At 36.1% G+C, this 58,924-nt stretch overlaps 1 protein-coding gene across 7 annotated transcripts; it reads right to left on the reverse strand.

The window, feature by feature from the left end:
* Positions 1–1,576: 1,576 nt before the first annotated feature.
* On the reverse strand, positions 1,577–54,835 carry TASP1 (taspase 1). 7 transcript variants are annotated; one of them, XR_009154978.1, is made up of 16 exons: positions 54,376–54,565; positions 53,127–53,340; positions 49,928–49,995; positions 46,420–46,488; positions 43,376–43,496; positions 41,876–41,960; positions 39,358–39,437; positions 34,936–35,042; positions 27,954–28,073; positions 25,947–26,025; positions 22,575–22,685; positions 14,250–14,360; positions 12,869–12,942; positions 11,904–11,948; positions 10,866–10,992; positions 1,577–4,747 (listed from the first exon to the last, which is right to left on the reverse strand). XR_009154978.1 is itself a non-coding variant. In XM_058181727.1 (14 exons), the coding sequence occupies exons 2-14, from the start codon at positions 53,266–53,268 to the stop codon at positions 4,655–4,657; spliced, it is 1,260 nt and encodes a 419-aa protein (XP_058037710.1). In that variant the 5' UTR covers positions 53,269–53,340; positions 54,668–54,835; the 3' UTR covers positions 1,577–4,654. The 7 variants fall into 7 exon arrangements, 5 of the variants coding, with proteins under 5 accessions (XP_058037710.1, XP_058037720.1, XP_058037702.1 ...); XR_009154979.1 differs by having other exon boundaries at positions 11,884–11,948; XM_058181727.1 differs by lacking the exons at positions 10,866–10,992; positions 11,904–11,948; positions 54,376–54,565 and adding an exon at positions 54,668–54,835.
* Positions 54,836–58,924: the final 4,089 nt, after the last annotated feature.

The following is a 58,924-nucleotide window of genomic DNA, read 5'->3' on the forward strand; positions in this document are numbered from 1 at the left end:
GATTTAATGGATTAAAAATTTGGCTACAATGGCTGGTAATTTTGGAAGTTACAAACCAAGCACGTCTAGAGAAAGCAATCTATCATTGGTGCTAATCAACACAACTGATAACTAATGCATCTACACTATCCAGAGATTATAAACCTTCTTGGAATATTACTTTTTGACACTTCTAAATCCATGGACCAACCACAGTCACCCATCAGCCTCTATGTTTTAATTCTTACTTGTCATCTGCTGAATGCCACAAACTGTGCATCAAGACAAGGTGTTATTTTAAAGTGACAAGTATACAACTACACTGTCCTAGGAGTGCGGCACACAATTTTAAAACGTCTTAACACTGAAATATCAAAATCATTTCAGAGGTAATTGTATACTGTCAGAGTTCTTAGCAGTTGCGGATGTCAGGAAGATTATACATTTTTGCTCTCTCCAGGGCCTTGTCAAATACTCCAGTTAATTATATTTCTGGGAAAATACCTTTTCTTCAAGAGATATAGTAGTAAATGGTTAGCCTTCATTCAACTGGCTTTCTTCCCTCCGTTTTCAGCAACTGCAGTTGTTTCCCCTTCCATTGTGGTCATCTTCTTTTCATAGTGATTACACTATGGTCATACTGAACCACCCCTCAGGTTGGCTATTGGTTTTCTAAAGGGCTGTGAACATTGACATTTTAATCCTTCTGTGTGTTCCTTTGCCAGTTTTATATTTATTCCTTCCTCTAGCAGACATTAGAGCCAGTATGATTTTCTTCATTTCTTCTCTGCTTGGGTGTAAATAAGTAAGCAGATCCTGGAGTTTTTTTCCCCATACAATTGGTTTCCTCAGCGAAAATGCAAACTGTTTTTGTCCAGACAAAAAGTGAGAATGATGTATCTTTCAAACTGGGACAGACTGAGGCCAACATTTTAGATGAAACAGTGAAAAGATGGTGTGAAAATTAAAATGTAATTTCTCCAACCTCCAGATGTGCTTCTAACTTCCAGAACTCCCTATGGAAGTTCAGCTTCCAGCTACCCAGAATTCACAGCAAATCCTAATTCAGCAAATTGCAGCTAACTAGACTGCATTCTAATGGCATACATCAAATCAATAAATATTATGATCTAATGAAATTACAAAATTGCATTGGCTTACTATGATAGTATGTGCTGGATTGGCTAACTTGATAATTCTATTGCAGAAGATGGCTGTGATACTAATGGAATTCCAGATTACAAATTATATGTGGAGGAGAATATAGTATTTTAGAGTAACATGAGATAACTGTTTTGCTTTTAAAGTTTACCACAACAATATAATGATAGTACAGAATAGGTAATATTCAGGACTGATCTGCTTTGTTATTAACATTCTCTGAACTAAATTTACAGGTTGCAAATATTTCATTACCATATTAGGTATTTTCATCAGGGCAGGACATTTGGCATGTGAGATTCACTGTTTGGGAAGATTTATATAATATAATCTCAAAAACATGCAGAAAATAAAACATCTTTTTTCTGTGCATCAACATCCCCAAAATTATACTGTTACAAATATCAAACATATTTTAAAACACTATCATCCATCATTTACATTTTAAAAACTTTAATATACATTCCATGAGATTTCCTTAGAATTCCATATTATTTTCTTTTAATGTTCACATACATTTTACTGTAGATGAAATATCAGATTATATTCTTGTTAAAAAAAAGTAATAGAACATGACAGCTCCAACCTGTCCACTGCTTCTACCAATGTAATTGTTTGATTAACCTAGATCAACAGTTTACAATGTGTAATTTACATGCAACTTCACATATTGTCATTCATTAGCATTTAAATTTTCATGTATAATTTTTCATTGAATTACATATTATTTGTTTAGAGTAAAAAAATGACATGCTATTAGAGACTATCTAGTTCCCTTCTGTTGAAATTCATTCATCTTTGATATTTCTATCTTGTTCTTAAAATTAAAAAACAATTCCTGGGGGGGTCTATGACAATTCACCATGGCCAACTCGCCACAGGCCAACTCGCTACAGGACAAGAGTTAATCTAATATCAAAGAAATTGTGGAATAGAATAGAATAGAATAGAACAGAACAGAACAGAACAGAACAGAACAGAACAGAACAGGAATAGAATAGAATAAAGAAAGGATGCAAAAGGAGGGACAGAATGAAATGTGAATGGCATAAACTAATTTTTTTATTTATTTTAAATAATTAAACAATATTGTTACATTGTCCTGCAGTGATTTGTCCAACAGTGATTTGTCCATGGTGATTTGGCTGTGGTAAGTTATCCCATTTCCCAATCCCTGGACCCTTTTAATTTAAGAAAACAAAGCTAGCATTTATTAATGTTCTGGTTGAAGTTCTATGTATCACAGCACCAGGCCTATTCTTTAGGCTTACCTTACCTAAATTCACTCTGAAGGAGGGTTTAAAATTACTAGTTGCATTTCTTCATTAACAGAAATTGAACTTTTACAACCTTTATAAGATTTCATTTTTTTTCAAATGTTTCTAGACCAAATATTTTAGTTCAATGCTGAATAATCTGTTTACTAATGAGCAGAGGGGGATAGGATCCTACCACCTACAGTTGGTAACTTTTTCTGATACGCATCCATTCATTTTTCATAGCTATTTACGTGATACATCAGATTATCTACCTTGAAGTGTAATTTAATGACATACATATCAAAGTGCTGAAAACAGATGACTATACCATCCTAGTATCAACATGTACATTTTCAATATTTTTACAATACTGAATAAAAAAAAATTATTTGCTATTATCAGAGTAGAAATATTATCATCAGTGTAAGAGTCTGTGGTTGGATCAGGTTTCCTATGGTGAGTTGTCTTCATATAATGTTGCTAGACAAGGGATAAAGTCACAATGCAAGAATCGAGCAATATGAATCATAGTTTTTGGTCTGGAGGTAAGGACTACTATTAGGAAAATCCAAACTATGTGCATAGTACATTAAGTAGCATAACATATAATTCTCTCCCTGTCTGCCATCTACATATTTCTAAGGGTGTGTTAAAGTAGATACTTTATTTTTGATCAATATTACAATATATCCAATAGAGGATCAATCTTCCCCACCCTCAAAAAAAACTGGCTTTCTCAAACGATAAATAACTACTTCCTCTGAGGCATGAATGATTGAAAGAATGAGTGGCACAGCTGCAATGTACACTTTCAAATGAGTCTAGTGATAAAACGTTGAATTTATGGACATATTATATCTCAGGACAGTTATTTGTGGTGACAGTTTACAGCCATCTGTGCCTCTTTGGAAATGACTAGAAATCTTAGTGAATTGTATTGCTTAAAAAAAAAAAACAGAAATCAACAAATAAGATGACTTGACATGAGTTCATCTTTTTCATGAAATTAGAAACAGTTGTAAACAGTATTTTCTTCTAATTACAATATTAAATTGTTTGATGATGCTTCAGTTAGAGAAGACAAGTATAGTGCAGATGTTTAAGAATAATTTGCAGGTTGTTGAGCAAGGACTTCTAAAGAATGCTTATATCATCTCCTGGTACTATTCAAATAGCTCATTTGCTAGACTTTTTTTTTTTTTTTAGGGATTGTCTTACAGCCATTACACCCAAGTACATATCGAAAGAAACCTGAACAATTGTCAAAAAAAATCTAAACATATTTACAACATACAGTATAAGAAAATATGTACCATTCATAGATTCTGGCTGCATAAAATCATTTAAAAGGCCACTTGTAACACCACTTACATTACATGTAAATTTAATTGCACACATGCATACCCATTTACTTTAACTTTGGAATTTAAGGAACAGAAGAAAGCTAGAATTAGGTTCCTCTACATCACCACTTTAATACATTTTGCATTGTCCAGTAATAGTTTATTTCTATATTATTCTCTCAAAATATATTTAAACCAAAGAATAGTACTAACTCTTTCAATAAATGTTGTTCTTCTGTACATCCCAATATGCAGTTATACACAAAGTAAAGACTTCATGACCGTACGTTATCTTTACAGAGCCTTTCATAATACATAAACGCTTTAAGCTATATAACATTTAAGCCAAAATAAGTACCACAACTGAATAACTGAACATAAAGTCTGGCTGTAACCCTGTCCTAGACTGTTTCACTGGAATCAATCCCTCTTTGCTAGAAAGAAATTATTATATCCCATTGGAAATTCAGGGTATGCTTAAGCAATCATAGAACCATCCTGAGACTATCAAAGAGTATTGACTACATTCAGACACTTGTTTATTTCAACCCACCCTGTATGTTCTCAATATAACATCTGTGATCAGCATACCTTCTGTTTTTAAAAACCATTTCTTTCTGGCAATTTCAGGATGTCATTGTCTTACAGACTGATCAAGTAACTAATAAAATCTTTTCTAACGTTAAAATATTTCACGCAAGTGAGAACCGAATTTCTTTTCTCCTGGGAGATGTGTTCCCATATACATTCAAACAAAATTTTAGAATCTAAAGCTACAGCAGCACTTGTTTCAAGTTAGGGTGCATGTGGTTGCAATAAAAGTATATAAAATAATAGAAATCTCACTCTCTCTTAAAACACAAAGGATCTTATTATACAAATAGCATTTGTGCTGACCCATTACATAGTGGTTCAGTTCACTGGGCTTTCCAGTCGACAAACTCCTCCTTCAATTGCTACCGACTGTCCTGCCACGGCACCATGTGGAAGCCTTGAAATGTGAGTCTGTAAAGAAATATGGGAGAATTTGAGAGCTTAAGAAGTAACGGTGGACCAAAATACAAACAAACACTGATTAACAAGAATCAAAGAATAAGCCTACATTCTTAAATATGCTACAAATAATTTCCCCTATTTCTACTCAAAGTGGCTGAGATGCGGCTGCCTTACAATTCTAGATGCACCTGAAGAGCAATTGATTATTCGGAGGAATAGGGGCCTGGGTCACCTTATGAGTAACTTCTACTGATAAATGAACTGGCAGGACCATCTCTGCCTGTTGTAGTAAACACAAACCAGCTTCTGGTATCATGGTGGTGGAATGCCTAAAAGGAGATACATGGGAGGCACCCTGATAGTTAAGGCAAAACAGGGTCATTATGGAACTGCCTTTTGAGTTCAGGTGATGGGGGAAGCATGAGATAAAGAGTCAGCATAACTCCACCTTAATTACACTAGATATAAGTTGTGCAAAATTATTCTGCTACATGTCCCGACTAGCAAAAAAAACACCTGTCCAGAAATCCAAACGGTACTAGTTTTCTGAGTTTGCCAATCCTTCAGGGATTGACAATTCTTCTGAATTGTGTTCCTTTAAGAATATAAGTTTCAGTCCTGATATCAGAAGTAATGACAAGAAATTGACACTGGGTGACTAATCTTTAGCAACTAGGTCATTGGCTTAAAAAGTCCTATAAAATTCCAACTTGACTCTCCAAGTTTTGAAGTCGGTGCCATCTAATTCCCGAGAAATATTGAATACTTTTTAACATTGCCTAAATTCAGCGGTGGATTAGACGAGGGGAAAATAAACTGAAATTTAATCCAAACAGAATGAAGATTCCTTTGGTCAATAGGAAACTAGGTTAAGGGATTGGAGTACAGCTTGTTCTGGATAGGTTGGCATTTTCCCTTGCAAAAAGAGGACCACAGCCAAGGATGCAATTTGATCCTCAGCCCTAACATGATAGATAGCGAAGGAATTATGACAAGGAGCATAATTGCATCTGGTATACAAACTATAACTATTCCTGAGCTGGTCTGATTGCATAGCAGTTACCCATGACCAAGCTGCTTTCTGTCTTGAGTGCTACAATACATTCTCTATAGGCTATTCCTGAAAAGTATTCAGAACTTGGAATTGGTGAAAAATATAGGAATGAGACTGTGAGATTGCAGGGTGACCAAAATAGCTACACCAAAATATCAGCACTGCTTGTGAGATGCTTTCAAGTGTAATTTAAAATGTTAAACTTTACAGCACTAAATGATTCTCTAATGCATCATCTATAGAAATAGAGGGAATGGCCATGAGGGGCAGAAGGAAGAGCAATTACTTAGGCTTTATGGTCAGATAAAAGCAGCCTGAGTCTTGGGCAAGAATGTCATAGGATTAAACATTTGGACAGGTCTCTTCCTAGTTCACATGAAGATGAAGGAAAAAAGGGTGGAAGCACATTCAGATTATTTTGTTACTATAGCTTTACAATGTAAGTTGTATTAGCCTACATAGCGATGTTTTTCTAGTATGATATACCTTGAAGGGATGACATAACTTTTCATGTTACAAATCTGTCTAGACATTAAAATCTCTAGAGTGTCCTTCAACCCTAGAGAGCAGAAATTGCTCCTTCTATCAGATGTCATGTACTATGTATAAAAAACAGGTCCCCTTCCATCCTGTTGGTTGCAGGCTATGGAATGCATTCTCCCTAGAACCAACTTTCTCTGCTTCCTAAAAATCTGTAAAAAAAATTCATCAGATCTCTTTGGAGGTTAATGCTTTCATTATCTGCATTTTGTTCATTTTATTACATTTGCTTATTGTGCTTTTTGTAAATTTGTGTGCAATTAAAAATTGCAATCCTTTCAAGAGTTCATTTTAAACATAAAGTTGGCAAATAAATAAGAAATATACATGATTTGAAATCAAAAGGATAAATTTAAGGTTCTAAACAATATTTCTTATTCATTAATACGGAATCTAAGATTTTAGAATTGAACAATGATTCTTAAATCAACTATGTAATATTATAGCTGATTGAAAAAAAGCTGAACACACACACACACAATACAATTTGTTGCAAGCAATATTAAAAAGCAATGTTACAGAATTATAAATGCAGGTATAAGCTGGGTGGAATTTTATACACATTTTTACTTTAAATGTCTCTCTTTTTCAGCTAAAACAATATAGTTAAAAGAATGCAAGCTTTATCAAAGTAAGCACTGGACAAAAAAGTTACACAATACAGTGCAACTTGACAATTCTGGTGCCATATGGTAGAAATGTAAACCATGTATTCTGCACATTTAAAAAATATGTTTACTACTTCATGACAGACAAGTGTTTTGACTGACTTTAGCAGAAGTACAACACATATACATGTACACCAGTGTCAATGTATTGCTGAGAGATGAGGCACTATGTTACCTGCAAACTGGCAGAAAAACAAAGACTTTTGGTGGTTAGCTTTTTAACTGTAGTGTAGTCGCAATGGGACATTACCTATAAACATCAGCAAATGAAAGTACTTTAGAACAAGATTCTCCAACCATGGCAACTTTAAGACTTGTGGACTTCAACTCCCAGAATTCCTTAGCCAACAAAGCAACTCATAAAGCCAATCTCGGGTATAAAACCTCCAGAATTAATGATCTGTGCATTGTTGTCATTGAAACATTTCCTTTTTCACAAAGTTCTAGAGTAGGAAGAAACTTTACAAATCATTTCTGCCAGCACCCTGCTCACTATATGATCCACCATAGCACGTTTGACAGATCACCATCCAGGCTCCAACTGAAGCCCTCTAGTGAAGGGGAACTTAGCATATCATGTGGAATCCTGCTACAATAGCTGACAGTTTATGTGATCAGGATATTTCTCCTGATATCTAATCTGAACCACCTCCTCTGCATATTTAAATTTTTCTGATCCTGCTCTCTGAGGCAAAAGAGAAATCAATCCACTCCTGTGTGTGATAGTTCTTCTGATATTTGAAGACTGCTATTGTATTTCAGTTACCCTTTCTCTTGGCTAACTATAATCAAATCTTTTAACATTCCTCATAGGGCTTAGTTTCCAAACTCTTTGACGATTCTAATCAGCCAAAAGTTGATGATTAAACATTACTGGAACCCTAGGTTATAGGGCCCTTAGTGGAGGTGGACTTTTTGTCCACCTATAGCTCTGGCGCTTACATTATAGTTCTTCTTTTCATGGACATGCCCGAGTTTTCACATATTTGGGTGATTATTCAATCTTCAATTCTTTATAGGGATACACAGCTCTCCGGTGCAAATAGTGGCATACAAAGTTGTCCTTCATTTGAAATTGATTTTTTTTCAACAGTCTAATATTAAAATTGTTTTGAAGAATGGAAAAATATATACGTCACAACATAAAACAAGCAAAAACTAGGGACGGATTCAGGATTTGTGGCATTAACTCAAAGAATAAGGAGTATGTTTAAAATTGGTAATTACATTTAGAATTTTTAGTAACTCCTATATGGGCGAGCCCTAGACATGCAATAGAGAATATAAATATAGAACAGAAACAGGAAATGATTATTTATAAAGAACTTTTGTATGCTGAAGGAGGTAGATTGCAATTAAAATCATTACAGGTATTAAATGAAGAAGGGAGGAATTATACTTGGTTTCAATATGGGCAAATAAGTGCTAGATGGAAAGAAGATCAAAAAAATGGTATAATGCAAAGGGAGGAAAATTTAATAAAGCAAATTAGAAATCAGACCCAGGAGCATATAAAGAGATTGTATAATGTGTTGCTTGAAATAGATTCGGAAAGGGATTTGGTAAAGGACTGTATGATAAAATGGGCACAGAATATTCAGGAACCAATAATGTTGGAAACATGGGAGAAAATCTGGGTTAGAAATGTTAAGTTTACACAAGCACAGAATTTAAGGGAAAATTTTTATAAGATGTTTTATAGATGGCACTTAGATCCCAAAAAATTATCATGTATGTATCCTAATATCCAAGCGAAATGTTGGAGGTGTGATTGTGATGACGCTACATATTTTCATATTTGGTGGACTTGCAAGAAAATTAAGGTCTTTTGGATAAGAATTTGGTGGATTATTCAAAATGTACTGAAGAAGAAGATAAAGTTCCTGCCACAATTTTTCCTTTTGGGAATTATAACGGATTGTACAGGGATTGAGACTAAATTGATTCTGAATTTAATAACAGCAGCAAGACTGTTGATTGGACAATACTGGAAGAAAGAAGAGGTACCTACAATAGAAGAATGGATACTGAAAGTCATTAATTTGGCTGAGATGGCTAAAATCTCAGCTTTTTTAAAAGACAATACGCAGGAAAGATATTTAATTGAATGGAAAAAATGGATTGATTATTTACAAAACAGATATCAGATTAAGAAATATCAGATTGCCTTTGAATAATTAGAAAGTTATTTTGTGTAATGGGAGGGGTTGGGAGATGAAAAGCTTTGGATGAGGTTAATTGGATTGAAGGAAAATTTTATTCTATGTTTGGTTTATGTATAACAATACCTTGTGATTGACCCGGGAAGCCGGGGGAGGGAGGGGGGAAGGGGGTTTTCTGGGAGGGAGGGGGGGAAAAAGGGGGGGAAATGTCTTTGTGTTTTTTTAAAAAACTTTTTCAATAAAAAGAAAAAAGAAAAAAAAAGAATTTTTAGTAACTAAGCACTCAAAAAATAGACTCTAAATTGATTAGTTTAGAACTGAAATTCTAGAGAGTATAAATTGTGGAAAACCAAATATAAAAATCTAAGGGGAATATGATGCTCTTAACATGGATTTTAGAAATTTATCTCATCTTTGACTAAACAAGAGGTTTACAGTTGAAGTACAAAGTATAAGTTATAAACAATACACATTTAGAAATAACCACCATTAGAATTAGAGAAGTCATTACTGAATAAATACAGTTAAGACTGAAACTCAAAGCAAATATTAAAGCAGAGATAAAACTGAGTTAGCTTCATTACGATGAGCGATTCTCCTTCTGGCAACCATGTATAGCATTTGAGAAACAAAAGAGTGTGTACCCCACAATAATAAGTACTTCCATTCCTACCACCCATACATAAACCCACAATGAAATTATACCACAAATGTTTCCCTCAAGTGCTCACTTAAGTCTCTCTATAATCTCCAAGATCTGAATACAGACTTTTCTACATTACTTTTTCAATATGGTTTCAAAGAAACACACTACTAATTTTAGGAGGCATCACATTGAAAAACAGAAATGGTACAAATGAGTTAAACTGAACTGTGGCCCAAAATAACAGTTCCACAAGCAAATGAATTCTTTCCTTCCAACCAGCCATTTCCCATCTTCCTCCTCAAAAGTGTATTTTAAGAATGCCTAAATATGGTTGATGGAAAAGATACAATAGTTACAAACTCTGTGAGTTATTATTTTAAGCGAAACCATGATTGTGAACCATTTATAAATTAAGCAACTCTTGATGTTGTCTTCTCTTATACTTTCCTGGAAAACAATTATTGTCAAGGAATAAACTGCCAACTATGGTGCTTAGTCAAAGATAAAGAAAGCAGGTACTTGAAAATAAAGTGACAGTAGAGTAAGCATTCAAGAAAAAGAAAAATCAATGAATATGTGAAGTGCAGTTTGTTAATTGACACACACAAAAAATACTATTTTTTCTCCTAAAATTTCTCAGTCAGATCCAGAATGAAATATACATTCTTCTAAAATATATAGAAGAAAAAAGAGTTTAGTTAATAACTCCTAAGACATTTTGGTACAATACCTAAATATCACTTTAAAAATAAAAATTCCGTCTGTTGAAGTTTCAGAAGTCCAACAAATACTTGTCTAAGAAACTTGAGAGGTGTTAAAAAGTTCAACAGATGTACCACATATATGGATGGTAGAATCAAATAGGTACCTATTTAAATAGGAAAATTTATTCAAACATAAATCATACACACTAAATATGGAACAGTGAGAAATACAGGTTTGTCATCTGTTTCACAGTTATATGTTAGTTGCAATGGGAATTAGTGTTCTAAAAACAATGATTGAGCATTATTATGGCAGTCGGTATAACACTTCTGTTTTATCTTGATGTACTCACTTTGTGTTTTTGTTCAAGGTTTTTAAAATAGTATAGTGTAAGTTGAACCTTCCTTGTTATTACTAAGTTTTCACACCTTCCAAGATCACAGAATTCTACCTTTTCCAAGAGCATCTTATTTGTTGATCTTCGTAGGGACCAAGCATAGCATTTGTGGTTCAAGAAAACATTAGCAACCATAGGTTCAAAGAAAGAGAAGAGAGAGAGGGATTAACACTGCTGAGGGAAGGTCACAAACATAATTTAAAAGTGAACCAAGAAGAGCAGCTGCATCTTTCAGCCCAATCAACTTGGCCAGCTGGAGAATTTGCCAGCAGTATGAAAACAATGCACACCAGATGTCCAATGAAAGATCTACAAGTAAGAAAATAAAAGATCTCTGGGCATAACCCTGAGCTATTAGTCTTTTTAGCATCTAGGTCACAGTGGGCATCATCAAAACAGATACAACTATAACACAAACTTTAGGGGGATTGCATTACTTCTAATATTTAATTTAGCTCTGTGCCAGTAAAATATTAATGCTTTTCTCTCACAGCATATAAAATCCCTAAGATGCTCTGAAATTAATGTTTTTCAAAATATAGATGTTATACCATTACATACTGAAAGAAATCATAATGGGAGAGAATGTGAAATGCAAACTTTGTTTTCTGAGTGTATGAGAAATTATTTAAAAAACCCCAGCTAAGAATATCAAAAGTGGCAGGTGACTGCATGAGACGTTCTATACAGATAGTCCTTGATTTGCAACAGTTTGTTTAGTGAACATTAAAAAAGTGACTTATGACCATTTTTCACACTTATGACCATTGCAGCATCCCCATGATCATGTGATCAAAATTCAGACGCTTGACAACTGACTCGCATTTATGACATCTGCAGTATCCAGGGTCATGTGATCCCCTTTTGCGACCTTCTGACAAGCAAAGTCAATGGGGAAGCCAGATTCAATTTAACAACTGCAGTAATTCACACAACTATGGCAAGAAAGGTCATAACATGGGGCAAAACTCACTTAAGAATTATCTTGCTTACCAACAGAAATTTTCGACTCAATTGCGGTCATAAGTTGAGGACTACCTGTATTGTAGTGTAATAGTACAAACAAACAAGACAATTACAAATGACCAAATTGGAACAATTGGAAACTGAAATGATTCTAGTTTGCAGCTTTAGTAATTTAAATAACAGCTTTCAAATACAAAATTGTGCCTTAGGCATGCCCACAATCTGATGATGCTGAACTGCATCTTCAGCATCCACAGTATTAGTTATGCTGGGAGTTGTGGTTGGCAACATCTGGAAGCCACATATTGTGCACCCATGCTGTAAGGAACCTGGCCACAATGGCCTAATTAATGGGCCATTCAGTGGACAAGTTTATTTTTCTTAGCCATTCTGAAAGCAAGTCTACTTTTTTTTTTCCTCCACCAATCCACTCTTTCATCCAGCTCATTAAAACTTCGTGACCTCAATTTCACCTCAGTTATGCATCTAACTTTTGATAGCATTTCCTCCTTCTCATGCAAAGCATAGTTTGTGGTCAAAAGTTCTGGAGCAATTTGAACTTGAGCAAGTAGTAACAGCAAAAAAAAAAAGTTTTCTGCAGAATCCTTTTAGTGTAACCTTTTTAGCTATTCATTTTCCATTTGTTTATTCTAGCTATTTCAATTATGCTATCGAAAACAAGCCAGTTCAAACATCATGGTTTGGCAACTTGGAGCATTCTGTGGGCACAACCATGAAAGAGAAGAGAAACAGCATGAGCCACTTGGCATCTCACAGACATCAACCATAGTTTGGCCATGCTACCTGAGTTGCACAAGAGTTTCTGTGGCCATGGGAAGCCACATGACAAATTAAACAATGGAATTAACTTTTCTTCAGCTACTTTATTTTTACTTCGGTATTGGAATAACTTAAAATCAGCCTGCTGAATAAAGTAAGGAATTCATTTTTAAGCGGCAACTAGTTTTCACAAGTTACTTTTTGTGGCTTACCTTAGCTTTGCCATCCTGTGCTGACATATATCCCACACACATGCTTTCTGTTGTATGACTCCACAGGAACTCTACTATGAGGAGGGGAAAAAATGTTTATTTACTAACTGAAGTATCCTGTCTATTTTCCCAACAAAGTGCTGAACAATAAGAAGCAAGAGCCTCTTCTTTGAAATAAAACTGGATGGTTGTTTGAAAGGTGTTCGAAAGACATTAAATTTTTAATCTTTAGATGATTTTATGGGTTTGTAATCTTTATTAATTTTAAAGGGTTGATCGCATTTTAATATTCAGCCAAATTGAATAAGTTTTTTAAAGTTTGTTTTTAATATTGTATGTGTTGTTGTTGTATTTTATTCTGGCTGTAAACCACCCTGAGTCCTTCAGGAGAAGGGCGGTATACAAATTAAAATATTATTATTATTATTATTATTATTATTATTATTATTATTATTATTATTATTATTATTATTATTATTATTATTATTAAATTTATTAGAGAGAGAAATATGTAAATTGGCCTATTGGCTAAAGAAAACCTCCTCAAATTCCATGTTCCAGTTCCACTAGAAACACCAAAGCTATTTTTGCTTCTCTGTGCCATCCAAGGCAATTTTTAGAAAGCGAAGAAATGTCTCTGCTGTCTGCATTAACAGATTGGGGGGGGGGGATTCCTTATTTGCTGGAAGGAAAAGATCTCATGGGTCCTTTTTTTTAATGAGAAAGGTACTCAAAATCATCATGTTGCCCCTTGCTTCTATTTTTACCCTATAAAGAAAGAGGGAATAATTTTTTTCCAATCTGCCCCAGACAATTTCATAATTGTAGGTGCACCTCCTCCTTTATGCCCATTTAAGAAACCTACATGTAATTAAAATGTAGTAAAATTTCTTCAGAAAAGAAATTAATAGACCATGAATGGTTAAGTATTTAAATTCTGCACTGTTTTTTATTTTGGTTTTTCAAGTCATAGAGGTATAATCTAATTATTACATTTAATGCAGTGGTGAAATCCAAATTTTATTACTACCGGTTCTGTGGGCGTGGCTTGGTGGGTGTGGCTTGGGCATGGCAGGGGAAGGATACTGCAAAATCTTCATTTCTACCTCACTCCAGGGGAAGGATACTGCAAAATCACCATCCCCATTTCCCCACTCCTGGGGAAAGGATATTGCAAAATCTCCATTTTCACCCCACTCTGGGGCCAGCCAGAGGTGGTATTTGCTGGTTCTCTGAACTACTCAAAATTTCTGCTACCCGTTTTCCGAACTGCTCAAAATTTCCGCTACCGGTTCTCCAGAACCTGTTAGAACCCGCTGGATTTCACCCCTGATTAAATGACAACTGGGTAAATTATTGGAAGTTCACTTCTCATACTTACCTAATAGAGATTGTTTATCCTGTGAAGAGTTGGGCTCTGCAGAACACCTACAAGAGCGGAGAACTATCACTCCTCCCAGAACACCATCTTCATTGGCTAAAAAAGGTGAACCTATGGAGAAATGGAAAGAATCACAGAAAATTTATCTTTTTTTTTTTAATGGATGCTAGCTGTCTCCCATAAATGCATAAAATATAAGAAATATAACCACTTGCTTTACTCCACCTGCAATGGATCAGACCGAAAGATTCCCTTCCACTCACTGAACATTTTTTTAAATATCAGATAGCTGCAAAAATGAAATGATTGCTAACGAACCATACATGTTTGTTATGCAGTAGTTCTAAGACAGGCAAGATATTTCAATATGGCATAAAATTCATCTTGTCATAACAATGTCATGATAAAAATATCATAACAATATGATATTGTTTTCTTTTGTTTTCCTCCATGTGTTTAATTTGCCTATTTCAAAGGTATGAATCAAATACGGTCAGGATACTATCAGTATAATTTGATAGTATCAAAAAAGCAAGCTTCTCCCATCAAGATGTATTAAAGGATGATAGATCACACAAACATTTAAAGTGAAGAATTTCAACTACAGTAGAACCTCTGGTCATGCCCATAATTTGTTCCATAAATTTGGTCGCAAACCGATTTGGTTGTGACCTGAACCTAATTTTGGAAATTTGGCTCTTTCAATAAAAATGGCACAGAAGGGAAAATCGGCTATGGGGGGGAAATATTGTGAATTTTTTGGACTGAACCCGATTTGGTCGTGGTCAGAAGCATTCGTGACCAGAGGTTCTACTATACTTTCAGACATTATGGTCTTCAAGGGAAGACAATAGCTACTATACCCACAAAAAGGACAATTCATTTGAAATTAAATAATATGCCGTAATATATTGGGCCTACAATGCGAACTTTAAAGAAAGCTGCCCAAAGCCACTGCTATATGTAACACCCTGCCCATTATGCTGAGAAATTCCTTTGAAACACTGGAAAAATGAACAAAACACAACTGTTTCACAAATGTTCCTTTCAAATTTGAAACATACTTTTAAAAGGTGCTACACCAGAAGTTGTAATTAATTTTAAATTAGCCAACTAAAACTTATGTATACCACTTTTTATTTTTGGTTCAGTTTCAAATTAATGTCATATATTTTAAAATGTGGAAAGAATTTTATGGTTACACCACAAGATTAAATGCAAATGTAACAAGTCAGTTAAGGGCAGAGAGTCTTTGATCGCACATTTGTTAAATAGTCATTGCCCGCATATCAAGCAACAATAGTGGAAGACTATATATATTCCACTGATTTTAAAGACTATATATATTCCACTTTTAAATCACAACCAACTTCAGCTGCATCAACTAACTTTACCTACAATGGTTAAACTGAAAAATGCCCTTTCCCTCACAGAATGCTTTCTTTCACATCAGACAACTGCAACAATGAAATTATTGCTAACTAACCGTACATTTTTGTCAGGTTGTACTCACAGTTTTAAGATAGGCAATATATTTCAGTATCGTCTAAAATTCATCTTGTGTTGAAATTATATTTTTTTTCTTGTGTTTGTTTTTCTCCTTATGTTTAATTTGCTTTAATCACTATAATGTAAGTACTTTTTTTTTATACTGGAGTATCAGTGATGTATTTTTTTCTTTGCTACACAAACAAAACAGTCTGTTATATGTTATTTACTTAAAACAATAGTAGAAGGATGTGCTAAACATTTGACTTTCATCTCGTGCTGCTGAGCAAGAAAATATTTCATCATTTTACAACCGTAAAATGTGCACTAAGAGACAGGGAAAAGAGGCTACCAGAAGGCCATGGCAGAATATGAGAGAATGAAGACCAAAACAACAGTGATGTTCTATGGAGCTTAATGAAACCCAGCAGCAATTCAAAAATATTTTGTTAACCTAGGTTTTCAAATATACTCAGTTTCTAGTAAAAGCAGCATTTAAACATTTCAAAAGTTGTAAGATAATTATTTCATCTTCATTTGCAAAAAGTCCCATAAGTTTTAGATAAACTAGGTTTCTGCAAAGGTTTACTAGGCAATTCTCTCTCTACTATCTGTAGTTAAATAGCTCATGAACTGAGTACAGTAATCTATAACTATTACCTAATGGTATCTTCTTTCTGCTCCTCTGCAGAAATACATATACAGGTAGTCTTCAATTTACAAAGGTAATTGGGATTGGAATTGCCATTGCTAAACAACGGGGTTTAAAAGTGCAATGTCACATGATTGCATTGCTTAGTGACAGAAATCCCAGCAATCCCCATTGTTGTCATTAACCAATCCCCACTGGTCATTAGGTAAGATCCCATCCCAATCCAAGTCATTCCTGGCTTGGCCCCCCCACTAGCCTCAAAATGTAACAGGCTACCTCCTTTTGAACTCCCACTTGCCTATCTCCCCCGCTGTGCTCTTTTGGCCATACTGTGATCAGCAGGCCATAGTGGTGATGGCAGCACCAATGATGCTGGAGCTGAAGTGGGGGCTTGAGGCCTGTAGCAGTCTCAGCCAGCTTTCTCTGATATCCCCCAGACCTCTACCTGATGAACGGGTTACCAAGAACCTAAATTTTGATCACATGATTCCAGGGGTGCTGCAGTGGCCGTAATTTAGAGGCCATTTGTTCAGTGTTGCCATAACTTCAAACGGTCATCAAACAAACTATTGTTAAGGAATGATGATTCATCAATTTTAAAAATAACCAATGAACTGTTTTGGGAAATAATCTCACTCCCCCCAACAATAGATGTAGATTCTGATCTAAAGAGGTTATAAAACTCTATTTTGGAAGTTAAGATTGCACTATAAACTATCACACCCATGAAAAAAAGGCACTCAGATTGCCATAGTAATGTTGTAAGGATATTTAGTATTTACATAAGTAAATAAACAGCCAGTTTGGCATAGTGATTAAGGCATCAGGCTAAAAACCAGAAGATTGCAAAGTTTAGTCCTGCATAGCAATCTGCAAGGATTAGTCCAGTAGCCATCAACACTTGCCTGAAAGATGAATATATATAAATATATAAAATGTAGCTGCCTCTAAATTCTACAGTACTTCACCTTTTGAAAGCTTCTTGGCATATGGATATCTATTAACAAGGAACCTGAAGCATGAGCATTTTTTTCATCATGCGAATGTTCCACACTCTAATTCATACGCAAGAGATTATCAAAAATGTATTTTTGCAAAACAGTGCATGCATTATTAAAGAAAAATAGCTGAGGTTTTTAAAAGTTTGAAAATACTTTACATGCAGTTCTAAAGAACGACGCATATTTCAATTCTTAGGCTCCCAAATCAGCCTGCAAATAGAATAAACATTTACTGAGAAGCTTGCATTCCACAAACTTGGCTGAATTTGAAAGGAATAGATGAGGTATAAAATCCTGTTCTGTCTGAAAGATACTTATGTTTACAGAACACTATTTTCATTCTACATCAGAGTTGTATATTCCATCTTTTATCTTTATTAAACCAAAGGTAACCTACACAAAAACAGCATAATTCATGTATTCCGCTTCTTATCCACCATTACTTAAGTCAAATGTCCTGTTAGCTATAAAAATAAGATGAAGAAAACACAGCTGCTACTAGGGTGGTCTTTCATGCACTTTTTAATAAAATTCTGAATATCCACTCAGGTGCTCCCAAGTAAGAAGGAATATTTATATGCCTCTCTGGGAAGTTTTATTTCGTGATATTACATAGATAAGAGATAGATAAAACTCTGATGATAAAGAGAAAAGTCATAATGTTACTAACCTACTTTATTCATGGTTATTTGTCAGAGATGTAAAATTTACACTATAAATTGCAGTTCAAGCAACTATTCTTATCAGTAAAATTAGAACATGTCCAGCATTTTTGCATTACCATTTAGGTGTACTTTTGCAAAATGTGGTATTGATTTTAAGATCTGACAGCTCTTAACAAACTCCATGCTGTAGATATAAGCTTTTTTTTGATCAGATGGCATGTCTTTAAAAAACATTGATGCTGAATGATGTTATACATAAAACAATCTTTTTTAGCATTTCAGTTGCTGTAACTGTTTATCATTTCTATAATCCAGCGTACTAAAAAAGGCATTGTTGTATCATATATTTTGAATTATGTCTCTTCAATTTCTTTTAAAGGTAATTCTTGACTATCCAAAATGTGACCACATAACCATGGGGACACTGTAGTGTTTCTAAGTCCCAGGAGAGTTTGTATGTCACTTTTTCAGTGCCATCATAACTGAGTGGTGATAAACTGAAGATTACCTGTATTAAAAACATGTTAATATTTTGCAATTAGGATAGAGAACAGCTATTTTATCTATACAGCGATAAATTAATTACTATTGATAGTAGATAAAATAGATTACAGAGAAGAATTGATATTTCATAGATTTTAGATTATTAGAACAAAAAAGGTAACCAAAACCACATTTAAAAATCATATTTAGATAAAACAATACACACATTCATATTATACCTTTTGATTGCTCTTAGCTCTTCGGCCGAGAAAACCATTACTCCTTTTTACAGAATATTTTCTTTTTACAAACTTTTTACAGAAAATGGAAGTAAAACATTTGACAGTAGTAAATTACAGTTACTTTATAAACCTGCATATGAAAATATGAGAAAAGTTAAGGCATTTTGCTGTAAGAAAAGTAGTATAACTTATGCAGTCTATCTTGTAGAATAAATGTTGGGTGAAAAGTATAAGTATTATGTAGCCCACTTTGTTGTATGGAAATGATAATTGCTATATCAGGAGAAATGTTAAAGTAAGCTGAATGCAATGGGAGTAGGGAATTTAGATATACTGCATACCAAGAACGAATAGATGTTGTGAACCGAAAACAAAAATGCATTCAGTTCATAACAATTTAAAAAAATACTGATTTTGATTTTGTTCATATTAAGAGAATGTAAAATAATCAAACTACAAAACATACAACGTAGACGAAAACTGAGAAAACCATGGTTATGGTTATAGTGGTAATGAGATTTTTAAAAAGAGATTTTTAAAAAACAATGTATGAATTTATATGTCAACTGTGGTAAAAGCAGGGATAATTTGCAAGGACAGAAGATTATGGAGCAATATATGAATAGTGTTGATGTAAAAAAGATTTAGTTCCATTTCCTTTTCTTTTATCTATTGCCTTTTGTTTGTTTACTACTTCTTTTTCTGCACTTTGCATAACCCTGCTTATTCTGAAACTGAATAGGGTAACGGATATCTAAGTATGTATGGATATTGTACTAAAAACTCATTTGTATGTTTAGATTTTTCATTTCGCTTATACCAATTTGAATAATTTTCTAAGACTTTGATATAAACAATGTGATACATAAAGTTCAATCCCCCAGTCTTCCATTTTCTTCCAACACTGCCCTTACAATTTCATCCTTTTGTAACATTTATTTAGATTTTATAGTGAATTTTTCATTCATTTAAACACATATGGCTGCTACTTGTGTACCAGCCCTGTGTTTCTGAGGTTGACTGATTTACCTTCTGCAAATGTGAATTGAGGAATCTGAAGCTTCAATCCTTCATTTTGCTACCTTTCAGATAATCTATAGCAGGGGTGTCAAACTCAAGGCCCGGGGGCCGTGTTGGAAACAGCAAAGAACCGGCCTGCAATGCCTCTGCCAGTGAAAACCGAGCTCGGGAGGGCCGTGTGCCACACTCCCAGTCTCTGTTTTCTGACACAACGGCCTCCTGCAGCCCTCTGCCAGTGAAAACAGAACTCGGGGGGGGGGGGGTGTCGCACACAGCCCCACCAAGCTGTTTTCACTGACAGAGGACTGCAGGAGACCATTGCGCCCGAAAACGGAGTTTGGGAGCCCGTTTTTGCTGGCTGAAGTGCTCAGGCCACCACAGATGCCCCCTCTGACACGAGTGATGTCAAGCTGACCACACCCACCCTGGCCATGCCCACCCCAGCCCCCTGAGTTCAAACACAACCCTGATGTGGCCCTCAGTGAAATCAAGTTTAACACCCCTGATCTATAGCTATAAATGCCTTATTGTTTAAGAGGAGAGAAACTGTAGGCAGAGATTCTTCTAGGAATGATTCCTGCCAGGTTTTCATACAAAAGGGGGAATGAATATTATCTTTGATCCTGGGTAAGCAACACATAAAAAATATGGTAGCCTCACATTACAATGAACAAGGATATGCATTCAATTTTGCAGCTACTACTATTGTTGGACAAGCCAGGACAAAAATAAACAGAGAAATGATTGAAGCCTGGGAAATGGGTCCCTTGTCAATCAATAGGAGTGCTGATTTACCACCAGCCTATTAAGTTCTTAGGAGCTAAGAGTGCGATGACACAAGGAAACAACAACTAACAACTTAATATGCCAGCCGTGAAAATCATAATTAACAAAAGTTACATACAACCAGGTACCATATACATAGAATAGACCAGTGCACATATTCTGCAGGGAGAGAAGTTCCTTGATGATGGGCTCCAGTATGAGCTGAAAGCTTGGAAGAATAAACCACTGAGTGTTTTTAAAAACTGGATGGAAAAAATTTGCCTCAGGGAGGGCCTACTTCTGTCATGCCCACATTTAACATTGATACGAAAGGTATGACTTAATTTGATATTACCATTGATATTGTCTATCGAGCGTAAGAGCCAAGGTGGTGCAGTGGTTAGAATGCAGTACTGCAGGCTACTTCATCTGACTGCTAGCTGCAGTTCAGCAGTTCAAATCTCACCAGGTTCAGGGTTGACTCAGCCTTCCCCATACTTCCGAGGTGGGTAAAATAAGGACCCAGATTGTTGGGGGCAATATGCTGACTCTGTAAACTGCTTAGAGAGGGCTGTAAAAGCACTATGAAGCAGTATATAAGTTTAAGTGCTATTGCTATGAACGTGAGCATTTTAGTCAATGACTATAATAAAACTGACCTGCTTTGGGTGTATAAAGGGAATTGTAAGGAATTTTCTTCATACAAAGCAAGCCATCTTGTGATGTATAGAAATCAATAGCCTATATTTAATTTTGCATGACATTATCAGAGGCAGCAGCCATATTCCAAAAATGAAAAAATATAAGTTGACTTCTAAATGAAGGAATGAGTTGCAAAGCAGTGGATTACAGTAGGATTTAGGGAAAGGATTTTGAATGTTAAAATAAGGATCAGAAGAAAGGTTTGTCTGAAGCAGTACCGGAATCAGGAAGGATTAAAACATAGGCTCTCTCTTCAAAGGCTTGAAAACATTCCTGCTCAGTTGAGTCAGAACTAACATAGAACAGACCAGCAAAGACACAACATCCATTCACTCTGTGACTGGAGAACTCTAGCAAACTGTTTCACTTCATTAAAAAGCAAGTTTATCAATCACCCCATTCCCTTTTCTCTTTCTGCATTAACTATACCTATAGAAAAGCAGAATTAAAAGCCCTTTAAAATGGTGCACATGGAAGAGACTAGATATATGTAATACCAGCTGCTTTGGAAAGAATCCTCCTCTGCTTTAAGAATTAAAGAATACTTCCAAAGTGACCTATCTGGAATAAGGTTCATTTTAATCTACTGCATAAAGCTTAAATTTACTTATTAAATTTCTATAACAAAAGAACCAGTTTAGAAAAGAAAAGGAAGGACAGAAATAACTGAATGAAAAATAATGGGTGCTTCAATGCTACGGGAAGGTTTCTCCTTCAACAACCTGCACTTTTTTTAAATAAAACAAAATCACATCAGAAAACACATTCTACCAATATTTTAAAAAATGGAAAAACACATTCTTTCCCCAAGTTTTAAACTGTTAAATCAATTTATAATAATTTTGAATTTAAGCCTAATTATATTAATGTTGTTTTATGCTTTATTTTATTTTCTAAGCTATCTCGAGTAAAACAAGAAAATAAGTAGAGCAACAATTCAGTAACAGAGCAAAGTTTACATTATCAAAGAACAGGGGAAGTACATTGATGAAATCTCACACAAGTATTATCAAGTCCTTCGATTCTTAATACCAAAGCATTTCATATATATGATTTTTATTCAGGGTGAAGATGGTGCCATTTGACTCTTAAGATGCAAAAAGTATTTTTCTGCAACAGAATTATTTTTTGTGCTAAAAGAAACCGAATGCACCCTAAAGACCAGCAAAATATTCGGAACAATCCTTTTTAGATTAAAAAAAAAAATCATGTCCTGTCCTACAAAGTAGCACAGAACTCTGGTTTTAACTGCATTAACATGGCTAGAAACAACTAGCAGCCAACTCTCAGTTAAATTTTGTACTTACTAATAAACTTGTTTTGCATAGTTTCTAGCAGAGCTTGATGAGCATCTTCATTCTGCAAAGCACATGAACATTCTCTGGCCAGTAATGTCCGTACAAGATGCTCTCCACAACCTATAAAGGACATATACGTACGAGGATGGTTAATATACATGTGCAATACAGAAAAATATATTTATCTTAACTAATAGTTTGTATGGAACTGCTATAGTACCTTTCTCCGAGTACAAATCTCAAAAGATTCCAATGAACTAGAAAGAACTTGAAAACAAAACAAAACAAAACAATCAGAACCCATAATTTCAGAGAGTATTAACTCACCATTTAGTCTCCCCATTTAGTAAAGGTTATTATTTTAAGCATGATCAAGCAAGAGTACGTGTATTTAAGATTTAGTTAGCAACACACAGGGGCCTTCACAATGCTTTCTCACTCAAGCTTATGTAAATTTCAAGCCACTTGTGTTATATTATAAATCAATAATGGAGAACAATGTTATGACATATAAACACCAAACTCATAAACATAGTATATCTTTTTTTAACCTTTGGGGTTGAACTTGACAACTTTACCATGTTCAGTAATTAACAAACAGCTTATTCCTGTATTGCATATCTAACATAAAAATAATACTCAAGTTAATACTCCCCACCCCCCATTTCTTCCTCTTAACAGAAGCTTAACTGAAGAGGCAGGACAGAGTATATGTTTAATACTCTGTCCTGTCTCTTCAGTGAAGTTTTTGTTTTGGCGAATATTCTTGAATTTCCAAAAAGTCCTGTCACTTTTTTCCCATCACACTTAGGGAAAACTGTGTGATCAACCATCGCTTACTTCTCTTCATTCTCTGAAAGAAAGCACCAATGTTAACTATTACAGACATCATGTCAAGATATTTTACTGTAGAGATTTACACAAAGAACTTACTTTATTATAAACAGATGCTAAGCCAACAGTGTAGTACTTAACAAAGGATCACACTTGCCTCAGCCATCTTTTCAAAGTGCTAAAAGGTCACTCCAGAATATATCTTGCTGAAAACAGACTAGCACCTTTACACTGACAGTCCCCGACTCCTACACACCGAACAGTTTAATTTTTTTCATTCTGGAATAATTTACAGTACTACTACTACACGCTGCAGACTAAGATCCGTAGATACTTCCACTATTTTTGTTCCAATGCTTTTTAAAACAGGGCAAGGAGACAGATACCTTCCATATGAATACACCTGTGGGGAGCTATATATAACTGTTTATTAAAGCCCACCCTCAAAGAAAAAGTATTTCTCAAACTCAAACAAACAAGAAAAAAAATCGCAGAAATTTTAAACAATTCTAAACATCAAGGTGTCAGGTGAATGTTCTTTGCCTCCAGGTTTGTTGGGATTTTTGACAGCTTGTCAAAAAGGCTACACTGATTTCACTGGCAGGTCACTGGCTGATGGAAGCATCTTTATGCTGCTTGTTTTCTCTTTTGTCGACCTAAAAATGTAAAGCTAAAGGGTAAAAGAGCCTCTGTGAATTTTACTCTGTAATCGTTGCCGACTATAGAGGGCGGTGCTCATTTCCATTTCAAGGGCTGTTGAGGCAGCACTGTCTGAAGACACTTCCATGGTCAGTTGGCCAGCATGACATCAGTGAGTGTTGATACCTTCCCACTGAAGTGATACCTATTTATTTACTCACATTTCCAAATATCTAGATTGGTAGGAGCTAGGGTGAGGACAGGAGCTCACCCCGTCTCATGTCTCTGAGGTCTCAAACCTCCTGGGCTGTCGGCTTTGCAGCCAACAAGCCCAGTGTGTTAACTGCTGAATCATTATGCCGCCCTCCATAAAGGCTGCTAAAAAAATTGTTAAAAGTGCTATAGGTAAATCCATATTATGGTAACTCTTTACATAGTCTGATAGTTTCTCTCTAGCCCTCAGTAGGATTATCAACATGATTAAATACTTCTGACTGATGTATAACATCTGTACCATTTTAGGTAAAAGTTCAGATGTCTGAATATTTTCCCATACAAAAAAATCTCCATGCACAAACCTTGTCTTTTAGCCTCATCCATCTCTACCACTATAGTTTATTACACAAACAGAACTTTTTTTGGTGAAGATAATCAAATGGTTTCCTATTTCCCCCACTGGGTCCACCTCCTATCCATGGGCTCCCGACCAGTTTTCCTATCAACCTACCTACCCTGACTGGAAGGAAAGGAAAGAAAAGGAGAGGAGAGGGGAGGGAGGGAGGGAGGAAAGAAGGAAGGAAGGAAGGAAGGAAGGATGCAGCTGTGGATCATCTGTATCACGTCACTGGGGCCCTCATATTTTCATTGTACTATTATTTCTAAAGCTAAGAAACATTTTTAAAAGCACCTATGCATATTACAGTAGTACTCCAAGGTTAGGAAGTCTTTTAGGAGGTGCATGATTTTGTGCTGGCATTCTTCCTGGAATGTTAGAATTAAACATGAAAAGCCCGAAAACTTAAAGGCCTCTGAGTGTTAACGTTCTTATCAGTTTACATGACCTTTGGTTACTACTACATGCAATGTTTTTCATTTCAGCTTATCACAAAGCCAAGCACCTACGCAAATCCCCTTTAAGCAGATTTCTTAAAAAGTTTAAAATAACCTCAAAAAAAGTCTTTTTTTTCTTCTTTTTTTTAAAAAAACACCACAGTATTGGGCAAAGTAAAACATGACTTATTATTCAAGCCCAGCATTTTAAGAGTCATCTACCAATGGAACCAAGATGGCATTGCAAAGAACTTCTGTAAAGCGAGGCATTTCGGAGCAGTGTGTCAAAGAAATTGTTTCTGCTTCTTTTGATGAGCTTTCCTTTCAAGTCAGGAAATTAGAAGCAGGTGTGACAGAGGGCATCTGCATTCATACACCACACTGAAAAACACACGTTTTCAATTTTCAAACATGAAAGCAACTCCTATTGAGTGGAGGAGAAATGAAAAGCCAGGCTTCTTTCTGCAAGCCACATGCAAAAAAGAAGGAAGCTAGGCAGCAAATTACAGCACATGAACTATTGTTAAATGATCAGATACAGCAGCAAAGTTGCTGGAGGATGCAGAGAAATTCATCTCCCCATGTTAGACCCATTATCTACTATACAGAGGTATTTTGAGCTTTTACTCCAAAGTGGCACCCATCGATATTTCAAAACTTGGTAGTAACTATTTTGAAAAATCAATTCAGTCACATATGAGGAAATGACAATTGAGATTGGAATGAACTGAAGAACTAGATTCAAACAGACAAACGCAGAAGTTTTTGAACAGAAATATTTAGACATTTCAAGATATGCATCATCAATGTATTTCAAGAATTAGCATTCAGACAAATGTTTATAAGAATAGTAAATACCTGAGGTACTCACAGCTGTAGAGTAAGGATTCTGAAATCCCATATTTTCAGCCCAGCAACCACATCCATAAAGAGCTGCCTGATAGAATAGTAAGAGGATTTTATGTAACAACAAAGTTTAATTAAATGTTAGACAATAGGTTTCAATACAAATTCTAGGCTTGTGCATATTACCTGACAGGGTCCCTTATTTCTAAGCAAACTCTTTGCATTCCCCTAAGCCATGAACCCATAAACACTAGAGCTTCCCTGCAGAAGACAAGCTGAATCTTTTTTTATATATATAGAAAAATCCACAATAAAATAACTCATAAAAACAATACTCAACAAATGAAATAATAATACAAAATATTATAAACTACAATACTGGATTATTGTCCTGAGAAATTTAATCTTTAGGATCATTATTAATAAAATTCATAAAAGGATGCTATATATCATAAAAACCTCTTGGTTCTGCATAACTTTTAATATGCTTCTGCATTAAATTTTCCATTGATACCATACACTTTTATTTTATAATGGCACATTTTCAATATAATTTACAACATTTGCGTATTATCAGAAGGTAATTAACATATAACATCCTTAAACTGTTCTTAGAAAAGATAGTCCACAAGCATAATTTTACTTCTACAAATTTTTTGGAATTAATATTGGTAATTACCCCTCTCTCCACCATGACCTCTTTTTCACTGCCTTTCCAACCATTTTGGGAGTATATTCTGTACATCTATTATGTATACACCAGTACAGTACCATTTATAAATTAACTTCAAAGAACTCTCTTTAACAAATGTAGGAATGACTCAGAAGGATTATTTCTGCCAATTTCTTTCCCACATTGGTAGAGCCATATTTTTTTTAAAGTCTGCCTCCAAAACTTATTTAAGAAATTGTTTAGGATGGCAAAAAAATGGCAGAGTATTCCATTTACTGACTTTTATAGTGAATCTCAATTCAAAGATATATGCAGGAAGAGGGTAAATGGCAATATGAGTGCCATGCCACAAGTTCTGCCATTTTTATATAGGCATTGATCGGTATATTACAATCATGTATAAAAGGGGCAGAGCTTGTGTTGCTGCTCCAGGGCTTGCTTCATCATTTTGCAAAATTATTAGTTTTTCCTGTTTCTGTTTTAGTTGTTCAAACTGTATCCCAAAACCTTTTTTATAAATCATGAAAACTCAGATAATTAACAATATCAGTATATAGGTTTATATATTGCATACTTGCAATTGTAATTGTTTATTGTTTCATATCTTGCTATATCACCCAGAGCACAAAGTGGCTTGCATGGAGATTTTATCTCGTTTTATCTCCACAACATTCAGCATGTAATCTATGTTGGACTGAGAGAGTGACCGTTCGAACATCATCCAGTGAGTTTTCATGGTTGAGATAGAATTGAACCTGAGGTCCCTGGCCTGCATCTTAGTCATTATGCCCCACTGATAAGGGGAAGGCATGAGGTTTCCCTTGGCAGGAATCTGATAAAAAAAATCCCTGCCTTGCATAACTTCAAGAGTATTTCAGAAAGTAATGGAATAGTTGTGGATAAAACATCAGGCTGGAAACCAGAAATCTATGGGATGACCTTAGGGCAGCCAGTCTCTCTCACGCCACTCTATGGCAACATAGGGTATCTTAGGCAATGGCACATCACTTTCAAAATCTTTGCTAATAAAACTGAAGCAACCCATCAAGACAATTGCCAGAAGTCAATTCTGACTAGAAGGTATTTGAAAAACACAAACTAGGAAACAGTTTCCAAGTCGAATTTTAAGAAGCAAGCAGGACCACACAATAACAGATCTTCAAATATCCAAGGCCCAAATCTAAAATGTATTTTATTAAGTGCTTGGTAGTTCCTACTGAGAATGGATTATCGTATAAATGTCTAACCTGAACCAGCATCATTTTCATCAAGTTGAAGAATGTGCTCTCTATTTGACAACAAGTTTGCTTCAAAAAAATGAAGATGCACCATCAAATTAAACCTACCTGACCAACTCTCCCAGGATGTTTCAAAGCTAAGCCTCCACTGGACACGGCAGCAGCAACATTTCCTTCTTGATCAATAACAACTGCTCCAACAGTGTCCAATGTTTCTGATTCATTTTCCTATACAACAGGAAAACAAAGACATTGAAAAGATATTCTTAAGCAGTGAGATATTTTTGCAGTTGAAGACATATGGGAGCTTAAAGCCAAATAACTATCAATCGAGGACAGGACTGTTTACTTTTCTTGACCAGATTGTACAAGCTCTACATCCAATTGTTGAGATCACTCGCTAAGGTCAGTTTTTGCATCTAAGATATGAAGTTTATCTACAAGACAGAAGGCTGTCTCACCCAACCATAGCTCTAGTCAGGCAAAGTTTTTTACCAACTTGTTCCAAATAAAACTTCATTAATAACGAAACACCTCTAATGAAGTATTTTCTTCCTCTGAATAAGCTAAATAAGACAGGGCTTTATTCAAAATGTATACAAGTCCCCATGTTAAAAATGTCCCAATTTAAGGGCATCTTATAGCAATTGTATGTAGCAAAATTCCAGATAAATACACAATTATTCAAATTAAATTCACAATACTACTTCTACTACGTACTACTATGTAGATACTACGTAAATACTATGGTAGTTTAATACTCTTCCGGCCTAAATACAAATTAACATAAGGGTAAGATTTTGGGACTGGAACTCATTCTTGAATTGAGGGTTACCGTAGTGTGAGGATAACTTATGCAATGCCTTTTACCACATTAACTACATTACAGTGGCATTTCAAGAGTAATTTTTTAAAAACCACAAAAAATGCCCCAAAAATTCTGCTAACAATGACTAGGGTTGAAATAACCATAACCATTCTCTTTCTAATGCCTATTTTTCTTTTTCTCTTTTGGATACTATTTGCTGTCTCTTATTTTTTACATAACAGGGTACCAGGGATGAGATAGGTAGGAGTGGTTCAGATTAATCATGACCAAAATACTTCCAGAACAGGCTCAAGATCAAATGAAATTAAGTCATGGGCTGCAAATTACCCAGTCCTGAAATGTATTTTTAATGAAATGTAAGCTCTTTTGGACTCAAATGGAACTTACGGTTCAATGCAAATCCAGACAGGACAGCAGTGAAAGGGATGTGTTTTTCATCCCTAGGTATCCTTACTTAGGTCTACATTTTCCTGAATATACATTCACTGATAACTGAACAAGATTTAATATATTCCTAGGTTTGTATCTTGTTTTATCCATCTTTTAAGATTACTCTTAAAACAGGAGTATCTTGCTAGAGTATCAAGACTATCTTGAGATCTGATATAGTCAAATACACAACACATTTGTTTTTAAAGTAATTATTTTTAGAGGCTACAGCTTTTGGCAAAAACAAAGGCTAGAGTTTCAACTATCATTTTACTAATTATGTATCAGCTGGATTTTCAAGGGATCTTCTGCCAGATCTTCCCCTTACAAGCGAGCACTGCACATGAGTTTCCCATCCAAATTAATACAGTGGAAAGAGTTGTATATATGCTTCCTTCTAATGAAGTTTAAAGCCCTTAGAACAAACGCACACCAAGAAGCAACCGAAGGCTATCATAAATCCTCTTTAATCTGAATGACTTTGGTTCCAAGAAAGAACAAAAGTTGCAAACCAAGTTCATCCCATTTTGCCATGCAGAAGCTCAAATAAGTTATAGAAAACAAAGTGTTTATTATGAAAACATCTGAGAAGCAATGATAGACCATTTTGGACAACCGGAGCCCCTATGGCTTTTGTGGCCTTCAAACTCTTGCTTTGTGAAGTCTTCTAGCTTTCTCATGAAAATGCCAAAAATAAAAAAAAATGGAAACACCTTTTCTTGCCATTTTGAACTGAGAATCAGATAAAAGCTGCTGTTCAAGTCTTAAATCACCCCTCCCTGCAACTCCCTCTGAAATCCAGGGGGAATAACAATTGGGTCAATATTGGGGACATGACCCTATCTATATTCCAATAACATCTCACCTATTAATAGACTGCGAAATGTCCAAAAATATTAAATGCAGCTATTGTAAACCTTGCTTTACTGCTGTTTACAGCAGTTTACAATAGTTTACAACAATTGCTGTTGTAGCTTTGGATAAATCTACTTTTCTTCATTCAGAAGTATGATGTTTTTCTTATGCATTTGTTCTGGATAGTTGTTGGCCTGCTTGTTTTTGCATGGCACATATCTAGATTTTAAGGCAAAGTTATCAATGAGTAATGCCTCAAACTGTTTTGTTTATCAGCCATCTTGCTTGGAGCCGCATGCAGATTTGGGCTAGAGACTGACTGACCTTAGATAACCCAGCTGCTTTCCACTTTTAAGGAAGGACTAGAATCTGTCCTTTTCCACCCCTAAACTAGCACTATAACAACTCTATCATGGTGGCTTTCATTTCCAAGTAATTTTTTTTTTCAAAATGACTTTCATCACTGAACTCTAAAAAAAAATATTCCCTATTAAAAATCACCCCATGGACACCAAGTTTATTGTACACATATGGAAACTAAAAATAAATGGATCTAATACCAAAGAACTAAGCAAAAATAGAAGAGGGGAGGCTTATATTTCTAATAATCGAACATATCAAAAGGAACCATAGTCTATACGTTCCTAAGATCCCCAAACTTCAGGAGCTGAAGCAGGGAGGGCAGTAAGAATACTCTAATCCACACACACAAACAATGTTCACAGCTGTTAAATTGCAGCCCTTCAGTGGAATCTCAGCATCCTGAAGACTACTGAATATCGAAAGGCATTCTTTTTAAGACTCCTGCAGCCATTCAATATTGTGCCAAATCTTGGGCAGTTATGATTTTTAAAATCATATTGATTTAATGGCCTAATACAATTATTAAATATTTGAATTTAGATCAATTATTACATTTAATGCTTAAACTTTCCAATCTGTGATGAATATAGATGTATCAATCCATCAACAGCTCTTACACCATTCAAAATTCCTGTAAAATTGTCTCCTAATCCTCCAAAGTGTTCAACATTTATTTGCTGTCCATTCCAATGACATCACTAGCCATGCCTCTTGCAGTTCTCACACCTTGTTCTAAGCCTTTATACAAAAATACAATGGATCTCAAGAATAGAAAGTAAAAAGGCACCAAAACCCATTCTAAAATTAGCAGTCAGAAATACATTGTCTGCAAAATAACATTTAATTTATACAGATGCCCATCATGTATTTTCCATGTCAACATCTAAATAAGGGAGGCCAACCTGTTGGTTTAGATTCAGAATCCCCATGATTGGAACTCATGGGGATCCTGGCGGGCAGGACACATTCAACAGCAAAAAGGAAATTTTGTTTATTTCTTTCTCCCAGAGCAGCTCTGCAAATGACTAAAAAAATGTTCTGGAGGTATTAAAGATTCGAAAAATTGGGGGGAATTTTATCTAAGGAACAGACACAAAAGGTATCTTTGGGAACCATTGATTCCAGTGCCTGGACTAGTCCCTTTAGATTTTGGAAATGGTTTCCCATTGCTTGCTTCCTAGGGCTCAGAGAAAGTGACTGGTCCAAGGTCACACAGCTATTTTTGTGCACAAGCAAGCACCTGGTTTCTAGTCTGGTGTTCCAACCGCTATACCAAATCGTCTCTCTCTGGAATCTCATTTCTTCCAACAGTGCAATGCAATTTCCTCAACAGTAGCGGGAACTAAACTACATTTTCACAAAGGGAAGCAATTATTCCTTTTACAGAATAGCAATTCTGTTCCTTCCTCATATCAATTAAAGGGAAGGAAGGGGAAAAAGTTTTTTTTAGCTAAGAAATAACTTGTATTCCAGCAGCCATAAAACTTAATCCATTCACTATAAAACTCACTGTATATTACTTGTTATGAACTGCTCAAGTAAAACAATCCAGATTTTCATTTAGTTATGCAGCAGAGCGATATGACTAGAGTGTTGTTCTATGTCAATTTCAACATCTGGCATCAAACCATAAAAGAGGTGAAAATGCTATCAAGTACATTTTCTTGGCAAAGTTACAGAAGGGCTTGTATTGCTTTCTGGGATGGCTCCTCAACTCTCTCCATTTATGACTCCAGAAACAATGATATTATTATAAAACAAAGAGGTGACATATACAAAGCATTGTTGGAAGCATGGTGGATTTGATTTAAATCAAGTCGATTTAAATCACGATTTAAATCATGATTTAAATCACTAATACAAAAGCTTGATTTAAATCAACGCGATTTAAATCATAATTTTTAAAGAACAACTGTCATCTCTGTCCGGCAGCAGCTCCTCCTCTGACCCGCTGTTGACTCACCAACAGTCCCAATCAGTTTAAAGGGACGGCTGGCGATGCGGCAGTGACACAGCAAGGTGAGGGACGTGGAAGGTAGCAGGTGAGTGGATGCCCGCTAACAGGCACTGCCATGGTGGATCTAAAATGACAGGTGCTTTTTAATATTATATTTAGAAGCTTTCACTTTCATTTTTACTGCTTGCCCTTCCTCCTCACACTTAGAGCCTGGTGGTACAGATGCATTTCTCTTCAAACAACAATAGTTTGTAGTGTAAAGAGATTTGCAAAACATGGGATAAAGGAATATTCCTGAACTTCGTGTGAATGCATCAATGCAGTGCATGTCATCTCAGCTTGCAGAGCTTCGATTCATTAAATGAGTTTACCAAAAATGTAAATACTGCAGATTATATAGCCTCATGCTACATAACTAAGCTCCATTTCATGCTGAGTAAACTAAATTATTAATATATCTTAAACAGAAAACTATCTTTAGATGGATCTTTACTCCAAAAACATTTTATTAAAATAAATTCAATAAAAACAAAACAATCCGATTTAAATTTAAAAAATCCAATATTTTTGTAAAAAAAGCAACAATTTTTATCCACCCTGGTTGGAAGTACTTTATAAAGCAGGTGTCTCAAATACCTGACCTATGGGTCACATTTCAACCACTGAGGTTTTTTAAAGCACTACCAGAACTCATCTTGCCTCATTGTCTTGTCACATGTGCAGGAGCCATGAGAGCCCATGATGACTGTGCTGGTGAACAGAAGGAACACTGCCTGTGATGTCACCATTTGTCTATGCTAGCTGCCTATAGTTTTGAAAGCAGAGCAACATAGCAATGAGATATGGGACAACGAACAAGTGGGAGATTGCAACCAGGGCAATGCAGCATTTTACTGTATTACTGTAAGCAACGCAGTTTTGCTTTTAGCAACAATTACTGTCCTTTAGTTTTTGTACTGTTTGTAAGTATACATGTTAATTATTAATAAAAATAATATTTATTGCATTTTGCATATGTTTGAATACTGCCCACTAATTAGGTCATTTTATGCAATGTGGTCCTCAGATTCATTTGAATTTCAAACTCTTGGTATAAGGTATTGGACCAGAATCTTGAGACATGTCAAGTATATTGATATTGCAGCCCTACATAGAACTCAAATTTTATAGCATTTCTCAATTCACTTGTGAAGGTGGCATTATCCCATTCAATGTTATAACAAGATATTTGAACTCTCAAATAACAGGTTGATAAGCTCATGTTCTGGCATATTGGAAGCATTGACTTGCCCTTTATAATATGAAATGATACCATTATCATCCTTCCTGTAATACTTTTAAGGATCTTTGTTTTCTTTAAGTTATTTAAAAAATAAATAAATACCTGAATAATATGTAAACCTTTTCCCCGAATCAACTTCCCCATAAAAGGAGGTAACAAAGCAATGTGTTTTGCAGATGTTGTCCGCACATCTTTAATTCTTCCTGGCAAAATACGTTCAATATATATTCAAAAGCTATGTTCAGCAACAAGAAAACCAGGCTGCTGAAGTTAATCTTAATAAACAAATGTCAACCTGCCTTTTGATTAGAGGACTATTCTGGATCAGTCAATGCTAATTAAATGCCCAGACATGTTTACCTACCTGATATTTAAGGTTTCAGCCCTTTCCAGATCCACAGAATATGCTTTAAACTGAGAAATTTTCATCAAAATCTTAAACTGGAGAAAATGTCTCAACAGATATTTATCTTTTCATTTTGCATTTGTCATGCACATTCTGAAAAAGTGAAAATAGTAAAATATATCATCAAGCTATAATGGTGCAATAGACTTGCTCTCAGATAAAATAGTGGCTTGGATTCAAATGTGTGTGTAATGGCAGCTCAGTAAAATCAATGATACTTAAAATTAATCACACCAATGGCTTTTAAATCAGTTATGATTAAGGTGTACGTGTTTTAATGGATCTAATCCCATATACGATTTTTTTTAAACCTGGCATATTATATTTCCTTTGGTTTTTTTCACTTACTCAAATGTAGGCGTATGCATGCACGCACACACACACACACACATCACATCACAATGCTCACTTTCAAGATTAATAGTATTATGCAGAGCGCAAAGGGTTGACAAGAGAAAATATAGTTAAATTTAAATACTGATATAGACTTTCACAGCTGGTATCAGTTGGGCAGCGTTGGACTTCAGGATTTAGTGACCATGGACTAGACAATAGATTTCATGATGTTTCCTACTGAGTAAAAAGAGTACTGGTCAGGACTGACCTATTTTGGTTAATATGTTACAAGCATAACTAAAGTTCAGTGTAATCCCAAACTAGGTATCTAATGTAGGAACTCTTTGGGAAACCAACGTATTGTTATCTGTATTTTACCAGTTGTAAACATACTGACACAGGTATAAGAATATAAGGAAGTTTATTCCACATATTACATTGTCTAGACCTGCGTCCAGGTATGCAAGGACTTTTCATAAATACTGATTTATGACTGATTGTTCCTCAAACAAATACTCCCAAGAAACATTAATCAGAAGAATTAAAACATTGTTTTCAGTTTATTCAGCTGTTAAAGTTTGAACTTTGCTGAAGTATTAAAAATGGCTAACATCTTTCTCCATAGATACTGACCTTTTCACTTGTTTGTCGTCTTTTCTTCAGCTGAAAAAGATTTGTTTCTACTTTTTCAGCCAGCTCTAATTTCCTCTTGTTCCTTTTAAAAGCCGCTAAGCTAAGTCCTGTAAAACATTTAATAGTGTTTACATTTCTGAAGAACTAAAGCTATTAACTTTAATAAATTCTTCTTTTACCCAACAAACTCAAGCATATATACAGCATCTGTATAGCGATCTAAATATTCCTTAACTAGCAATACAATCTTATACAATTTTAACCAAAAGAGACATCTTCCTTCGGACAATCAGAAAAAAGGAGGAAGAAACATGTGATCCCGATATATGTAATTTCATAAAATTAGGTCATGAACAGTGCTGTTGTTGATACACTTAAGAGAACAAAAGTTAATTAAGCAGATAATAACTACAATCTCAAATGCAATGAAATGAACTGGTTAGCAAGACTCTGAATTCTTCTTCTCCAGCCTTCATACATTGAAATGGTAAATGGATGCTCTCAAAGACAATCTCCAATAGCCCTTTCAGCTCTAATTATGGACATTTATCTGAGGATTGCAATTTTAATAGGGCCATTAAGAAATTGTTACTTCCACTAGACACAAGATTGCCTGCCAACTTTTAAGGATCTACCTTGCCCTCTTTAGAGAAACCCTTCCCAGACTAAAATTATCATGTGTACATGCCATTGCAACTTTATCTATTCTCAAGTATTTCTCTCTTATCAAAAGCCAAAGAAATTCAGCTAGGAACCATAAGCACTTAAAGACACTGAAGAGATCCCTCTTTGCCAGGTTCTTAGCATATGTCATCATTCATCATCAGGTGCTGCCTTCAGATCAGTGGAGACTTTATTAAGTCTTCTTTATTATTGAATAAGAGTGTTTTGCTCTTTTCTCTCAACACTTCCAGTTTTTTCTCACAAATATCTAGGTGAACAACCTTGTTTAGTCTTTTTGAGTCAGGATCTCGTGGTGGTAATAAAATCCTTAAAAAGCAATTTCCTTGAATTGGGACAAAACTTAAAGGTTTTTAATTTACTTGAATAGCTGCTCCCTATAAAGTTGCCTATTTTCCCAAGCAATCAAACCGCACTGCAGTTTTATGCAACTTTCAGTAATAGTCATCAATCTGTAATATCTATAAACCATGAAACTTAAATGACTTTAAGGGCATTCCCTTCTTCCATGGGTAAAGTGATGTCATTCCATCTTCAAAGAATGATTCTCTGGATTAGAGATTTGCTGTTTAAACTCAGGTATTCACTGACTGCTTTATTGATATAAACAAGTCAAACATTTTATTCTATAATGAATAGAACAATTTGGAAAACTGCCTTTTCTTTTGGTGAAAAATAAACACAAGCACACAAAATCTTTGTACTGAGATAAAAGCCTAGGGTTAGGGAGAAAAAGATAGAAATCAGATAAGATGGCAAGAGAACCCCCATCTTGCTCCACACGTTCCAAAATAATAAGACCTCCTCGAAAATAAGGCCAAGCGTTTATTTTGGGGTTCAAAAACGTATCAGGGTCTTATTTTCGGGGAAACATGGTAGCAAATGCTAGTGCTTATATCAGTAATTGATGAGAAAGGGAATAAGCTCTTGATTTCTCAGCAGTTACTAAGTGGTCCTGTAAGAGTATTGCCAAGGTACATATACAGATTTGACATCAGGGCCAATTGCAACTTTGAATCTTATGTCTCTGTCCTTGTCATGGAGCTTGCTATACCTAGTGGGAACTTGTTTTAGGTTGAGGAGTTGTGTAACTAATTACTTTGCCTCAGGAAATTGATCAAGAAATTCTCTGAACAGATTTCCATCTTTTTTCAGTTGCTTTTCTTGCATCTCTACCAAGCCTGGCTTAGTCTTGTGATATTGCTCCCAGCCTCATATGCCAAATACAGAGCTTAACTCATTTGTAGAGGAGGTGTCATCTTCTCTGCACTCTACTCAATGGAAAATTGGTTATCTGCTAGGGTGCCATTTCTATTCTTCTAGATTGGGATTTCTCATTGTTTACCCACCCAGGTGCCAGTCTATCATCAGTCTTAGCTCTCCTGTACAGATCATCACAGTCTATATGGAGAGGGGGGGGAAATGAAAGGTTGGCACAAGCTTTGAGAGGAATAGAATTCAGCACTTTTCTATTTTGGCTTAAAGAAAGCGTATCAAACTAACAGCCCAGGGGCCAGATGCGTCACATGCAGGCCATGCCCACCCCAGCTCCGTAAAGGGGGAAAACGCCATGATACATCACGTGACAGCAACATGACGCCGCGAGTTTGACACCCGTGGTTTAAAGGAAGACAATGGCCTCTAATTTTGTCCCAGTTTGAGTTTAAAGGCTCTGCCATCTTTCTTACAGTGCTATTTTCCAAAATTCTACTTGAAACAATATATACTTTTCTGTGTTCCTCTACCTTCAATGCACTCAACTGAATAAATGTTAAGAAATGCAATTCAGATTCATTTTATCCGCAGTGTACTGAAATCTAACAGAAGAAATTTAATTATAAATTTAACAATGTTAGAAATCATGATCACCCTGCCTATTTTATTAACAGCATTAAAGCAATTATACTTCTAGAGTTGCGCAATATAACTATTTAAAGTATCTTAAAAAATTAAGTGTAACCACAAAAAAAGGGGCATATATCTAATCCTCAGTAAAGCAGTCCAATTCTGATCAATCATAGAGCACCCCCTGGCAGTCATTTTTGGTGTATGCTGAAAAGGCTCTGAAGATGAAACAATATGAAATTCTCTTTCAAAAGGAAATGGGGAAAACATAGAAAACATTATATATGACAATTACTTTACAATTAATGCAATAAATTTTTTTATCGCAACTATAAACTCATAATGCCTCTGTACCAATGAGAAATTTTAAGTATTTTAAGATAATATAATGATACTCTCTTGTTGCTAACATTTTAATAGGTTGGCTCTAAAATGATGATTCCAATCTCAAAACTGTTTTGATGCAGAAAACCAGAGAATGATTCTTGATTAACTGTTCGAGTAATATCACATTCAATTTAAAGTGGAAAATCAGGGAAGATACAATCTAATGCAAGAAACACTTTAAAACAAGACCTTATTTTTCTCTTCTTTTATACAATTACCATGATGTAAGGAGATAAAGTGAAAAGACCAAACATAATAAAATAAAGTTATAAATAAAGTTATTAGAGAAAATTAACAGCTAATATATCCATTTATGCAGAGAGCTGTGGGTATAGTTAAATATTTTTGAGATGGAACATTCTACAATGAAAAGATTTTTAAATACTCAGAAAAGATGCAGTCATAAATTAGAAATATATTCTATATCAACTTAAAAATAGTTCTATACATAGTTTAAATAAATTATACAAATTACAGTATATACAAATAAATCATTATTATTATTATTGAAAGTTAAAATTTCCCAAACATAAATAGCTATGGCACTTTCAATAATATCAAACAAAATATTTATTTTGCAGTAGTTGTAACTTGTCTCATCCCAAAGGGCTCTAAATGGTGTATAATATCAAATAAATTTAATGAAGACAAGATATTTAATCTTCATACCTGCGGCATTTTAAAGATCTGTAACGTACAACTATAAAGCTTACATGTTTTTTTTTCCCTTTCTATTCTTGCAAGCCTGTGATCTTCAAACACTCTCTTGATAGTAATTGAAAAGTATGCTCTATATTATCCATAATTTAACCTCCAGCTGAATAAATCACCACTTCTGCTCAAACCCCACCAGTGATAATTGTAATAATTAATTATTCATTAAATTTATATGCCAACTCTCAGACTCTGGGCAGTTAACTATCATTAGAAACATTAAAAACAACAAAAAAGTTCAAACACGGTGAGATAACAAATCCAAATGGGAACAAAGAGAAAGAAGAAAAGTGGTTTTTGCTCACACTCATCAAAGGCCAGTGTGAAAAGCCAGAGCTTCAGGACTCTTCAAATTACCAGTTCTACGGGGCTTTTTTGATCTCAGAGGAACTTCACTCCAGAAAACAGGTGCTACTACAAAGGTGACTTCCAGAGTCCAGAAAGATGGCATTGTTTAATTGAAGGAACCTGGAGCACAAATCAACTCTGCCAGATCAAATTGGCCATACTATTAGGTAGATACTATGGCAGACAAGCAGTCCATCAAGTAACCAGGTTCTATGTCATGTAGGCCTTTATGGGTAGCAACCAGCAGCTTGAATTTCAATGTTCAAAAACTTTCTTATGAATATCACTATAATGGCTTTGAAATAATAGTTATGGTGCAATTTCCCAATAAAAAGGCTGATGTGACTATGGTTCATTGGCATGAATAGTACCTAAACAAATCCATTTCACTGGTTTCCGAGTGTCCCTTTAACACTTTCAATAGTAATTTCTAATAAAGATACTCACTTGTTGCCATGACGCCTGGAGGACAGGCTGATATTCCATGATCCACTGCCCATCTGAAGGCTCCCTCAGCAACTAAGAAGCTACCAAATAGGAAAGAACAAACAAGAGGCTGGGAGAAGACACTGGCAGGAAATATTTTCATAACTTTCACTATAATGGCAAACTATTTAGTAGAATTGTTCTAATTAATTTAAAGCAGGAAATGACAGAAAACACAATATTCTTTACAGTGTTAAATGATGCACAACCTCATCCTAAACAGGATTGTTTCAGAAGTAATCTGATTATCACTGGCGTTTACTCTGACGTCTCGCCTGGATTACTGCAACGCTCTCTACATGGGGCTTCCCTTGAAGGGCATCCGGAGGCTGCAGTTAGTCCAGAATGCGGCTGCGCGGGTGATAGATGGAGCCCCTCGTGGCTCCCGCATAACACCCAGCCTGCGAAGGCTGCACTGCCTACCTGTGCCCTTCGGGGTGCGCTTCAAGGTTTTGGTGACCACCTTTAAAGCGCTCCATGGCATAGGGCCGGGTTATCTACGGGACCGCCTACTGCGACCAGATACCTCTCACCGACCCGTGCGCTCTCACAGAGAGGGACTCCTCAGGGTGCCGTCAGCTAGGCAGTGTCGTCTGGCGACGCCCAGGGGAAGGGCCTTCTCTGTGGGGGCTCCCGCCCTCTGGAACGAGCTCCCCCCAGGACTCCGTCAACTTCCGGACCTTCGAACCTTCCGTCGCGAGCTCAAGACACATTTATTCATCTGTGCAGGACTGGCTTAGATTTTAAATTTACAGGGGTTTTAAATTGATTTTAATATTTATATTTCTATTTTTAATAATAGGGCATTGGAATAAGTTTTTTAAAGATTATTTTAATTTTGTATATTGATGTTTTATATGCCTGTGAACCGCCCTGAGTCCTTTGGGAGATAGGGCGGTATATAAATTTAAATAATAAATAAATAAATAAATAAATTTTTAATAATCCCACAATCTAAGCCACATTTTTGAATCTGTGAAGAAATACTACAGCTCCAAAACACTTAGTTGAGATGCAAATTAAATTTTATTGGTGTTGAAAGGAGTAGCTTTCACATGCCTTGGCTTCTTGGCTTTCCAAAAACCTTTAAATAAGATCTTCACTGAAGTTCCCAGAAAATCTAGGAACTCAATGCTTATAGTGATTCAATAGGACTACCTAGAAATTTCAAAGCATTGACAATGCAGATGGATTTCAGGTTTTTCACATGCTATAGTAAAATAGCTGGCATTTTTTTTAGATTTTCTGTAATGCAGTCTCATTAGAATTGGATATTCAGGGGAAAAAATCCTCATACTTAGAATACCTCTGTAGAAAATAGGCATAGTTATAGTTTATGTTCAATTGTTTATGAAAATTAAATCAGTTTAAAAATATTATTTCCAGAATAAAAATTATCCTGACCATATCCACTTCAATCTCAAACCAGCCAATTCTTGAAACATGTGTTTTGCTTTGAATTTGGATCATTCAAAGAGCCTCTTTGAGTGTTCCAAGCTCAAAACAACGTATGTATTCCAAGAGTTTTGTTCTAAGGTAAAATATGTTAATTTAAAATTTTTAAATCTGCCAAATTTGTTGCTTGTAAAGGAGTCTTTGCTGACTTTCTGCACTAAAGTTACAGAGAAAATGACCAATGAATTGAGTATTTTTAAAAATGTTACAGGAAGGAATACAGAAAATATAGCTATTTCACCTTGTTAAAATGTTAATTAAAGACCACAAGTTCTGAAAAGATTCTGGAGTATGGATTGATATATTTTTTGGTTTCCTGAAAGGAACTGTTAATATTTATTCCCCCCAATCTCAATTTAAATAGGTTACTTTGATCAAGTTTGGGTAACTGTCATTTACTTGGTTTTGGGCCCTAGAGTGTGAAAGGTATAAGTTTGTTCTGGTACCCATTATTTTTGATGTGAATATAGGGTGATGTTCAAATTCGGTTCTGTTGGAATACTTGAACCTTTTCGTTATTGTGTTAAAACACAGCCAATAGAGAATGTTTTGATGAAATGTTTAGCAAGGCTATTTTGTTCTGCATTCAAAATGAAATATATTTTCCATTTTGTCTATACCCTTAAATGGAAACATATGTTAAATTTTATAAATCTGGAAGTGAGGGTAGATGAAGAAATCTATGCTTTTAAATCAATATTTAGTTTTGACATTTACTGGACTCAAAGCTTAAACATCAGAATAGAAGCTTTGCAATTGTGTAAATAGATATATATAAACAACCACAATGAAAGAAATTATAAGTAGAAATATTATCCTTAATTCTCAATTCTATTTACAGCCATAGTGAAAACATAAGATGTTCCAAGACCAATAAACTAATCCAGCCCTCATCTAAATAGCATGTTATTGCTATTTTTTTTAAACAATAAGCTTCTGTCAATAAGAATAACTTTCAAAAATTGCATTACAATGGAGGAGGAGAAAGAAACAGTAACAAGAAAAAGCAGAATAAAGTAATTACCAAGGTGGAATTCTGCCAGCAGATAGTTTTCCCTTCTGCCCTTCACATAATAATTTATTTGCCACGGAGACAGGATTTTTGATTCCTGAAAAACAGAGTTCATCTAAGAGAACTGCAACATTGCATTACAGACAAATTTGCAATACATTAAACATATTCCTTAATTACATTTTTTCAGATTTTGATGTCTGAAAGAAACCAATACTAACTAATAAGAAAAAAAGTCTGATGAGTTTATTGAGTGAATCTCCTATGTTTAAATGATGATCCAAATCATGTCATCCACACTAGGGGCACTTTTCTCAACAAAAACAAAGGATGGGTTCATTTATCAATACTAAAGATCAGAACATAGTTTTTTCTTTTGTAAAACAAACTGAACTCCACAATCATATACATATGAACAAATATCATTTTCTCCAAATGAATACTGCAATTTAGAATGTTTCCCATGTTAACTTACACTATAAGAGAATGTTTTACTTACCGTATTCTTTGGAGTATAAGACATACTTTTTTCCCTCCTAAAAGAGGCTGAAAATTTGGGTGCTCTTATACTCAGAAGGTAGCTTTTTCGAAGTTTTTTTTTTCCAGCCCTAGCAGTTTTTTCAACCTTAACGAGGTTAAGGCTGAAAAAACGAAGCAGGGGATAAAAACCAGCAAATGAATGGATCTCCATGGTTTGCCTGCTTTTCTCATTACTTCTCTCTCCAAAGATCAGTTGTGCTTTAGAAGCTGTTTTTTATCTCCAAGCAGGGGATAAAAACCAGCAAACGAATGTGCTGAAGCTGACCAGATTACGGACGCTAGCCAGATGAATACCTGGTAGGCAGATTTTCCCCCCCTATTTTTCTCCCCAAAAGCTAAGCTGTGTCTTATACTCTGGTGCATCTGATATTCCAAAAAATACGGTATATATACTATTAAAGTGATACATATTCAAGAATTCTATCTGCTTTTGCTGTATTCAATTTCAAAGATATACAGAAATAAGTGCAATATGATCCTTTACAGTATTAAAGTATTACAGTATGCTCCAAAAACAGGTGTATTGAGCCAAAACAAAGAAAAACTAATTGCCATCCTGATTATCTAAATTATTTCAATTGGAAACTTTCCACTGATTTAATATTTCTTCCATGTTCTAGATTCAGATTAGTATATTTTTCTGCTTGTCTCTATCATAATAGCATACCTACTTCAGGAAATTTCAAGTACCATTCATAATGCCAAGAACATTTCAAATGTGTTTATTTGTTTTTAAAAAATGGCCAAGGAACATGAACAGTGTGATTCTAGGCAGTGTACAAAAAATTCAAAATTAAGCAACAGCTGGCAATAACAGTAATAATCACTAGTATGTGACTTGGCTCATATTTCTATCCTTTATCAACTTACTTATCTTGGCCTCAACGTGAGATTGGTTGTGACATGACTAAATATATAGTCAAAGATCATTCTGTTATCAATATTACACCTTTGAGAGCCTATTCTACATACCACTGAGAGCTCCCACTGCTCCAAAATTTAGTGATTTTCCATCCATAATACTGGCATCGCATTCAATTTCACCTAAGAGGTTTAGATTAGATCCCATTCCTGCATTTGTAAAGGGTGAATCCTATAAAGAAATTTAAAGAAAAAAACATATAAACAAACATCTATACTATCACAACAAACAACTTGGGTTAAATTATTGTTATTGAGCCAATGCGTTGCCAATTCTCAGCCCACTAATTTTAATTCAGGATTCCCTACAGGAAACAGAAGAGGATAGGAGAAGAAAAAAACAGAAAAGAGAAAAATAGAGTGCAAGTGAAAACAAAACTGTAGAGAAGGTAAAGGGAGAGGATGTTTTGAATTGATACACATTTACTCATCTGAGATACAAATACTACAAATGCATGCTCTCGGTTTTCTTTAAAAACCCATTTTTACCATTCCATTTTCATCTACGCAATATAGATGGTGAGAGGATATAGTGTTGTCACACACTGCAGTTAAGGGAGAGGATACCAAGTGAAGTGCCTGCCAGATGACAACAGTAACTGCCAAACAACTACACAAAAGCAAGAGGAGGAACAAGGATGGTTAAGGAGGTATGAAAAGTCCAATCTTTTACTTTATGAACTCGATTGAGTGGCTATAGTCAAAAATTGTATATAAGTACTGGATCCATAAAACTAGTTCCAAGATCTGTATGCAAACAGACCCACACAAGCACACGCACGCACACATCATTCATCAGGGGCTTCATTTTTCTCCTTCCTAAAAGAGATACACATCTACAATATACAGAAAGTGCTTGTGAAGAGAAACAAAAAAAAACCTCTACCACTTATTGAAGTTTCAAAATAAAAAATGGCTTTTGCTAAATGAAATCTAACCACAATTTTTTCATAGTTAGCAGAAAACAGAATTATTCAAGCAATTCCCTTTGGATCTACCCTATATGGGTATGAAAACAATTTTCAGATATGCACATAAAACAATTTATATGCATGCATTTGCTGAAGTATACAGATTTGTTCTGAAATGCATGTCTGATACTACACATTGTATGAAAATCTCTCAAAATTTAGACTCCAATATAAATTGGACCTGAGAGCATCGTGCAAAAGAAATGTATTATTTTTGGTTGAAGATGCAAATATTGGTTAGAATCTTCATTGCTCTATATGCTGCTCCATTTACACGTCAGGGGGCTTCAATTTATTCTTCCACCTCCAATGACAGTATCAAGGATGTTAATTCTATAATATGCCAAATCCGGGAGGAAGAAAAGGTGTTTTGAAAAGCACACTGGGCTTCAGAAATGCAGATACATATGAAATTGCTTTTTCCCTAGTGGTCTGCAACTCTTCAGGGACAACCCATGAGATATGAGCAGCTGCTACCAGAAGAAAACATTCTTCCTCCTTGATTCATAAGAAGTGCATACAGATGGAGTTGGAACCATCCTATTTAATTATCTTGTGCTATTCTCCGTTTTATGTTGAATGAAGACGGAGTTTTCAATTTTTTTTGTTAACAACTGTTGAAATAAAAGGACAGAACACTGGAAAGCAGAAAGCCCTCAAACTCTATTTAAAAAGCTTTGTTTATTCAGATATACACTAAAAGATAAAGCATTCAAATCTATCTGCCTTATTCTTACATTTAACTTTGTAAAAAACTAAAATTGAAATAACAAGCTACAAGTCAAAAGATTTGGCAGAAACTGATTCTGGAAGCAGAAATTACATTTTGCAATCTGTGTTACCAGCAGGCAGAGGAAATGTCTAGATTGTTGTTAATATATCCCATCAATTAAAATAAGATTTATTCCACTGTTCTAAATTCTTTTTTTCATCCAAAGTTTGACCTATGGTCAAATGTTATTCAAAGAATTTAATATGAGATATTAAGTATACAACTGAATGTACCTTGTTAGAACCTAATCAGAATATCTGCTATTTCCCTACACATTGTCTCTTACATTGGTACATAAACACAAGCTCCTGTTCTAGGTATTTTCATCAGGAATGCAATCAATAAACAAATACCTTAAATCAACATGCTGTAAATCCATAATTCATTGCATACCAGTAGAATTAAGGCCCTTAATTATTGATAGGTATTGATTGAGAAGAAAAAAACCCACATTCAAACTATTTGAAACAACCATTTCCAAAGTCTAGGTCAGTTGTCCCCAGAAGCATGCTACAGTATAAAATATATCCTGAGGTATTTTTAATCACCATAAAATCCTTCTATTCTATTCTATTCATTAAGTAAAATCCTTGCTAGGATTATGAAGAGTCATTTTTGTCCAGGTTTCCTTAAGTATTTGAATATGTTATCTTTTCCCATGTAATGAAGGTGAAATATTTTAATTATTCTTCCATCTGGTCAATTTATTATTTTAGCATCAACTGTTTTCGCAGTAAGAGATAGAGCAGTCATTCTGGAACATATTAACTGCTGTCTCTGCCTCAGTGACACAGCAACTGACAGACACTGATTTATTAAAAAGAGTTTACTTACTTTCAGTCTAAAAAATGATTGACACACACTCCTCATATCAGAATATCATGAACAAATAAAAGAGGAAGAGCAAATTCTATCTTTTGTCCGGTCTTTTATTTTTTGGAATATTATATAACAGCTGAACGGAGTGGGGGCTAAGTTAGAAGATAAAAGTGCCTAGAAAAGTTAATTCTTCTCTTTCTCTTCCTTTATCCATCCAATAAATGTGGGTGTCTTTAAGAACAAGCTTTATAAAGTCTAAGTAGTCAGAAACATTCCTTCAAGTATGTTTGTAATTTGCTGTACAAAACCCTGAACCTTTTAAAGGAGACTTTCTTCCTGATTCAATTCCACTGAAAAGTCAGAATATTTAGCCCTGATCAGACCCCCTGTAGAGAGAGGCAAATCAGGGCTAATAATCTTCTTACATATTAAAAATCTGCATGTTGTCAATTAATGTATTCAATATAAGACAAGATGAACAGAAAAATATAGTCAAACTACCACCAAACGAACACCTGAATAAATGTAAGTACCTCTAGTTCAACTAGCGCTGCAGTCACTGCATCTGTTACAAGAGCTCCAGCCTGTAGCTTTTCAATTGCCTAGAAGACAGAATTTTAGGTATAAAGTATTGCCTCTTAAATATTTTACATGTTTTTTCCCCTACACAATAGAGCCCAGTGAATCATTTGGTTCCAAAAGAGAATTGTTTAAAGTTTCAAAGAGTGGATAATGACTATTCTTAGGCGAAACAAAAGAACCACACTTTAGTTACATTTGTGGTGTCACTTAATTTAAGGTATCTGACTACATTGTAAACATCCTTGTTTAAAAGAAATGGTGTTAGGATATAAATATCAAATTGAATTGAATTGAATTGAAGTTGATGGAACTGGCTAAGATGGCAAAAGTAACTACCTTGATTAAAGGAAAGTCTTTGTCTAACTTAGAGAGTCAACCTGTTTATACCTACCGCTCACTTTTGTATCTCTGTTAGTAGTAAAATTTTCTAACCGCCCACCGGTCCCACCGGTAATGCGCCATGTATTGTCGTCTGCACATGCCTCTCGCGCATCGTGGATTGGATTGGGGGGGGCGCCGGCTACCAGCTCTGCTTGTCTGTTACAGCTGGGTGGTGTGGGGGGAGATGTGTAAGCTATTCTGGGATGAGGCTCTTTTGTTTGCGGTCGCACTATAGCGCCATTTAATTTCACTTACGTAACGTGAACTAAACTTATGCGCGGGCGATACAAATAGTATATTTTCAGAAATTTAAATTGTCACTGGAATTTTATGAAAACCTAATGAAAATGTTTTTAAATAATGCTATGAAATTTTTTTTTAAAGTCAATTAAATTAAAAAAAAGGGAAGTGCTTCAGTATCGGACAAAACTCCTATCGCCCACCATGAAAGCTGGAACGCCCACTAGTGGGCGGTAGGGACCAGGTTGACTACCACTGGTCTAACTCTTCCCCATAGTTTTTCTATCCATCAACCACTTTGGGATTTTTTGCTGAAAATTGTAAGAAATATTAATTTTGAGATCTGATGATTTGAATGATAATTAGAATTGTTTATGATTACAATAATACTGGATATCATTGAATGTTAGATCAAAAGGGAAATATGTTAATTTGTAGTTATATTGAAGAAAGTTACCTTTTTTCCTATTTATTTTCTTTATTCCCTTACATTTTCCATATTTTTCCTTAATTCCTTTTTTGTTTTTTATATTTTACTTTTTGTAGAAATTTAATAAAGTATATTTTTAAAAAGGATTTGAATAATAATAATAATAATATCTTGTATTTGCAGCAAATAAATGCAAGTATTTACTACTACATGAAATAGGAAGCAAAGCAGAAAATTACCGACTACCATATTTTTCGGTCTGTAAGACGTACTTCTCCCCTCCCCAAAGTGGGTGGAAATATCTGTGCATCTTATGGAGTGAATATTTTGGTGAGAGGAGTGGGGTTGATGTGGCGGAATTCGTTGCCACCGCCGTTCCCCACCACCAGGGAACACTGGAGCCTTCGCTGCCAAGCAACTGATTGGCGGTTAGATCGGCCTCCCAGAAAACCGCCAATCAGCTGTTCTAGGTGGTGGGATCGCCTATTGCCGTGGCCTAGAACAGATGATTGGTGGTATTCTACGAGCCCGAACCAACCCCCAACCAGCTGCTCAGCAGTGAAGGCTCCAGTGTTCCTGGCAGAGGCAACAGACACAGAGGAGGCAGCAATGGCAGAGTTTCCAGTCAGCCAGTCCACTGATTGGTGGGACTACGGGAGGCTGGGATCCAGCTGTCATTCAGCTGACCGGTGGTGGGCGCAAGGGAGGGGAGCCCTGATGACTTACATGCTGGGGCTGCGATAACATGCTGAAGCTGACCATGCTGTTTGCTGCAAGGATGCTAGCCAGATGAATACTGGATGGATGCTGGGAGGCAGAGGCAGATTTTTTTTTCTTGTTTTCCTCCTCTAAAGCTAATGTGCGCCTTAAGGTTCGGAGCGTCTTATAGACCGAAAATTGATTACGGATGTTTTTTAAGTAAATTTCTGTTCACAAACTGATTGGTTTACCAAACTCACTGCATTAAACTAGCACCACATTCCTCAGGAGTCTTCTTCAGTCTGACATTTTTTTGTGCTATCTTCTGAGCAGACAACTATGTTGTATTCCAAAAACAGAAGCTTAAAATTATGAAGACAGTTGATAGGATGGAGACAGAGATATCCCTGGGAATATTTTACTTCAGTGCTCCAACATCTTCATTAAATCTCCAGGATACAGAAGATGCAACAAAAATGTTGATAATGACTTCAGGCGTGGCCAGCATCGCGGGCAAGACGGTCCCAAACCCCGATGGCTCCAGGGTTTGCGGCGATACCTCCCCGATCTGGGGGTCTGTCTTAATTTAGGATCAGACCACATGTTGTGCCTTGCTCCCCCCCCCCGCCGCAGCCGGGCCCCTCTTATCTCCTGCAGGACGCTGATAGTGCTGAAGAATGTCCTGGCATGCCTCCAGCCCCCAGCCCTGGCACCATGCCCGGACAAACCGAACAAACAAACCTCCCTCCGATAGCATGTGCACCTGAAGACAGCCACGAGCTGGGATTACCAACAGCTGGAGATGAAACGATGCAATGGATAGATCCACGCTTCCGGAGAATGGAGAGGCGACGTCAGCAAAAGGGAGGGAGGGGCAGGCCTGGATAAGTGCTGTGTCATGGAGCCACACCCCATGGCCTATATAAAGGATCTGCTTTCTGGCATTCTCTGAGTCAGGCAAAGTCTAATCTGGATTGCTGAAGTCACACCTTGGATTCCTGCCTGCCCTGAGGACTCTGATAGGACTTTGGCAGAGCTGCAGAGGCACGCTTGATACGGACTTCCCCGACCCGGCTGTCAGAGGAGGAGTGGGACATGACACCACAGCTGCCCTGTATGGGCAGCGAAGAGTGGGGGAGCCGCCGGAGCGAACAGGGGGGCTGCAAACCCCCCACAGCTCCGGACTCTTTCCCCCAGACCCAACGGGGAGGAATGCAGCCACCATCGTCCATCACCTAACTTCATAATCTATAGTAAGAATACTCTAATCACTCTAGTACCCTCCAAATGTCTGCATTCCACTTCCATAGACCCAAACAAGTATGGCCAATGGCAAGAGATTGGGGAGGGGGCTCCAATATAAAGCAGCTGGAGGACATTAGATTGCCCAATCATGGTCTAAACTTTCAACACAACAAAGACTGCACTAATAAAAGTATTTCTTCCGTAAATGTCTAGTGTCCCTTGAACTCTACAAGAAAGTATTAACAAGTTCAAACTTGCTATTGTCTGATGACGTTTCATGCTATACAGATACAAATAAATAATTTTTCTTATATACAATTTGTTAAATAATTCCATTTCCATATTTTATGAATATATATGGCCTATTTTTTTTTTAAAAAGGGCAATTGGGAATTGTTTAAGGATTACTGAGAAGTAGAAGTAAAGAGATAACATTTCAAACAATTACCTTCTAACAATCTTACCTTCCGACATGCTCTTTTGCACACGTGTTTATATTCTTTGGCTTTGGATTCAGAATGATAACCTGCACCTGTTACAAGGAATATGTAAGAGAAGAGGGGTAAAAGTGTTTACATACAGTAAGCAGAATAATTTTGTTTGAAAGCTTTTTCTAAAATAAAACCTTTCCATATCAAGAATATATCTACCTTGTAAGAGGATTACAAACCAGCATGTTTCCCCTTCAAGGGCATTTTCAACAGGTTGGGTGGATTTGGAATATTGGATATTGGAATCTGATTTTGAATCATGCAACCCTATGCTCATCAGCTCATTAAGGGAACGTCAAGTAACACTTCACTAGACATCTACATAGCCAGCACCATTGGTTCAAATATCTAGCCCTGAAATAAGGAACTGCACATGTTAATGGGATCTGAAGTAGCATGAAACAAAGAAAATAATGCTGTCCCTTTCTGTACGCAGGCCCGCATCTTTGTCATTATCACCTCAATTACACTCCCTTTTTATGACCCTATAATCACTTAATTTGAAGTAGAGTTGGGGTGATTGGATGGAGCTGAGAGTTTACTGGCCAGCTGCCCTTCCTGATGCCATGTGGAGTTCGCAGCAGATATTTTTTTTCTTTGCGCCCTGACAGAGAAACATCTGCCACTACCTAGGATTGAACTCTCAACCTTCCAAGTGGGAGGTGAGCATCCCCCAAGTGGGAGGTGAACATCACTAGACCACCATGCCATTCATTATCACATCAATCACAATAAAACATCAAAATATAAAGAGAAATGGATTAACTATGTATTTCTTATTAATCACAGATGTATGAAGGGGGTTTTAACATGATGATATATTATTATTCTTTTAAATTCTATTACCCTTTGAGGAAAGCTAAAAGAATCAAGACATCTTAGCAGGTCCACAGCATAGAAATACAAAAGTGTAAAGCACTTTGCCTTCTAAGTGGTGCCATTTAAACCTACACGAGTCCTTGATTACATTGCAAATTATTTGGTTAAATTCAGCTTCAATTTAGAGACTACTCAAATGTATATATATTTAAACTTCTTATTCACATTCTAAACTTTTTATTCACATATCCATTGCTAAGACAAGTTTCAGCTAAGTGATATTATTGTCTCTCCATGCCTAACAGTGGAACTATTTCATTTGCACATTATGGACTGCTTCACTGGACTATGGGTTTAGGAAGCATGCCAGAAATTTTTACTACTAATATCACCCAAGTATGCGTTATGTTTAAAAGAATATCTTCTATAACTAACAGTTATTACAGAACTTTTTCTTAGTGGCTAAGTTCCCCACTTCTTGTACCAGTGCTTTATAATAATATTCATCTATAATGAATATTTGTATTCATGCCCCTAACAGTGCAAAACATTTAGTATACTTTATGTCAAAATACTTGACCACAAGTCTTTCTTAATTCTCTAGCAAAAGTGTTAATTAAGAGGTAATAACAAAATTTTGCCAAACCAGGTGGTAGGATTGGAATTTATTGGGAGACGTTCAGTAAATATGAGCACAAAATATTAGGCTAGGAAGTGAAAAAATACCTCAGTAAAGAGAATGTAAATCACATTCAAACTATTCCAAAGAAAATGATACTGACACGCCCATGGAATCACCTGGAGTCAAGCTTATGTCAAAAACTAGATTTTCCTAAAAAAAAAAAAATACTGCCAAATCAAAGATAATAGATGTAAAATATAAAAAAAAATACTTATGAATGCATTACTATAACAGGAACCATACAAGATATTATTGTATGACAGAATCTCTATCATAGTAACGTATATTACTGCATTCTTTGATTGGTAGAAAATATTGCCTTTTCCAAAACAGATCATATTGAATATTGGATTTTAAAAAACACTATGACCTTTCTTCTGTGCTATTGTTTGACATTAAAAAAAGAAAGACACTGAAAATTATATCTTTTTTGTAAGGTTAAACTGCAGTAATTCTTATTGTTCTTTAATAAGAACTTCATTGAGCAATATATATATATATATATATATACCATAATACATGTGCTTTGGTTATTTATTTATTTATTTATTATTCACACTTTTATACCGCCCTATCTCCCTAGGGACTCAGGGCGGTTTACAGCCATATAAAAAAACATATATATATACAGGGTAAAACATTAATTTAAAAAACTTATTACATAGGCCGAATATTTAAAATAAAGATATAAATAATAAAACCCATTTAAAATCAAATTTAAAATTTAAACATTTAAAAATTTAAAATTCTAGTCCAGTCCTGCGCAGATAAATAGATGTGTCTTAAGCTCGCGGCGGAAGGTTCGAAGGTCAGGAAATTGACGAAGACCTGGGGGAAGCTCGTTCCAGAGGGTGGGGGCCCCCATAGAAAAGGCCCTTCCCCTGGGTGTCGCCAGTCGGCACTGCCTGGCCGACAGCACCCTGAGGAGTCCCTCTCTGTGAGAGCGCACGGGTCGGTGAGAGGTTAGATCTGGCATGATCCGCAGGATGAAAATTTGGTAACTATGACTTACGGTTCAGCATGTTCAGCAAAGGTCGTAATTTAATAAAAACATTATCAGATAAACCGTGGCAAGATTTAAAATGTTTTGCCCTTTATTCAAAAAAAACAACAACAACTCAGCAAACCATAAACTGGTAAGTTCTGAGCAATGGCAAAAGCAATATCCCAATGCTGCTCAGGCAAAGGGGGAGGAAAAAAATATTGAAGATTGGCCCTGTCAATAACACACACTCTTCAGAAAGCAAGAGCAGCATCTCTGTTTTCTACTGAAGGGATTATAGCTTTCAGTTTAAATGCCTGGTAAGTCTTTTTTCTAAAAGCATGTTTCCGTGCCTCATGCTATAAATCTATCCAGCAAAAAGGCAAATTTAAATAGGAGGCAGCCTTCTGATTAGCTGTTTCCTGCCAAATGAGAGCAAGCATAGACACTGTACTCCCTAATTTTAATGGAAAAATTAACTGGATTATCATAACCGAAAGGAAAAGAGCAGATTACAGTTCAGCCACAACTGGCCTAAGAAACATCTCATGAAATATAAACATATATTCACCATTCTTTCCCCCAATTTACCTGTGCTTCACATGTTTCCCACCTCTCCCAAAGTACCATATATGGTGCTAAAACATTAACAACACAGCCCACCTACTTTGTGATATTCTGACATGTACCTGCATGTACAAGTACAAATCCCACTCGTCTCACTTTTTGAGCCGGTTTGCCTTCATGTTCTTTTACCATCATCCTTACTGCAGTGGCATGAGCTGACATAGGAGGAACTTCTACTGAGCTTATTCCCTTTTCCATGATCATACTTCAAGGCTATCGTTTCCTGGGGAGCAGAGCATGCTTCCATCCAAGGGAAAACATGGGAAAAGAGTCTTCCTGAAAATAAAATCAAGCAAAACTATCTCATTATATTATCTACTTTTGGCTAAGGAGCATTCCATTCAAGAAACACATCGTGTTCAGAGCAGCTACATTACAACCAAACGCTACTCAGGTGCAAGATTTTTTTTCCACATCCATGCCTAGCAGTAACACCCTGACAAAAGTCCATATATTCAGCAAAATTATACAATACAGGCATGTATTAATTTGCTACTTATTAAGCTGTATAACCATATTTTTAACTTTAAAATGAACTAGTGATAATGTTAAATTTTTATAAGCTTTCACAGATTTATTAGGAGTCTTCCACCCTGGCAGAGATTAGGAAAATTCCGTTTCAGGCAGAATAGTACAATTCCTTTAACAACTAAAATAAGGCTATCCCAAAAAATGTCTTTCCCCCCCTACTCTCCCTTAACCTCTATTCTTTCACACAATTTTAATAATAGTTGCTACACTCTAGTATTACTAGAGTCCCTAGTATAAGCAATCATTTACAAGCTGCAGTAGGGAAGCTCAAGCAGACCATTATTTCATATTTGCACTGAAATCAACCCTAACATTAGGATTTCAGTCCAATGCCCTTGGATAAGGAAGACACTTATATAGTGTCTGCTGAGTCAGTGTTAAAAGTGTGTCTCAAAAACTGGTTCTGGAGCCACAGAATACGGCCATGGAAAGTTCATGCCCAAGAGACCTTAAACACCATCAACTGTTCTCTACTGGTTCCCTTCAATCATCTTTACTCGAGAATCAAACAGGGAGAAAGCGCCCATCTAATAAGAAAACACCATAAAATGGTGGGTGTTTTGCATTCCTTCCTCCATAAAGCTTTTTTTTAGAGACACGGGAGAAAGCAAAGGATTCGTTCCCCAATATTGTCATAGCAACCGGGACGACCCAGAGCGGCAAAATCCCTAGTTCGGGTTTGGAAATCTAACAGCTGAACCAGAATGCATGCATGCAAGCTAAGAAGAAAGGCTCCTTATCTCCCGCTTTAGAATGGAAAGCTTTGGCCAGCAGCTCTACCTCCATTTCGGTGAGGCTTCGCTCACAGCCAGGTTGGACCCTCGACTAGGCAGGTAAGTCCCCCGAGACGAGACAGTCCCTTCATCTTCCTCCCACAACCCTCATGCTTTGCCTCCACCCCACATGGCTGCAGGCTCAGGCATCACTGCAGGAGAGTTCGCCCCCCCCTTTCTCTCTCCGGCCGGGCAAAGGGCAGGAGTCGCCCTCTGATCACATCACCGACGCGCCCCTTGCCTCGGAGCGTGACGTCATCCACCCCCCCACCCCACCCCAAGGAGAGTGGGGGAAATACCCTGCTACGTTGCCGGCGGGAGACGCTCCTTCGTTCATCAGTTCCAGCCAGGTGTCGTTACAAGGCTCGTCTCGTCCTGGATACGGGCGGGTGGGCGCGCACACCCACGCATTTATCATCAGCCTCTCAGCGACTTTTTGTATCGGGGAGGAACCCAAGCAAGTCTATTTTCCGATCACTTCCGGTTCCTAATTGAATGTTTTGCATCACGTGCTAGCGAGGGCTAGAGTGGCGGAAGCCGAAACAATCTCAGCCCGATTTTTCCTTGGTAGAAGAAAAAGGCGGGGGATTTAAAATAATATATTAAAATGAGCCCTACCTCTTTTCCAAAGGAGAAGAAAAGGGAGGGGAAAGAGTAATTTTTCAGCTCTACAGTTCTTGTTCTCTACAGGACTGTTGTTGGAGAAGTTTGGGTTTTATCTTTTTTTTAAGGAAAGCAGCTGGTAGATAATCAATACTTGGTTTTCGGGTCATAAGTCATAAGGACTTTCTGTTGAACTTGCCTTTGAGTTGGCTAAGTTCAGTGTCAGTATGCTGGGTAGATTTGCTGACAAAGTGAAAAAACTCATATGTTGATGGTATTTTTTGTTTCCAGCCCTTTTGCCAAAGGGGTTTTATTTTATTTTTTTTAATTTATTCGTCAGATACAACAGTATATATAAGTATAAGCATGAAATAATCATACGAATTGGATACAATTAAAGGGAACAGGACAGGAACGGTAGGCATGCTGGTGCTCTTATGCACGCCCCTTACAGAACCCTTAGGAATGGGGTGAGGTCAATAGTAGATAGTCTTTGGTTAAAGCTTTGGAGATTTTGGGAAGAGACCACAGAGTCAGGTAGTGTGTTCCAAGTATTAACAACTCTGTTACTGAAGTCATATTTTCTACAATCAACATTGGAGTGGTTCACATTAAGTTTAAATCTATTGTGTGCTCGTGTATTGTTGCGATTGAAGTTGAAGTAGTCTTCGACAGGAAGGACATTGTAGCAGATGATTTTATGAATTATACTCAGGTCATGCCGAAGGCAGCGGAGTTCTAAATTTTCTAAACCCAGGATTTCAAGTCTGGTGGCATAAGGTATTTTGTTGTGATCAGAGGAGTTCAAAACCCAGACAAATTGATTCAGTAAACCATAGTTCCCTGAATTTAAATGTTAATTGCATAGACTAGGCCCATGGTGCTGGCTTAAGAAAGAGTGATTTGAATGCTTTGCACTGCACTGTGAAAATATCTACAGAGCCCCTCACATCCTGGACACAAACGTTTTCAACTTCTACCCTCAAGATAACGCAGAAAAAAGGATAGAGAAAAAAAGATTCAAAACATTTTAACCTTCAAAGGAACAAACTCATGGAACCAGGTGACTGATAACTATTCTGGTATGCAATATATGTTCTGTATTGTGCTTGTGCTCAAAGAACACCCAAATTATACGTGTATTAAATATAAGCTATGTGAACTACTAGAGGAAAAAGTAAGGGATCTAGAGGCAGCTCTAGCCAAACTCCAATGCAAGAAAGCTATATAATGAACAAAATAACTCCCAGAGGATTTGACCCTGCTAATAAACCCTTGGAGGAAGACAAATGGAGGTATGTCACACATAGAAGGAAACCCAATATTCAAAGAAAGAAGCAGCACACATCTAACAAACCCCTGCTGCCCAATCTAACCCAATCAGAAGCAGCCCCATTAAAATTGAACAACCAATTTCTCCCCCTAGTTGAAAATACTCAGACCCACAACCTCCTTCTCAAAAAAAACCAAAACACTATGCAAACATTTAGAAAAGAGACATGATCAAATATCCCTTTAACAAGTCACATCAACAAACTCACCTGGGATAAAAAGAAAAGCACCCCAGGCTACACCTCCTAAAAAAGGAAGGTGACTTTTGGTGATAGGAGATTCTATTCTCAAAGGAATAAAACCAGCCATCTGCAGACCGGACATACAATCTAGAGAAGTATGTTGTCTCCCTGGAGCAAAAATCAAGGAGGTGGCTAAGAAGCTAACCAAAATAATTAGGCCCACAGATTACTACCCTTATCTACTACTACATATAGGGACAAATGACACAAAAAAGGACTTGAAAACAAAATTGAGTGATTATGAGCAGCTAGGCAAGAAAGTTAAGGAGTTAGGTGCAGAAGTAATTTTTTCATCTGCCAATGAAAGATCAACATCCTGTAAGAACAAAGGATTCTAGAAGTGAACCATTGGCTAAAGCAGCAGTTCTCAACCTGTGGGTGCGACCCTGTTGAGGGTTGAATGATGATTTGCCAGGGGTCACCTAAGACTATTGGAAATATGGGAAGTATACTTGCGAGTTGAAGAATCGCACTCCAATGGTTGACTCCACAAGTCAGCTGCAGGCTCTTCAAATCGCTAGCTGAATTCGGCTTCGAGCGCGATGAATTAAAAAAGAAATCTTTGCTCTGATGTCTCCCTCTCAAGCCAGCTGCAATCACTCTCAATCGCTAGCCTAATCTGGCTTCAGGCGCTATAAACTTAATAGGGGAGGAGTCTCCGCTTTAATGCCTCCGTCCTCAAGACAATTGCAAGCAGTTCAGATTGCTAGCCAATATGGCTTCAGGCGCGATAAATTCAAAACGAAAATAATTTTACAGTTGGGATTGCCACGTTGTGGGGAATTGTATTAAAGGGGTCGCCACATCGTGGGGAATTGTATTAAAGGGGTCGCAGCACTATAAAGGTTGAGAACCACTGGGCTAAAGAGTTGGTGTCACTAAAAAAACTTTGGATTCCTGGGCCATGGTCTTGACTACCTCCATGATGCTACAAAGACTGGGAAAAATGTTTTTGGAAAACGACTGGCTCAACTTATCAGGAAGGCTTCAAACTAAAATTACGGGGGGAGGGTGACCAATCTCCAGGAGCTAATTCCAAGCAAAAACCCCTAGAAAATACTGTAAGTCAAATAATGAGAAGGAGGGATGGCAAGGAAGACAAACTCAAATACCAAATAGGAGACATAAGAAGCATACGCAGAGTCAGACATAAAGACCTCAAGTGCCTATATACAAATGCACAAAGTTTGGGGAACAAACATGGTGAACGTGAACTATTAATACATGAAGGTAGATATGATATAGTTGGAATTATAGAAACTTGGTGGGATGAAACCCATGACTGGAACATACTGATAGAAAAATACAAACTTCAAAAAACCCAGACCCCATAAAAGAGGAGGTGAAGTTGCACTGTATGTAAAGGACCACTATATTGCCACAGAAATGCATGGAACCAAAGATGAAAACCTCCTACAATGCATATGGGTCAATATAAAAGAAAAAAAAAGAATGAAATTGCCATAGTGTATACTATAGGGCACCCGACCAAGCAGAAAAATAGATGTACTTTTTGCCAACCAACTAACAAATATATCTAGAAAACACACCACCACTAGTAATGGGGGATTTCAATTACCCTGACATCAACTGAAAGACTAATTCCGCACCAAGTGAGAAATCGAATAGGTTCCTGACCAACCTAGCTGACAACTTCGTTGTCCAAAAGGTATGGGAGGGAACTAGAGGGACAGCCATACTGGACTTAATTCTTACAAACAGAGTAGAAGTGATAGAGGGAGTTGAAACTGCAGGAACCTTGGATGAGAGTAAACGTCATACTAGAATTCAGCATAACACAAACACAAGCAATAGAACATAATGATACCAGAGTCCTAGATTTTTAAAAAGCTGATTTTAACAAACTCATAGAGAATTTGGGAAAGATTCCTTGGAATTCTCAAGAGGAAAACTCAAGAAGCTTGGAATACTCTGAAAAATATGATCATAAAAGCCCAGTCCAGCATAATACCATTGAAAAAGAAAAAGAAGAAATCCAAGAAAAAACCTGCATGGCTGCACAAATATCTCTGATAAATTGAAAGACAAAAAGGACAAGTACAAAAAAATGGAAAGAAGGACACATAACTAAGGCAGAATATCAGCAGATAGCCAGAATCTGCAAAGACAAGTCAGGAAAGCAAAGGCTCAGAACGAACAAAGACTTGTAACAAAAGTCAAAGATAATTAAAAAAAGTTATTTCAACATATAAATAACAAGAAAAAAAATCAAGGAAACAGTGGGTCCACTAAAGAGAGAAGATGACAAAGAAGTAGCAGGCAGCAGAGAGAAAGCAGAGCTGCTTAACTCATTCTTTGCATCAGTCTTCACACAAAAAGAAACAATAGTCCACCCTAACCAAAACATAAAAGATAGAC

Source organism: Ahaetulla prasina, chromosome 1 (genome assembly GCF_028640845.1).
Source record: "Ahaetulla prasina isolate Xishuangbanna chromosome 1, ASM2864084v1, whole genome shotgun sequence".
Taxonomy (NCBI): Eukaryota; Metazoa; Chordata; class Lepidosauria; order Squamata; family Colubridae; genus Ahaetulla; species Ahaetulla prasina.

Excerpts from the sequence above, each read along its gene's own strand:
- TASP1 (XM_058181727.1), bottom strand. The coding sequence starts at position 53,268 with ATGATCATGGAAAAGGGAATAAGCTCAGTAGAAGTTCCTCCTATGTCA. Across the intron at positions 43,497-46,419 it reads CAGCGCTAGTTGAACTAGAG|GATTCACCCTTTACAAATGC; the intron begins GTACTTACATTT and ends ATTTCTTTATAG. Across the intron at positions 39,438-41,875 it reads GCTGGCAGAATTCCACCTTG|CTTCTTAGTTGCTGAGGGAG; the intron begins GTAATTACTTTA and ends CCTATTTGGTAG.